General features: G+C 47.0%; 3 protein-coding genes across 5 annotated transcripts; 1 reads left to right on the top strand and 2 right to left on the bottom strand.

Annotated features, from left to right (window-relative positions):
• The first annotated feature begins 24,586 nt into the window (after nt 1-24,586).
• Nucleotides 24,587-35,631, top strand: ITM2A (integral membrane protein 2A). Of its 3 annotated transcripts, none has more exons than XM_059824389.1 (6): nt 24,587-24,746; nt 28,698-28,829; nt 29,061-29,249; nt 30,649-30,759; nt 31,890-32,040; nt 34,549-35,631. In XM_059824389.1, exons 1-6 carry the CDS (start codon nt 24,633-24,635, stop codon nt 34,635-34,637), a joined length of 786 nt encoding a protein of 261 aa, XP_059680372.1. In that variant the 5' UTR covers nt 24,587-24,632; the 3' UTR covers nt 34,638-35,631. The 3 variants fall into 3 exon arrangements, with proteins under 3 accessions (XP_059680372.1, XP_059680373.1, XP_059680374.1); XM_059824390.1 differs by having other exon boundaries at nt 24,588-24,716; XM_059824391.1 differs by lacking the exon at nt 28,698-28,829 and having other exon boundaries at nt 24,588-24,746.
• A 13,037-nt stretch (nt 35,632-48,668) lies between these two features.
• GPR174 (G protein-coupled receptor 174) lies at nt 48,669-49,649 on the bottom strand. The gene has a single exon (XM_009807367.2). It carries the CDS (start codon nt 49,647-49,649, stop codon nt 48,669-48,671), a length of 981 nt encoding a protein of 326 aa, XP_009805669.2.
• A 13,986-nt stretch (nt 49,650-63,635) lies between these two features.
• Nucleotides 63,636-65,232, bottom strand: LOC104259083 (putative P2Y purinoceptor 10). The gene has a single exon (XM_009814384.2). The coding sequence runs from the start codon at nt 65,230-65,232 to the stop codon at nt 64,117-64,119; it is 1,116 nt and encodes a 371-aa protein (XP_009812686.1). The 3' UTR covers nt 63,636-64,116.
• Between the last annotated feature and the right edge of the window lie 5,109 nt (nt 65,233-70,341).

Raw genomic sequence — 70,341 nt, 5'->3', positions numbered from 1 at the left:
AGAGCCACAATCACATGTACGTTGTAAAGTGCTAGGCACATGTATGCCTCAAAGGGAACAAGAAAAATACTTAATTAAAGAAAGTAATGAAGTGAAATTTAGAACATAAAATAAAATGAAGTAGAAGAAAATAAAATAGAATAAATAAAATAAAAATAATAAAATAAAATAGAATAGAATAGAATAGAATAAAATAAAATAAAATAAAATAAAATAAAATAAAATAAAACAAAACATTTTTTTAAAAAAGAAACAGTTGGTTCTAAATGCAAACTCCAGGTGTGCTTAGATGCTACGAAGCAGACTTGTAGCTCCATGGGCGCTGACAGCTGACGGGCATTTTTACAGACATTATGCATTTGGAGGGTAATGCGCATATTTTGGCACTTTCCCTTAAAAGGGATCTAAAGCAAGGTCTTGCCAATAGCCCACTAAATTACACCCCTAAAGATATTTTTTTTTCTGTCTTATGATGGCTAGATTCTTTTATTATAATGTTGCAGGAAAAGCTGGCAGAAGTACAGTCCGACGTTGCCTGAAGAACAGCTTCCGAGCAATCAGCTCTCTGCAAAGTTCAGGAGGTCCTTATTTTCATGGGGGAAGTGCTTTAATCAAGATTAATTTTTTCCAGTTTTCAGTAATCGGAGCTCTTCCTGAGTTTTCCTCAGCTCTCCTTTAGGATGAAATTATCAAATTTCCATGGCAATTAACAGAGAAAGTTTGAGCATAAGGATCATTCCGTACAATGGATGGCAGGCAACAAGTGACATTAGGTTGGAAGATCCATACAAAGGATCTCTGCATGACGTTGTCCCATAGAATTTGTCACTCCGCAACACGCATTTTTTATCCGAGGCGTTGCTGACCTCCTGGTGCTCATGAAAATCTAAGTCCTGCTCTCAGACTCTGTGGTCCATCAGTAAGACTGAGAAGGATTAGCGGAAGAAAGCAACTTTGACCTGGATTTAGGCTTTAGCTGAACATCCACCAAATCTCCTTTACCTTAAAGCCACCTCGTGGCAAAGCCCTGGTGCAAGCCACCAGCGTGGGGTGAGCTTTGCAGGCGATGGGGGAGCAGACAGCGTGCACACCGCGACCTCAGCCGCAGCCGCGATGGTCTCCTCGAGGTCGGAGCGGGTACTCGGGGACGTGGGGCTGCAGCCCACCGCTGCAGGGCTGCTGGGCGCCGAGCCAAGAAAGACCTCTCTGCTGATGCAGTGGCTGAATGTTCCTCTGGGAGGACCCAAAGAGGTGGATCATCTGCCGTGTACCCCCCGAGGGAGAGCACACCGAGCTCTGCAGCAGCAGGGAAAGGGAACAGGGGACTGGAGGAAGTGGGGAAAGGAGTAAAGGGAGGCTTCGATGGGGCTGCAGCCGCTGCAGCTGCGCAGCTGATGAAGTGATAGCAGGGAAGCAGTTGCCCATAAATAATGTACACACCAGGCTAGGAAGGAGGACAGGGCAGCCCGAAGAGGTACCTACCAGTGACTCAAACATGACACCCCTTTCCACTCCACCTTGGGGAACAGGTGGGGATGCTCAGTGCCTTAAATTGCCAGTGATGGCCCAGGAAAGCAACACCACTGCAGCAGCCTGTGCCCAAATGCCATCTCCCCAAACCGAATCCCTCTCCAACACTGGCAGGGACTGACCCCTGCCCCGGGCAGCCCTGTCCTCCATGGTAGATGGGGATGGGATTTAAAACACATGCATCCATCCAAAGCCCAAGGAAACACCCTCTAATTCTGTTATATGGCTCAGATACTCATTTCTGAAGCTGATGAATAAACGCAACCAAAATATTTAGCAGAGGCAGCTGTAGGAGCTTGGGTTTTCAAAACACGTGCTGCTTTGGTGGGGCTTGGGTCCTACTTGTATCCTCCTGCGGTCCGCAGCAGCGGCAGCGCTGCCCCAGCTTTGCAGCTGCTTATGCAAGAAGCAGGAGGAGACTGCGTGTTTCTCTTGCTCCGTTACGTGATGCAGCATCTGGAAAGGAGGAGAATTGCTGTTACCTGATGAGCAAGCCACGGAGAGCAGCTTCAGAGCCAAGAGGGAGGGTAAAGAGCAGAATAACTCAGCATCTACCATGCCATTAGAAAATATATTGAAGAAAAAAGCTCCGCAGCCACCCGCTCAGGACATCAGGCATTTTCTCTTGGAAATACATTTCAAAATAATCACTTTCCTCTTTTAATGCAAGCTACCATTGCATTTTGCATGACGGTCTTTGCCTTTGCAGCAGTCTTTGGCAATGCAGGAAGCTGCTCAGGCTGATTGTAGCCTCCGACCCCTGGGCAATGCTGTCTGCCCCATTTACTGCCCCAAATGGGATTTGGGGAGAGGGGAGGGATTGCTGCGGGCAGCGAGCAGGCAGGCAGGGCCGGCATGCTCAACACCATGCAGCCCCAGCTCCCCCGCAACGTGGCCAGCAGCGCTGGGCTCTGGCATATCTCCTTTAAGAAAAAATATGATTTAAACTCCCAGAAAAGGCTTTTCATGTCTTTTTTTCTTGTCTTGAAATGGTGTCCCCTGCAGCAGGAGCCACCTGCGGATGCAGCCCCAGCCTGTCGTGGGCTCTCCCCGGCCATATGAAAAACATCAGCCCTCCTCTGCATTCAAGCCGGGATTGTGTTACCCTGTAGTAATTCACTTACAGTTAGCAAACGATAAATCCTTGCACAGTTGGTTGAGAAATCTGGGCTAAGAAGGTATGGAAGTGTATTATTAAATCCAAACGGCTCTACAGCCCAAGCCTGTCTAACTCACTTCTTAGCAAAATTAACAATATTATGGGGCATGATAAAGTGCAGCACTGTACTAGCTGTTCCCCAAGTACACCTTAAATAAAGTGATAGCTTTTTCAGTGAGGTTTTTAGCCTGACGCTAACATTGGAACAGGCTGCCCAGGGAGGTGGTGGAGTCACCATCACTGGAGGTGTTCAAGGAACGTGTGGACATGGCACTGCGGGACATGGTTTAGTGGGCATGGTGGGGTTGGGTTGATGGTTGGACTTGATGGTCTTACAGGTCTTTCCCAACCTTAATGATTCTGTGATTCTGTGAATGTTAGAAGAAAAGAAATCTTCAGTATTTTTCTTCCATTTCAGTGCAATTCCTTTAAGTCCTGTCCTTTTCGGTTGAGGGTGGCTGGTGGCAGGACGGTGGCTTCAGAGCGAACCTGGGGCTGCCCCTGACACCAGTATGAATCAGAGCTTTGCAGATCAGTTTGGAGTAGGGGGCTGCAATCTCTGTTGCAAAAGAAATCCTTTAAAAGGTGAATTTCAGACAACAGCACCAGCTTTAAGATACACTCCCACAGGTGGGACAACGGGTCCTTGAGCATCCAGATGCAGGATGCTCAGAAGTGTCACCTTGATTTCTTATGGCCAGGAAGAAAGGTGTGAGCTGTCCCTTGGTGGGTGGGTTCCTCTCAGCCTGCGTCACACTCAAGTGAGCTGCTGGCATGGGTGATTTATAATACAGGGCGGAAAAGAGCAGAAAGCCACTAAATCCTGACATTTGTCCCTTATCATCAGACATTCACGCTGGCTTATGACTTTCTGTTTATCTCCCAGCTGAGCTGCCGGCTGCATCACTGAACAGTAGCATTATCTGTTCAGCCTTTCCAAAAATAGTCCGGGTTCAGGTCAGCATGAAGACAAGAATATTTTGGCCTTTGCTTCAGGGGGAGATGAAGACTCAAGGATGAAAACTTGGTGATGTTGGCCCTGACTTGCAAAGAAAATGCTTATTTGTCTGACCTGTTCACCCTCTTCTATGCCCACATTTTATTGATACAGATATAATCTGTTCCCTTGACCTGGATGACTTCTTTAGAGGCTGAGGGTCTGCCAAGAGCCCCATGCAGCCCCCAAAAAGCATCACAGCTCCTGACGGGGTACCACCAACTCGGACCTGGAGCTCAGCATCCCCTGGGAGGCTTTAAATGATGCCCAGTGCCTGAGGTCTGCCAACTTGCCATTCACTTCTCCCTCCTTAGGCTTCCTGTTCCCCCCTTGTCTCCTTACTCCCACACTGGGTACTCATTTCTGGGTGGGTTTGTCTTAGCAAGAGGTGATGGTACATGGTCACTGGCCTCCACGTGCTGTAGCTTCAGGAGACTTATTTCATAGAAACTTGGATTCAATAATGGACAATCTGGCAGTGCTAGTTTATAGAAAACCATAGATTTATTGTTTTTTAAATTTGCACTTTGGGTGTGAGCTGCTGTGTCGTTTCAGTGAATGCATGATCCCCTCAGCAGGACAGCAGTGCTTTGGGCAAAAAAAAAAAGCAAGAAAACACCAGCTGGAGTTTCGCAAAGGTGCAAAGTCAAACAAGGAGGATGGAGACGATGCTGGGGAGCTGCTGTACAACGGGTGAAGCCTGCACAGGGAAAACTGGATTTGTTTATCCACTTGCCTGGAGTTTCTTTTGTCAATGTGAATATCACATGCAGAAAATCAGTTTTCAGCTGGATTGTTTTGGATAAGGGAAGCCACAGGGTTTGTGACCAGTGTTGTACAGCGCTGGCCTCTCACGAGGCAAAACCTGAGCATTTCCACTCTCCCCGTCCAAGGTCAACGCTCATGTTGAGAACAGGTTTGGTGAGGACATGGGACACCGGCACTGTGTTTCTCCATCAACTCAGAGGGAACGGAGACAACTCCTCGAGACAGGTCAGGTAACATCACACATTAAGGAACTTAATAAAATGCATTCAGCAGGATACAGAGCTCAGATTCATTATGTACCTAATTACTGGAGAAAGAGAGCACATCCCAGACGTGGCTTTGACTACCCCATGTCACCTCTCTGACACACAGAAGGATTATCCACATTTTTTTAATGAAGAAGTGGGACACAGACAGATGGAGTGAGTTACCCAAGATGGCAGAGGTGTGAATCCCAGACCTGAGCACCAGGGCTTTGGTAATGGCTTTCCTCCACAACATCGGAGAGAGAAAGGAAAGAAAAAGTATGAACTACTTCTATATTTTTGTGAAATATTCTGGTTCTGCTGATATGTAATGAATGAAAAATACGAATCAAGGAGATCCGCCCCGTAAAACACCATCTTTCTGCCCAGATCTCGATCAATGCCCAATCCAGACTTGCTAGAAGGTTTGCAGGGATTTAGGTAACTTTTTAAGGTCTGTTTTTGCCAGCCTCTGTGTCTTTTGGCTTGGCACAATGAAGCCATTGGATGGAGTATGTGTTTCCAAGGATGATCACAAAAGGATGTGGCTGAAAGTTTGTTTGCCGGCTTTTGACATAAATCGCCGGTACCTGCAGGCTGAGGAGCTGCACCCTCAGCTCTCACATGGCAAGGCGTCCTTCTGCACACATTTATCGTGCAAGGAATTTTACCTGCATCAGAAATCCCGGTGACTTCAGTGGCTCATCCTGCATGAGCAAAGTTGCCTGCATAAATAAATGATTGCAGATTTGGGATTTCACCTAGCTGGTAGCTGGTATTCTGGGATTTCTGGGAATCAGGCTCAATGCTGATGTCGCGACATTCATATCGACAGAGTCGCATAATGGCGGTTGCCACTGCAGTATGTTTTTCATAGAAAACATCCGTATTATCGGTTGATGCACATGGTGCTGGATTTTCGATCTGTAAGTCATTGCTTTGCGCAGCTCCGTTCTGCAGAGCTGCTGGCCCACGCCTGGCCAAGCCCCTGTGCACGTGAGTTATTTTAAACGTATGGTACAGTCCATCTCCGTTCAGCAAAGCACTTAAGCACATGCTGAATTTTTAGCTTAAATTCACAGGGCTATATCTTAAATTGATGGGACATTCAATCAATGGGATTTTTTCCTTCATAAGGACTGTAGGGTCAGAATTTAATATGGAAAGTCATGGGGGTTTCTCCTAAAGACTAAGTTTATAAAAATGAGTATTATAGCATTGTTTTCAAGCTTATTAACTGTGTCATACTGTTATTGCCTCCAGTCATTTTTTTAGAAAACAAATAAACAGCAAGTATTTGTCAGTCTCAGCAATAAACTATAGTGGCAGCAAACTTAATCTGGTGTTAATTAGGCTTGTGGAAAACTAAATCAAGCATCAGAAACCACAGATTATTTTAGGCTTCCTCTAGCATAAACACAAAGGCTTGAGGATCCATAACATATTATTTTTGTTGACAGTTTTCCACTTTTCCCCCAATTTATTTCATGTATCCGATAGGCTGCTCCTTGATTGCTTTTAGCTCTGTCTTCTTTTGGCCTCAGTGTGGCAGTTTGTTAATCCTTCCTATTTTTTGTGTGTTTAAGCAGGATTACAAACTTCAAATACATTGTAAAAGGAACCTGTATACAACCTTTCAAAATCACTTAAGTGGGCCAATGACAGAAGTACCAGCCTTGCAAGTAAATACAGAACATTTCGGAAATCATCCCCAGTGTTTATTTATAAGCCATTTTTAATTACTCAGCAGGAATGAATGAAAGAACTAGAAAATGGAAAACGTCAGAGGGTTTTGCATTAAGTTACAGCTCACAGAGAACAAGGGAGTGATCGCTGCGCTTTCAAGTTTAGATAATTTTGGTGTGTAATTATGCCCTGCTGGTTTATTGACAAGCTAATAAAATTAAACTGCAAACTCTTTTGCAAATAGCACGGGGATCTCTTGAAAGGCTCCACACAGCACAGAGAAATAGCAGATGTCTCCATCCGTGGAGCAGCAGGTAAAGAAGATAGGTAAGTTGCAGGGCAGAAAACTCACTGAAAGATGAATTTAGGGCCATAAAGGTTGAAAGAGGCAGGCCAGAGCTTGGAAGCTTGCTCAGACACAGACCCAAGGGGAGGGTGCTCATGTTCACCCTCGGCACCCGCCTGAGGATGCTGCAGCCTGGTCCAGCACTGCCGCACCCACACGCCCGATTCCCTGCTACAGCTGCCCGCGGTGCTACCGGAAAATGATCGTACACCAACATTTTGCCACCTCGTTTGAGACTGCAAAAAGTGAGGAGTTAAGACAGAAAAATGTGAAGGCAGCTGGTGTAATGAGAGCCCTGAGGGGAGGCAGGACGGTGGGGAGAGGGCAGCCCAGGGATGAGCATGTTCCCCAGGGGGTTCAAACTCTGGCAAGGTGCAGCTGGGCAAGGAAATTGCAGGAGGTGAAAACGGCATTCAGAGCGCTCCCTAATCTGTATGAAACAGGAACCATGAAGTTTCAGCGCGGCTCTGCAAATAAAACGGAGCTGTCGGTATCTTGGTCAGCAACCATCAGGCTGCTGAGCCATAAGGTGGTTGGGATTTCTTCAAACTGCTTCCCAAGCTTCAGACTCCAAAGCGATCCTTAGACTCATGGCTGGCATTTGTTGCAGGTACCACTTGCTGAAGGGCCATCCTGCCAACAAGTCTTCTTCTGGGAAGGGCCACTAGTGTGGTGCTTCAAAATAAATGCAGACATGGCAGTTATTCAGGGATTTCACCAGCTCCCAGGCACTGGCTGGAGGCTTACCAGCAGTTTGCTGATGCTGTGACACCATGACGGGGACAGTGACAGTTGCAGAAGACAGCTTGAGCAAGGTCAGGGTGGTGGGTTTCCTCCAGATACGGGACCCCCTGCCCTAATAGGAAAGACATCCCTTCGGAAAAACTCTGCCCATTCCCAGCATCAAATTGGGGTGTTTTGTGAATTGGTCCCAGAGCCAAAGGGATGGAGTAGGCACAATAAGTGTTGGCATATGTCAAAGAGTCCCTGGAGCTGCACCCCTGGAGCCTCCATCGCTGCAGCATGGCCCAGCGACAAACAAAACATGGTACATGGCATCACAGGAATTCAAGGTTTGGTAAACGGGCAAAACACATCTAAAATTCCAGTTCACATGAGACTGATGAATAATTAATCAGTAACAAATAAAGGAAAAAAAAAAAACATGTGAAAGAAACTGAACCTCATTTCTAAAAAACCCAGCTCAGCAGACAAAGATGAAGAGCAGCACATTCCCATCAAGCATGAGACGAGCCCGCAAAGACTTGTCCTGACCATTAAGGCATTTTCCCATCCCGTAAGGATAGGAAATCTTTTACAGATGATGGTGGTTTACTCAACAGCTTGAACGCATTCCTTGTCTTGTTATCCAGCTGCGAAGTTGGAGGTCAACCTGTCTCAGACGAGCCGATGTGTTGCAGAGACAGAAGGAGCAAAGTTCTCCACGAGCCACTGGGAGAACACGCTCCAGTATGCTGGTGGAAACCAAAATTCAACGCTTGCTATCCTTACACAATTGCTATTATCATGTTTAACTGCATGGTTTTATTGATCATTTATAAATAAGGGCATGGTTGTAACTGAGAAGTGCCATTTAAAGCTTGCTCGTTCCCCAAGGTAAAGAGTCAATACCGTGACTCCGTGTTCAATGAGTTTTCCTACAAGGCTGGAGGGTGAATGAGGTGAATTATTGCCAATGAAGCCAAGAGGAATCCCAAGTCATCACCCTCCAGGACAGGCAACGGCCACCCTCACACTGCAAGGGCACCATGGTTGCTGCTCTGGCTTCCTCCAAGCCCGCTCCTCTCCCTGCCAGCATCACCTGAACCAACTCCAGACGGGATTCATCCATGTCTCATCTGTCACCAGATACCGTGAGAGCAAAGAAACATCAGCATCTGAATTAGATTATAGGAATTTGAAAGGTAATTAAGCATCTTTAAAGGTTTTTAAACAACAGGCCATATATTTTATGGGCTGGGAAACGCCAGAGGTACCCACACTTCCTTGGCTCACGCACACCATGCCAAATTCATCCGTCTGAGCAGTCACCCCAGAGACCCAAGCCACTGCCTTGCCTGCCTAAAAAGCTGCAAAAAGTGGTGCAAATAATAATTTTGGAAGTGTATATGGACGTGCATGGTATGCTCGCCTGTCTTTAGGGCAGTCGTCTGGACAAGACCATGAGTTCTGCTTGGCCTATCTGTAGGGAACAAATGTGCAAGCACAGGAGACTGTGCTAACAGGAAAGAGAGATGCTGCAATGCCACAGGTTTAGCTAAAAAGTATTTTATCTGCAATTTCCACAAGAAAGCACAAGACTGAGCAGGCTGAGGGAGCAGGAGAACTCCAAGGGCTCAGAGCTCCACTCCAGAAACACCACAAAGTAATAACATTCAATCTTTTTTAATGGCACCTGAAGGTTAGCTGTAAGAGCAGGGGGGTTTCCTCTCCGCCTCCCCTGATGGTGCAATGCGATCTGCCCGGCCGGAGCAAGCCGGGCGCCAAGCGCCCCAGGTGCTCCCAGAGCACCCCAAAACCACATGAGGCCACGCCAACCATTTCATCCCTCCCATCCTTTCCAGTCGCATGGCTCTGTAGCTGTTAAGATGACCCTGAGGATACACAAGCTGCCTTCCCTGCTCGTGACAGTATCACACAGCATGCGGTGGATTTTCTGGCAACTCAGCTGTTTCTTACTTTGTCATGTCTAACCTTAACTCTGCAGTTTCAAAATCATAGCTCTCAGGCTGGAATAATTAAAATATCCCTGCTTTATAGTTTACTTTTCTTTACTAATACATTCTCTCAAACCTAAGTCCACACTTAGGCTTTTTTGCATAACAATTTCCTTCGTTTTTTAAAAGAAGTCATTAAGCATTTATGTACAGATACTGAGCAATGACCCAAACAGAATAGCATATGCAGTATTTCCAGGGTAAAAAAGACAGAGTTTTTCCTCACATTACCAAAAACTGTGTTTCTTGTTGATGGCAGCTGAGCCAGGAGCGGTGCCGTGCTCCGGCTGGCTGTGTAAATGTGCATACGTGGTGTGTGACAGCAGGATGGGCTCCAAAGGAAAGACCGGGGAGCCTGGGCAAAGGGGACTGCAAAGAAGTGAGACAAAAAACCCAATCCACAGTGTTTTTAGCTGAGCAGCCCTGTGCCACCCCTTCCCTGCCCACACCAGGGCACTTGGCAAGGCCAGCGGATCTGGAGAGCGGTACCAGCTGAGCCATGTTGGTAACGTCAGCTGTGCATGTCCCCCCCTCCTCATTCCTGTTATTAGACATGTACCTGTGACATTTTTCAATGTAAAAAAGTCATTATAGGTCATTTCTAAGAGATTTCTCACGGTAACCCCTGCACGTTTGACTTAGGGTTACCGAGGTATTCAGCTTAATAAACAGAGACCTGCAAAGAAAAACATCCAAATAAAGTAACAGAAAATGTCCAAGCATTTCTAACATTGCTTAGCCCCAGACTGATGACAGGGTGGTGAAGGAGTCATCCCCACTTTCCCAGGCCATACTGCATCAAGGGTTTGCAATGAGAAGAAATTTCTGGCCTGACAAAATCATATTCCTTTGGCCTCTACGGCACATGAAGAGGCTACATCACTCAGGGATGGAAATCCGTATTACACATACACCCTCACGTGGGTATGGTTTTCTTTGCAATTCAGTCTGTAAGAAATGTGGGTGAAGCAACAGAAGCAGTAACAAGTGGTGGGGCAATTTTTCACCTTAGGCAATATGCAATTTATAAGGCTGCTGCTTCCTTGCTTACTTAAAAGACTCGAGGATATTAATCCTGGAGACTGCACTACGAAGAAAGCTTTGCACAGATAGCTATTTCCCCTTTCTCAGTGCCGAGACCCCACTTTCAGAACAGCCTGAAATGGGTAGCTGCAAGGCTATATGCACAACACCCATATGTACGCTATATGTTAACACTTGCATTCAGACACTCCCAGCACCACCATTACAGACCTTGCTTATCCCCAGTGTTTATTCTTCCTTGAGTTTCTATTCCCATGAAAGTTAATAGTAGATTGCCTGAGAAAGAACGGAGTGTTCATTTATCGGGACAAGATGATTTTCAAGCTGATTTGCATTAATTTTGAAAGTAAGATTTTTTTTTGTTCTTGTTTCTTTCCAGGAAAAACTGAAGTCATATGAGAGCAAACCCTGCCTTGCCTGCTTTTGATCACTTGGCATACTTAGAACCAAACTCCTCAAAGTAAATATTTCCTATGAAGATCATTAAGGGTGTGACCAACATGTAAGGAACAGCAACAGGAAAATACTGCTTTAAACCTAATACCACATCATGTTGCATTCATTAGTTACTTGACATTGTAGCTAGAATGGGAAAAAATAAAAAGGCATGGAGCAGAACGATATTTCAGTTTGTTAAATGCTTCTGAACCAGTACAATTACCCCCCCAAATTGCAATAGTTCTCCACATGTCTAGCAAAAGCAGCAGCTGCTGCTGCGTGAGCATTCACTGATACCCTTTCAGGTGGGCACAGGAAGGCAGGAGGGTCTGAGAGTCCATGCTCAGCTCATAACCATGCCAGAAGCCATTACCAGCGTGGTACAAGCTGTTTCCCATGTGGGTACCCGAGATGCGATTTGGGAGACGATGTCTTGCTCCCTGCATGACAAAAGAGAAATAATAATTTCACCAGGATAAAACTAGCAGCCAGGACAGCCCAATCCAGGAGCTGCGCCTTCACCTCCCGCGCGGCACAGCCGGGAGGGCCCAGGGGTCCCTGGCTGGCTGGGGTGGACGAGCAGGCAGGGAGCACCCATGGCTGCCTGCCACTCCTGCCCAGGACGTTCTCCGGGAAGCTCACTAGCTCCTGCATGCTAAAAAACAGCCTTACTCTATATTTAGCAAAAAAAAAAAAGAAGATGACGCATTCCCGCACAGTGCTGGAGGAAGGAAGATAAGGCCCCGGTCCTCCTTCCTCCCCGGCCGCCCAACGGAAAGCCCAGGCTTTATCTGGCAAAGGCAGGGCTGCCCAGCTCCCGCTCCCGAGTGAGGGGGCATGGCACCGGGGATGGGGGTTTTAAGAAGTATGGCAGCAGTTTAGCAGCGGAGATAGTGGCCAAATGGCCCTGAGTGTGAACAAGGCGATGCCCACCCTGGCCGGGCTGCAGTGCTTCGCTGGCTGGTTATACCTTCCCCCTTGTAAACCAGCTTTTTAATCAGAATTTCTGCTAACTGCTCAAAAATCATTCATAGTGATAATAATAAAAATTTTGCTATGCTTTGCACCATTGCTGCAATTCTAAATGAAGGACATAATGAGGCCAGACAAGAGATGCCAGCTAAAACTGCGTGCCAAATCCCACATTTTTGCAAGAGATTTTTCATACAAATGCACTCAAACACAATCATACTAGACACAAATATTCAGGAGGTCAGGATACTCGGGATATTTCATAACTATCACAGCCCTGTCTACTGCTCTAGGCTTTCAAGGGTATTAAATGGAACTTATCCTGCACGTGAGCCAGCTGACCCCTTGGTCGTCCCTGATTATGGGAGTTGGTTAGGAAATGCACGTGTGCCTAGTGTTAACGCAGACAGCTTTAATACCACTCAAACAGCAAGAAACACATTCCCTCTGCCCAGCACCGCCTGCCCTTCTGCTCCCACTCGGGTGAAGCTCGATGTAGCTGTCTGCAGCGTTACAGCATCACGAGGTTATTACAGAAGAACCAGTGGAAATTAAGGAAGGGCAAACACGAATTTCAAAACAAGTGAATTTGCTTTACTTTGCCACAAGATGGAGCCTTGAGATTAAACCATTTGTTTGAGGGTTGATTGTTATTTAAGAAAATTAAGCCACATTTAAAGATGCAAGTTTAATTTTCTCAGATGATTATCTGTGTTTTTTTAATGAATCATATTTTTCATCATCTCTTATTAGTCAGATATGAGGAAACTCTGAAGACTCTGCCAAAATAGGTGCCACGCTGGCATAACTCAGTAGAGGAAGATGTTGAACAATGTGGCTTTTCTTCTTCAATGAGAAATCATACTCCAACATCATGCAATATTCCGTGAGGGGACGAGATGGTAGAAGAAAGAGCACACTGTGGAAAAGCTGAGGCATGAATGAGGGATAAAAGGAAGATATTTGGGAGGCAATAGGCTTTTTCTTTTCTTTCTCATTTACCTTCTGGTCCAATTTTACTTCTGCTAAACCCCCTAGTTATATATCCCACAGTTATTTCTGAAGGACAACAGAAAATTATCAATGCAAATATTTTACTGAGCTCCAGCATTTGATAGCAGCAGCAGAATTTAAAAGAGACAGCCACCCCAGCAACATGTTTCTCCCTGACCTTTGTCAACAGGCACTTCCCCAAAATATAAAGCCTACGTGTATAGATTTCATTTCTCTTTTGATTTAATTTCCCTTTGGCCTGGAGGGATTGAACTTCTTGTTTTGTAAGTGCTTTTCTGGTGGGTTGTTTTCTTTTTTTATAGTTGAAGTTATTGCGGAAAAACTGGGAAAAGAAGTGAGGTTTGGATTTTTCTCTGAGGGCATTTGAGCTCTAGAAAAGTCTCCAAAAGTGGGTTTTACAGGAAAAAAAAGTTTCCTCTATTTGGGGGTCACACCTGAGAGCGATAGTTGCATGGCTCCAGCGGTCCCCACCCCTGCAGGGACTTGGGCCAACAAGGAGAAGAGTTGGAGGAGAAAGAGCAAAATTTTGAATCCAACTCAGGGTTCAGCAGAAGGCAGGCTGCGGATAAGGCTCGCGCTGCTCGCTGAGTGCCTTTTTATGTTGGGGAGTGACATGGAAATGTCTAAATTCAGTGAGGTGAAGGCAGATTGGCAAATGTTGTTGAGTAGATAATAAGTTGATGAATAACCCCCCCCGCTCTGGTCTTCGCTGGGATCCAGGACTTGCCTGGTTCGCTGTAAGAGAGCGGTGCCGCCTGGTTTTTGGGGACCGTCCTCCTCAGTAAGGTGAGCAGGACCAGGGCATGGCTGCCCACAGTCTCAAAGAACTTATCCACCAGACCCCAGGCAACAGTAAACAATATTGAAGTGTCTGTGGACCTCTTGTCATCCTCGCACCTCTCTATGGTCTCCTATCTCTTCCTGTGCACGGATCCCAAAGGAACAGGATGGATCAACGGTCTCCCTCTTGAATGCCACCCTAAGCATCACTTTGTGTCTGGATCAGAGCGGAGCAGCAAAGGCCTGAACCCCAGCCGCTTGCTACGGTCTGAGTGGAGAGAATGAGGTGCTGGATCAGCACATCCATTGCCATGGTCAGCCCAATACTGGGTTTCACAGCTCCAAACATCCCAGTACTCTGCAACTCTGTCTGCTGACACCCTTTTGGCAGAACTGCTGGGTGACTGCTGCCTGTCGAGGAATGGGCAAATTTACTTGGCCAGTTTTTCATATGGAATATGCCACGGTCCCCTTCCCGTCACAAGCCAACAGCACAAGCTTGGGAGCATGGTTACGCTGCGAGAGGCTGGGAAGCAAACGGGTACCTGCTGCAGCCACAGCAGAGGCAGGATCAGGCAGGCTTCCTGCAGGCAGCTGCCTCTCCTGCCCTGCGGCAGGTCCGGGCGTTGGGCAATCCCTCTCCCGGGAGCTCCGCCCTCGGAGAGGTCTTTGTCTTTGTAGATAAAAAGCCAACACCTTTTCGTGTGGTTTCTTGTACCAGCTCCTTTTGACAAAAAAAAAAAATAGTTGTAAATAATGACTCAGTTGTACCTGTACCCAAACCGTCATTTTCAGGTGTTGTAAATAATTTCTTTCCCTTTATCTGTTTTCTAATTGCAAACGTCAGTGCTTCCTCAGTAAGGCAGGGCCTCAAGGAGACAGTGATGTGCTCGAGTACACTGAGGATACTTCCCTAGCATTAACAGGGCTCCGAAACCACCCTCAGTCCAGCGCTGGCTGGTGGCTGCCCTAACTTGCAGAAAGTACCAGAACGGATATCTGCAGGGTAGAATATTTTTAAAGAGCACTGGATTTTACATTACAGCAACACTTCCTTCCCTCTTCCCCCTTCCCCTGGTGCTGCCCTGCACCACTTTCCCTCTCGTGCCACTCGTTCTTCTTGCCTCCCCCGCTCTTTACCATGCCCAGCACTTTCCCAGCCCTTCCTGTCTTGCTATTCAGACTAATTAAAACATGGTGAGCAACTTTATTATGAAAACAACAATCTGTGCAATATCTTTAGTGGAATGACCATTTCCAATAGCCGCATGATGGAATCCAGGGCTGAGGCTGCACCTTATCCTCTTAGTACGGTAATTGAACAGAAACTGGCCTCAGTTAATATTAATTTTCAATAAGTCTTGAAATGAACCAGACACAGTTCTGCTAATTAAGGTGAAAAACCAGCTCATCCAAGAAATTGAAGCAATGCTCTCAGCAAGCAATTCCAAAGGCACACCTATTTGTTATACTCTGTGATTTTATTACTCCCAGGAGGTTGTACAGAATATAAGTGGAAGAATTTCTAATGCTGTCATTAATTTCAGTGTCATCTTTTCATATCAGCAAATACCATCCAAGTCTGCTGAATGAAAGTAGCTAAATTTCAGGAGAGTGGTGATGCACATCTGTCACAGAGTTAAATTTGGGTTCAAGATGGCATCATTTTCAGGCCTCCAGCATACGACACAGAGTAAAGGGGACACAGTAGGGGAGATCATGTCCTTCACTAATGGGAATATTCACTTGGGAAGAAGTAGAAGAAAATAACCTAGAAAGAAGGTCATCGTTCTCCTGACAGCCCCATGGGAAACTCAAGTTGTGCTGAGACTGAACTAATTTTCCTACTGAGCACGACAGGCATGTAGACACCATTTCACATGGCAGCAAGAGCACTAGGCTGCAAACAGTGGAAGCAGCTGTAATTTCTCTGAAAAATATTAGAAATCCCAAGAGAAGAGTCTGTGAAGTCCTTTAGGCAAACAGTCCCATGTGAATTCACAACACATGGATTTCGAGATTATTGTTGCATGAAGCTGGGACGTAATTTCATTCCTAGTTTACTGAGCTTTACCAAAAGATGAAATGTTGCACTATCACTGTCGAGAACTGTATTTCTCCGTGATGCAATCCTTAGAGAAGTGGAAGTAAGCACACTGCTGCCTCAGCATGGTTCTTCCTTTAAGAAGACTGCATTGCCACCTCCAAGAAATGGGTCCAAGCACTAAAATGATTGACACTTAGAAAGAGGTACTAAAATTTTAAGAAATTTCCAAACTGCAGAAGAATGGAGAGTTGTTTACTTGGACAAAAATGTCACATTCCTGGAAACCCTTCATTGTATATGCTCAGTTGCACAGCAAAGGAACAGCCGAGAGTTAGAACTAGGGCAGTGGGAGCATGACCTCCTCCGCGCCATTAGAGTCAAGAGACCTGAAGATACGAAAAGAAGGGAAATGGTGCCAAGGAACAGAGCCCACACATCCCAACACAGGACTTTGGGTGTAAATATTCCGATCTGTCCATAATACAGTTGATTTTTTTTTAAAAATACTAATTATATGAACCAGAAACTTAGAACATTTTACTTAATCACTCTGTCTGCTACTAAGTAATAAGGTAATATTGCCGTGAGTTGGGTATTCCTGCTTGTTCACCTCATTATTGAGTGACTGGTCTGACTAAAGCACATATTGCATTAATATATAACACATGAATAGCCTTGAGAAAGGGACAAAAATTGCCCTGGGGAGGACTGCTACCTATAAGCAGTGTAAGTGTCATGTTTGAGAATAGACATGATCGAGTGAGAGGGAGCAGACGATTAGACAGGTTTAGTGACGGCCTGGCAGAGTGGCTGATGCAAACAGCAGCAGAGCCTCTGCCCAGAGGGACGTCAGTAACCTCTGGGCCCGCAGAAAGCCCTGAGGTACAGCAGGGAAAAGTGCCAGGTCCTGCCCGTGGGCCAGGAAAAGCCCTTGCCCTGGCACAGGCTGGGAATCTGGTGGGTGAGGAGCAGCCCTGCTGGAAAGGACCTGGGGATTACGGCAGATGCCAGGCTGAACATGAGCCAACAGCACGCTCTTGTCTTCAATAAGGTGAACCCCATACTGGGCTGCATTAGGATGGCGGAAATTATTACCTCTTTCTACTCAGTGAGACCTGGAGGCTCCATTCAGCTTCACTGCAATAGGTGTAGGGCCCTCCTGCAGCTGAAGGACATAGAGACACTGGAGAGGACCCAGTGAAGAGACACCAAAATGGTCCGGGGCCCAGAGCACCTGACATACAGCAAGAGGCTGGTGGAGCTGGGCTTGTTAGCCTGAAGAAGAGGAGGCCACAGGGTGACGTAAGAGTTGCCCACAACTATGTGAAGGGCAGTTACAGAAATGTCAGAACCAAACTCCTGTCAGCAGTGCCAGAAGGCGGAAACAAGATGCAGTGGCCACAAATTGTGGCTTGGGAGAGACAGGTTGGACATTAGGGGAAAAAAATCAGTAGGAAGATAGTGTAGTACTGGACTAGGTTACCCAGTCAGTTTGGGGAGTCTCCGTCCTTAGTGTTTTTCAAGATTCAGCTACACAAAACCCCGTCTAATGTTGGTGACAGTCCTACTTTGAGTGGGAGGTTGGACTAAAAAACAACAGAATTGTCTTCCAACAAACATTCCCATGTTTCTGTGATCTTAAATTCAAGCCAATACACGTCTTTAACATTAACTTGGTGAGATTTCAATATATCCTGAATTGCTTTCCTTAAAAAGACTTTCTTTCTGAACTGTGGGGCTTCATACAAAAGTGCAATAGAAGAAAACTACCATTTTTTAGGGATATCTTAATTCTACTCCTTCAAAAGGCAAATGCTATTCACTCTGCTATCTGCTGGAGAGCCAACACATTCAAAAATAGCATCACATGGGGTCCCATCAAAGACTTCTAATATCATCAGGTGTCTTCTCAGTATGAAGAGATTTCTTGGAACAGGAAAGTAAAGTACCGCAAGTTATTTCCCATATCATGATGTGGTATCTATCATATGAACAGAAAACACCTTCTGCAGTAAAACTTGTAGTCTATAAAAATACTGTAGGCAGTAGATTTGCTTTCCCTTAAAATCAAAAGCCATCTTATCAAAACTAATTAATAAAAAAAAAAAATTAACAATTTTGTTAGGGTCTGTTTTGACAACATAATATTTCATATACGGATTAAAGTATGTGCTTGCGTCTATATGAGAGTGTGTGTGTGTGTGATCACATTTCTTCCTCTCCGCACTGTAAAGAGGAAACCCACGTGTGTGTGTGTTTGTGCGCGTACGATCACAGGCTTCTTCCTCGCTGCATTGCAAAGAGGAAACGCAAGCTGGGCTCGACAGCCTGCGCCTTACAGAACCAGCTTTCATCTTCACCCAGGAGCAGGCACCGCAACTTTGTTGAGGCTTTGTCTCTCGGAGCCATCAGTACCTTTGCTCACAGATAAATACCGTAACAGCATACCACTATCGCTCCTTCACAGAAAATCTGCACTCTCTTGCACAACTTCTCTGACAATCTGCAGAAAAAAAAGGCAACAAATCTCTTTAACTGACAATATTTGTACTCCAAGCTGCTGTTAGGACAGGTGTTCTGCGGTATTTCTATTTTTGACAGCATAGGGTTCACACAGATGAAAAGGGACACCTGTATGCTAAAAAAATGCCCACAGGAGCAGATGAGGGTGAAGGCAGGTTCATTTTCCATAAGTGCTTCTTTTTCAAAAGTTCATATTATTTCATTAGGTAAAAGAAAGCAAAAGGGCAGTGCAACTGTCTGCAAAAATTGGTACGGTATTCATTCTCAAAGGCAAGTACAAGGGTCATTTTTGTTAGCATGAAAGGACTGAATTTTGGTAGGTAAGGTGATACAATAAAATATTTTGTTCTTTAAAGTTCTTATAAATTAGTTATATTGCTATGATATCTAAAATATATAATTAGTCTTCTTTAGATACGAAAGCGACAGAAAGCAGGGTGTTTTTTGCAGGAAAGGTGTCTCTAGAATTGCACTGTAGCCTTTTACTAACTAGATACTATCAGTTCCAATTCTGATATACCTCTGCATGATTAACAGAACTCTGCTAAAGCCCTTGAGAGATTCACCTGTGATTTTTCACCCCAGCTCCAAAACCTTCTATAGCCTCTTAGTGCAGTGCTCAGACTGGGTGCTAATGGTGTAATTAGTTGCATCATCCTGTAAATAAGAAAACTCTCCAGCTGGAATGTTGTCTAGCTATAGATCCTTTACTAATGTTGTATTAACAGATATAGCTACTCAATATGCAAGTGGTGTGCATGCAACACACATGGATGTAAACAGTAAGACCAAACCAGAGCTCTTATTTCCTTGGCTTTTTTTGGAACTGCATCTTCATCGGAAGCCTTAATCGATGTTAAACTGATGATGTGCCTACATAGCAATCATTTATGTAGTTTAGGAGTACCGTCTCTATAGGTAATATTTCCATTAAGCCAGAAAAGGGCTGCCCCTGCGCGCACAGCCATATCAACGCGTTGCAGAGTAAACCCACACATAACAAGCCAAACACGCTACACCAGTCAATGCAAGGTTTTGACAGCACATTAGGGATCTCTGCCAACACGGCTCTGTTGATCTGGGAACATCTTCACACAGTCGCAGTGTACGTACAGCTCTGGCTTAACTGCATTTGTAGGCAAGCACATGCTGAGTTCAGCACAGTTTGGGACAGTGTAGCCAAACAAGATGTACCCGTGTCCACGCTCGTCATTAAACTAAGTTCAAACTACGACTGTGGTCACAAGCATGGTCAACACTGGGTTGTTCTGCTGCCGTTGATAAGAGGCTGGCCATTGCAGCAATGTCTGCTGAGTCTCAGGTGTAGGTGTGGGCTCTGCCTCTGCCACGCTGCATTCCAGCATGCTGGCTGAGACGCCACCCCGCAACTCTTATTAGCAAGTAGAGATTAGGACAGAGTGAAAACGCCAAGGGTGGAGGGGTGGGGTTAACCCCAGCACTTTCCCATTTAGGGTGTCTAACAAGTAACAGCCCCTGATCAGCCCACAGTTCTTGCTCAGTCCAGGGGTCCTCGCCTACAGCAGCCCCAGGCCGGTGAACCCGCAGCATGGGGCCGCCGAGCAGTGGGGTGAACTGAGCCTCAGCCGGCCCACCTTGCCAGAGGGAGAACTGCTGGGGCATGCCAGCCATAAGGGAGGTTTTGGGGGGAAGTGTGCCTGACAGGAAAACGGGGGAACCCAAGATGACACCCCTCAGTGCCAAGGTAAACGATCTCTGTCCAAAAATGCGTATTTGGTCAGTTCAGTAGGAAATAGCCTGAGCTTTGAGTGTTTATTGTTTTTCCTCTAATAGTAGTGTTTAGCAATGCTTTTTTAGACCTGCCAAGGCTCTGGGTTCCTAATATATCTCTGGTGTAATTCTGCTTGCCTCACTGCAGTTACACCAGAGGTGAATTTGGCCCTTTAATCATTCGGGGTTGCTGATCATTCTGGGCGTGCTGCTTGCTCGGCAAGTTTTCTGGAGGCCTGGAATTTCTTGTGGAATTCTGTTCTGTGAGGCAATGGCTGTGTGGGCAGCGAGTCCTCTTCAACATCAGTCTGAGCGCTGTCACTAGAGGATGTGCTCTTGACGTTGTTGCTTAATCGGTAATCACCTCTTGGTCTTTCTCCTTCAAGCTCACTTTTCTGCTCATCGCTTCCACTGCTTGTCACTACAGAGAAAATGGACTCATGACTTTCCCCTGAATGTAAACAGGCTATTTTCCATGTAAATAATATTCCTGTTATAGTATTTTGTAACAAGGCAATCACTAGAAGGAAGTAATGTATGCTTTCTTTGCCACAGATATTAATCTAATACTGCAGCAAAGAAAAGCACGCCAGGCAGTAAGGGAAGTCAGTGGGGCAAACACAGCATTTGCTGTCCAGAAACACAGCTCCTCAGCCAAGGGCCCAAATTCATCTCGACCCAGCGGGAAAAACTTTCCTTTACAAAAGTTTATATTGGCAGCTCTCAGCATGACAGTTTCGTAGTCTGAAATACAGATAGATTCCTTATTGACAGCCTTATAAACGAGAGCGAGGTAGAAACGCAGAAGAGGTTAGAGGAGGAATGGAGACAGTGAATACCAGAGTGAGGGAAAACGGGCTGAGGAGGTGGCGAAAGAGGAATTCTCAGCAAGAGAGACGGAAAAGGACTGGAGGCAAAAAGCAGAACTTCAGACATCTGGATAAACATGAAATGTGAAACTTGGAGAAGGTCTCCTTTCGTAAAGGAGAAAGTTTGTAGTTTCTCTTTCATTTTTAACAGTCCTGCGTGACGTACTTATTGTTTACCGTTTGTTGTCCCTCTTTCAGTAATTATACTAGTCTTAAAAAAATTCAGTTGATACCTATAGTGTATATTTAAAACTATTATTAATAAAAGGTATCAATTACTGTTTCTTTATGTGTGTTACCTTGAGTCCGGGCTGGGACTCAACTGTGCAGTGCTCTGTGCATGTAAAATGCTCTGCGTAGGGGCCAGCCCTTGTACGCATGAACTTGTGCAATGCGCAGCAAGTATATCAAGCTCATGCTAAGCGCATGTGCCCTTCGGTGCTTGACTACGTACGTGGATTCAGGACTAACAAAAAACTTAAACACATGCTTAACGCTAAGCTGTGAGTGACCGTTGAAATGTAAAGCATGTGCTCACATGTCTTGCCCTCCTGATCATAGCTTTGTTTGAACTAGAACAAGACACACAACCGAAGATTATGCACATACGCAGTACCTTCTGCTTCAAAGTCTGAGAATACTTTACAAACTAGAACAGATATAATGTCATATTGTTCCCAAAAGGTAAGGTATTATTCTCCTGGCATACGTGAGAAGGAGATAGAATAAACGTAAATGTATTTTAAAGTTTGTGGTTTTTAAAATGTGTATTAGAACACTTAAAAAATTCTTACACAGTAAAAATTAGGTTTAGTGCTATGCAGGATTGCTCAGGAAGATGCTTCAGGTGGCATTGCCTAATAAAAAATACTGCCTCTCCTTGCACACCTTGTTCTTTAATATTCTTAGCCTGACTGGGCTACTTACATCATCACTACCACTAAAAAGGGAGGTGTCCGTGTTGAATGTCACTTTTAAGACATACAGTTCCCTTCTCTTTGTGAGTAAGCGTACAGGTAACAGAATCATAGCCACTATGGCACACCAGCTCACCCTTCTTTTTGGCCAAATTCCTCCGATCTCTAAGACAATCTAGTCCATATATTTGTTAAATTTTTAAGCAGTGTTGCTTTAACATTACAAACACCAGAAGAATTAAAAGGATAATTAAGGCTAAGGGGATAATCTCTTGCCGTTGAAGGTGATAAAGATGATCTCAGAATAAATACCAGTAAACTAAACCCAGGGTATTTTAGTAGGAAGAAAAATCAGAAATATTATGGAATTCAAAAGAATAAGTGATATTACTTGTTTAGATGTCTTGGGATTTCCAAACCTAAACTGCAGCCAACATATGGCAAAAGTCCAAAAGAAAACTGGGCCAGTACTAACAGGCTGATGCAAAAGCGTTTTACAGGTGAAGTGGTGGAGTCACCCATGGAGATCTCTATTATTTATTCAGTTGAACAGCCTGATGATTTCAGGATGCTAAAAAAATCTGAATTTTCTTATGTCTATGCATCTCAGGATGGAATTTGTCTTCCCAGACCTGGTACCTCAGATTTCAGAGATAGGAAAAATTGTTTGATGATACTGGAATTACTTTCTCCTGGACACTGCACATTTTAAATAAGTTTTGAATACATTAAGATGAATGATTGTCACACATGCTACAAATAGAAATGCACCAAAAAAAATCACAACAATTCTTAGGAGAGTTACAGTTTTGCAAATTCAGCGAGTGCAGATAAATGTCAAAAAAAGGTCATTATTTTTTTATTTTTATCAGAGCACAACATTTCAAGGTGTGTCCACTCCTTTCAGCAGATCACAGAACATAGACAGTGAGCAAGCTGGGACGTACAGACACTAGTCTTGATAAATAGCAAGGGTCTATTTCAGTTTTATTTCTGTGTTCTTTTTCAAGTAAAGGTGTTGGAAGATAAAGTCAATTTGTTTAAGCATGAAGTAATTATTCTAGATTAAGATACTGAAAATTATTCGTATAATTTATAAACTGCCAGGTTGTAGAGCACAGATATTGCATCGACCATACAGGAAACTTACTTAATCTGGTTTTAAATCTGAGTTTCAGGGACTTTGATGAGAGTATGGCTTAACTTATTCCTAACATGCTAATGCTAGGAAGTATGAAAATTAATTTTTCACTGGTTTCCTGGTAAAATGAGGTAAAAGTGTTTTCTGTTACTAGGCAAAGTCAGGTTAAATAGACATAAAAGACTGTTCTCCTCTGACTGAAGTCAAAGTCAAAATTCTTATTAACATGAAAGGGAGCAACATCAAACCTATGATCTTGAAAGAAAATAACAGTAGTATTGCATCTATAGAATAACAGCAACATGCTCTGAATGCTGGAATACACGCTGCATTTTGTTTATGCTTAGAAGAATTACTTATTGCAATATTTGCATAGCATTCAGTTCTGTTTAATTGCAACTGTCTGCGAGGAAGAGTTCAATGGTGTAGGCACCAAATTCAAACCAGATTTCTTTCTAGAGCCGTGAAGTCAAATTCTAGTGAGACGGGCACAGGCTTTCATCCATATGAAGGAGAAGGTTGTTTCAGACAGTCTTAATACTTCTTCTTCTCCCCCTTTGGAGAAATTAAATGAATGGTGATGCTTTGTCTGTCTCCATGGCTGTTAAAGATCCCTTAGGCCGTATTTCACAAAGGAAAAGAGAGGTTGCTTGACTAAAAATACCCCCATCCCTGTGCCATACTGAATGTGGCCCAGAGATGCCTCCTTTTCACCAGTGGTGCGCTCCCAGTGTAAAATACAGAGTGTTAGACTTGTGTATGATTTTCTACACAAATAGTGCACAAAGCTAGAAGGAAAGAAAACGATTGCTGTGGAGGTAGGCTCAAGAAAACGTGCGACGGACGCTGCCTCCTGCCGCCGCTCGCTGCTGTCCCCTCACCGCCTCGCCCTCCCCACGCCACAGTCAGCCTCTCCCAGATTTCAGGCTGGTTTTAGGATGCAGGTCTTTTAAGGAAGGAGTCTGGTCCCTGCCCTTGCCTGTGAAGCTCCCCGTGCAGCCACGGAGCTGCATTGCCCCCGTGGTGTTTCTAGAAAGCTCCGTGAGGATGAAGGCTGCTCCAGCGAGGCCTGCGCGAGGGGCCGGCATGGCGGGCTCGGCCTCAGCACAGAGGCGGTGTTCCCCGGCCGATCACACCCCTAACTGCCCGAAGATGAACAGATCATCTCTGGCAGGGTGCCGTCCTCCACACACAGATGAAGAGAAAAGGAAGTTTCGGTCACCCCCAGGGAGTTTATGGCACATCTCCCTTCTGTGGCCAAGTACTCTGCCCGCTGTAATGGTGCCTGGGCGCCACTAAATTTCTAATTCATCACCGCTTTCTGAGGGGAAGTCGGAGGTTTGTAGGGCTGAGAAGGGACACCGGCACCCTGCCAACGCTGTGCTCAGCTTCCCAGCACGGGGAGCGCCGTCTGGCTTTGCCCTTCCCCAGGCGCAGCGCGGCCGCGGCCGCTGCCTCCCGCGCTCCCGCCCTCCCGCCGCGGCGGCCGGCGGCGAGGAGCCCTTCTGAGGGGCCCGGCCTGCAGGGGGCGCGCCTCTCCCCCGCCCGGGAGGCGGTGCTCGGCGGTGGCCCGCCCCGCTGGGGCGGGGGGCGTGGCCGGCCTGGCTCGCCCTGCCCCGCCGCCCGGAGGCTCTTCAGCGGGGAGGCGGAGGTGCGCAGCAGCGGCGCCATGGTGAAGATCGCCTTTAACTCCCCCTTCGCCCAGAAGGACGAGCCGAAGAAGGAGGCGGCCGAGGCGCTGGTGGCCGATAAGGTGCGGGGAGCGGGGTCTCTCCGCTGGCGGGTCGCGGCGGGAGGAGCGGGGCCGAGGGGCGGCGGTGGGGGGGGCAGGAGGAGGAGGTGGAAGCCGCCGCCATCTTCTCGCGGAGGCAGCGGGCCGGGGGAAGGCAGCCGGCAGCCCGCGGAGCCTCCGGCGCGCCTGGCGGCCGCCCCACCGCTCCCGTCGGCGCTCCCCGGCCCTGGGGCAGCCTCCCAGCGTGGGGGCGGCCGCTCTGCGGTCTGCCCCGGGGCGGGGGGGGGGGGTCGCTCCCCTCAGGGCCGCCGCCGCGAGGGGCTGCCGGGGGCCCGCCGGGCGGTGCGGGTCTGAGAGGGTCCGAGCGCGTCCCGCTGCTGCAGCGGTTTGCGGTTCCCCCGCCACAGCCGTTTTCCCAGCTCGGCTGCCGCTCGCGAGGCCCCGGGCGGTGCCGAGCTGCCGGCTGGCGTGACATACCCGGGACAGCTTCGGGCCCGCACGGAGGGGGCAGGCCCGGCTGTTTATCTCGCAGCTGGGCCCGTGCCAGGGCCCTGTTTCCTGACGGGGTTTTAAACCTTCGTAGCTCGCAGGCGGGTGAGTCCTGCGCCCTGGCGAGCTCCGGGGCTCGGCTCCGTCCCGGCGCCGCGGGCAGCCCGGGGAAAGGCGCAGGGGAAGTGCCGTGCCCTGGGCGGCAGCCCGGTCCCCCCCCGGGAAGGAGCAGGTTTGCAGCAGCGTCTTCTAGGCAAACAAAGTGGGTTAGGGCTCATCCTCCGCTCGCTGCTGCTCTGAAACCCTCGTAGGCAGCGAGTTGGAGAGCAGCGCTGCGGTAAGGTGTCTGGGCTTCTGGTATGTCTAGCTTAAATTAAGAAACCTGCCATAAAGGTTTTTAAATAGAAACCCAGGCAAGTACTCTGTGGTTGGCTTTTCCTTCCTAACGAGTTGCCATGTTGCTGACTTGAATTGAACTTTCCAAATCTGTGGGAGACTTTATTTTGAAGGTGTCTTGCTTAGCTGCTGATGTTTTTAGTCAGATGAAGATCAGTGTCTAGGTAAATAAATCAGTAGCTGTAGAGAAGGAACATGGGATGGACCAAGTTTATTTGTAATCAGGCAGTGGGACTATTAAAAAAAAAAACCAAACACCTGTGGACTTGGACTCTAGGGTCTGTCTTTTTTTTTTCTCTCTTCTAAGCTGTAATCAGGAAAGCAGCTTGCCTTCCAACCTACAGAGCCTCTGCCTCACCTGAAATAGCCTGCCTTTAAAAGGGGAAGGGTTGCAGGGTGGTGTTACTGCTCAGTGGACTCTTTTGAGCTGTAGGAGATGATGTGTGTGCAGTTAATACAGTAGCACTGAATTATTAGATCAAGAGGAGTGCGAGAAAGTAGTGAAACAGTGTAGTTAAAGGACTAATTTAAATTTTGAAAACATCGTTAGTCTGGCCGGTTTCTTGTAGGACAAACTCATCAGCTACTCCTGAGGCAACTTGTTATACGTATTTTTACCAGCCCTGTACTGTGCGAGTTCCAAGCATAATGGTTCTAATACATGCTTACACCCTTTCTACTCTTCTCATGATAGCTGCTCTTCTCAATTTAGAAGCTACTCATGCTGTTTTGTTATACCTGTCACAATATTCTCTGTGTTTGCATATGTGGTTTTTAATAACTCTTCACTCTGACCTCAGGGCTTAGAGTTGAATGTAAACATCAAGCTCACAGTTTACTCTAAGACAAACTCGTTTTAGTGCTTGTTAATGTCTCCTTTTGCTGGAATATTTGTGCAGAGCAAACAAGCTTAATGGCTAATGTTGGCTGAAACAGCACAATAAAGGTCCCCTAGAATATCTGCACAAAACACTCGAGCTTGCAGAATACTCTCCCTGCTGATTCTTTGGAGCTGACTGTCAGCAGTGTCTCTTGAGCTAGGTGCAGACATTAACACAAGTGATTTTTCTTCTCCTCTCTTATGCCTAGTTTGCTTTGCTTGTTACTGCACAGCTTAGAACTGCCTTTTCTTTGCAGGTTTTTTATGATTTTTATTATTTTTGAGCAGAGGCTTTGTAACCTACTGGAGCGAAGTCTGGGTATTGTGTTCTCTTATCAGCTCTGTCAACTCTTTCTTCTCAGATTCAGGCTGCCTACATTGCTTCTTAAATGATAAATACCTTTGCTTTGTTTGAAATACGTGTAGTGCAAGGGTAGCTAATTACATGTCGACATCATCCAAGCACTAAGACATCTGTAGTGCCAAAACCTGCTGCAGACTGTTGTGTTTAAGTAATGATAGGCTAGATGAATAAGTTACTGAAAGGTGTAGACAAAGGTGGCAGAATATGAAGAGAACAGAATTAGCCTTGATCTTAAAAGCCAGTTAATTCCGAAAGATGGTTTTCACATAATGGCATATAAATGTGGCATAATTCTGACTTGAAACTAGGTAGTGGGGGTTTTTTGACAAATGCTTAACTAGCCAATTGCAGCGGCTTATGTCTTGCTGAACCAACATTTTTCTGTTTGGAGGATGCGAGAGTGGAATGTAGGAGTATTGACTTTTGAAAAACAGCTTGTTTTTTGTTTCAGTACTTGCATAGCTGATGCATTTGACTTTTACACTGCTATATCTTGCTGAGCATGGAAATATGTGCAGCCTTTGTAATAATACTGTGGCTTGTTGTGATCACAGGTCGCGTACATATATTTTGTTCTACAGGAGTGCAAATAGTGGGACCCAGATAAAGGCCACAGAAGCTGCTGTGCTAAGTCTAGCTACTGACTCTAGGAACAACACAAAGGAGAAGAACTTTTGCTGTGAAATCCATTTTTTTTTTTTCTTCCTGACCAATACAAAGAGCAGGTCTTGAAAGTGAGCTGCTAAATACCAGAGTCCTGAATCATTAAAGGGACATACTTGACCAAATATACAGATTATCTAAACATTTGGGGTTTGGTTGTTTTGGTTTTTTTGAAAGACCCAAAACCGGTGTGTGTTTGCCCAAAGGGAATGTCTCTTCTGATTGTTTCGTATTTGACAGTACTTTTGCTGTTCTTGTGTGAGCCTTTCACTTGGCAGTCTAGAAAGGCACTTGAAGAACTCTTGAGTGTTAAACTTGCCAGTCAGACACCACCAGTAACTTTGCAGTCGGTATTGCACAACTTATCATCATGTTATGTGATGGTGATAGTAGTTTCCTTTAGATGCAGTTATCTTCTGTTTGAGAGAACACTGCGGGCAGGGGGGGGGGGGGGGGGGGGGGTGACAAGTCACTGAACTAAAGAGGTAAGTTTCAGGCTGCTAAAAGCAAAACTTCCCTGGGACTTGGGTGGAAGAATGAGTATTTTGAAGCTGCAAAGTAGGATGTGCCACAGGGACTTATTTTAATTTGGCATAATTTGAAGCTGCATTTAAGCTGATGAGTGGTTCTCTTTCATAGTGGACTTCGCTTGTGCATATTAGAGGTTTTAAAACCTGAATGTTTGACTTGTGTCAGATGTCTGTTCCCCAGCTAATAGACAAAGTTGCATCTTAGCTTTTTCTGAGAGTCCAGCTTTGTAAGGAAAAGTAGTGTTGTCTTAATCCATCTGATAGCAAGAGGAGGATAGGAAATAGGCTTTTGGGAAGGGGCCTGAAAACACTGGGTACCTTAAAATGACCTTGCTCTACAAATCTTGCTTTCCTTCTACTATATTGCGGCTGCAGCACTGTATCTTTTGTTACAGTTATTTAAATTTCTTACACCTGAAATAGTTTCTGGATAAAGGTTTGTCTGGAAAGCTTCCTGTAACTAAGAAAAATACCCTCTTTCAGTGCTGTTAAACTGATCTTAATATGATGCAGTAGCATTTCATGTAAGTGTTTTCTTATTATATGATGCTTGACTTACAATTCTCACGGCACACCTAGAAGAAATAAAGACGGTAGGTCAAAGTGAAGCAGTAGATAACAGCTTATTTTACATTTAGAGCGGCTACACTTCCTAAGTTCTCATCCCTCTTTATTTAAAGGATCCAGAAGTTGCTACACATAGAGGTGAAAACTCATCTGGAAGATGTCTGTTGACTCTGCTGGGTCTAGCGTTCATCTTGGCAGGAGTTGTTGTTGGTGGAGCCTGCATCTACAAGTACTTCATGCCTAAGGTAATGTGAAAGTTCTTTTTTCTTTAAGTAGTACTGAATAGAAAAAGTGTAATTATAAATGGATTACCACTATAATAGAAAACCTTTGGTAACTGGGACATGAAGACTGCCATGTCCTTTATAAAAGCTCCAGGTGTGACAGACCTGTGCTTTGTCATTTTGTAAGAGTGAGAAATACAGTTTTAAAGTAACATTTGCTGCAAAAATAACTAGTCGTTCTCTTACTTTCAGCATAAGGTGTACCGTGGTGAAATGTGTTACTTTGAGAATGAAAATCGTGATCGTGCAGTAGAACCTTATTTCCTCCCTATTGCTGAAGAAGCTGACATCCGAGAAGATGATAACATAGCCATCATTGATGTGCCTGTTCCAAAGTTCTCGGACAGTGATCCAGCAGCGATCGTTCATGACTTTGATAGGGTGAGTATATGTGAAGCGATAATAAATAACTAGTCTTGTTGCTCGCTGGGAAACTGTGGAGCAGATAGTAATCATAACAGCTCCAGGGTTTTCATTTTTGAGACCTTTAAAGCTTACTGTCAATGCAAGCTTCTCTTTAGGGATGGGTTTAAGTGTGGGGAATCTGACCCTTTTAACTCTGTAATAGTGGACTTAACTTCTGCAAGGGAGGAATGTTACAAGAATGTTAGGAGTTCATACCCTCAGTGACTCTAACTGGATTTTTTTCTCAGAACAATGCATCTCAGTGCTATGCAACTTTAAATACTGTTGGCCGTAGGGTGTCTGGAAGTGACACTTGTTATTTGGTCAAGAATCCTATGTAAATGAAAGTGAGGGTAGGAGGTCACTGGACGTGCGAGTTAAGAAATGGGGAAACTGAGGATTCGGTCTAAGATTCTGCCAAGCTGTGTTCAGCAAAATGTAGAATTCCAAACAAGTGTGGGCCTTGGATAAGTGAATTGAAAAATCGCTTCAAGTGGCTGAAACCTAGAATTTGAAAATGCTGTGTTAGTTGCATGTGGTTTCTCTAAAGCAAAGATGAGAGGATGGTTTTAACTTGACTTTATTATTGCAGTTGCATTGACAGTATTAACAGTTATCCTTATTCAGCTGTAAAAGTTCTCGTAGGTTGTTTGTACATCAAACCTTGGCAGTGCAGGTATTCTAATCACTGTAAAGACACTAGAATGGACCTCCTTATGTGCTGCCTTTAACAGTAGCACAGAATGCCACGCAGCCGAGCTGTGCTACCTGTGTTTGCAGTATTTGCATCTTTTATCTGCGTTGTCTTGATGGAATCTTGGCTATAACAAAGGATTCAGGCAACTTAAGAACTTCAGTTGATTCTGGCTAAGTGCTATGTAAAGTCATAATAAAACAAGTAGATATGTTGATAGTTCTGGTCCCTGCAATTCTTGCACTCAGTGGTAATGCTGATGTGATTTTCTAGAGACGAATACTTTTTCTGAAGAACTATTTACAGGGAGTGATTGCTTATCAGCAGTTGGATGCCTTTTGTTTGCACTGTGCTTAATTGGACTTCTTCAGTTAAGAGAGCATACTCCCAAATAACTTTCTCTGTATTAATACAGACTGTACTCATTTAGAATTATGCTAGAAACAGCTTTTATAGTCAGCTCTCACTTCTGTACAAAAGTCCTGTTGTAAACCATAGCGATAACCACTTTGCTTGCAAAAGTGGTAATAGCTAAGTTCTTAAACTAGACAGTTCCTGAATGCATTGCTTTGATACTAGCTGTGCATGATCTCCAGCTTTTTGAGCTTCCTTCTTAGTCCTTGTAGAACTGTGTTCTCATAATGAAAGGCCATGCTTAATTGAAACTTGTTTTCAAAATAGCTTTTGACGGCTTATCTTGACTTGCAACTGGGTAACTGCTATGTGATTCCACTGAACACGTCCATAGTTATGCCACCAAGAAATTTGATGGATCTCTTCGCAAAACTGGCGGTACGTGGAAACTTTACTGTTTAGTTATGCTGACAAGATCCCTTTTGGTAAGAATGCTGGGTGTTGCTCCTGAACTACAGTCTCTTGCTAGAACAGTCCTCTTGCTGTCAAAGTACATAATCCCCCTGGCTCAGTCACTGTACTGAAGTTAAGGCCAGCTGTCAGTGTATATTATGTTGAGTAGATTCATGCTTAATGCTCTTATTAATACCTAGCTTTATGAAAGCTGAAAGCACTAGCAAATAAGGTTAAATTTAGCCATTATAAAGGAATTTGATAAAGCTCCAAATATCACTGAAAGCCTAAAGCTGAAAGTTACTACCGGAAAGCTCCCTTGCCCCATGAGAGTTTTAATGAAAAGAACAATGCTAACTTGTTCTTCTGGTTTACTGGCACTGTAGTTACGAGCTCACCACAAGCACTTTGACTCTTCAGTGACTAAAACTAGTATATTTCCAAGAAGACTTATCTTATGGGTCAAGTTGATAGAGCTTACTACTAATTTCAAATTAAATGCAATACTGAGCTATCGTGTGTCAAATGTACTTTTCGGAAAACTCACTGACCCCTCTACACCTAGTGCTAGAGGCCACCTCATCTAGCTTAGCTTGTTTCATTTCTTTTTTAGCTTTGTGAAGACAAGCTTTAAGTGCGTCTTCCTGCCCCCATTTTTAGGAGTTGGTCGTGAGGGGTGGGAAGTTGTTTCAATAGTGCTGTGATTTTTGTGGTAAAGACTCTTAACTTTTGTAGGTTATGCTGGTTTTGTTGTATTAGAAATATATTGCCTCAAACATGTAAACTTTCGTAATACTTTTTCTCCTCTTTCAACTACAAACTTTCTGTTGCATACAAATAAACTTGAACAGGTTCTGTTTATGTTTGCTTCATGTGAGGTGAGCAATGTTAACCTTAACTGTGCTTTGTTTGGCTGTAACTGCAACTATTTGAAATAGCCTTTGTCAGTTTTTAACTCCTCTGGTATGCAGCTGTCAGGACTAGCATATCTTGGTATTAAAAAGAAGGAAAGCTGAAATTTAGTGCTTGAAGCCCTTCCAAAGCAAGAGTAAAACGTAGTGGTGTTTGTCTATTGTTAGCAGAATACTCTATCTCAAGGTTGTGTCTCTTTTTAGACTGGCTCTTACTTGCCGCAGACCTACCTAGTTCGTGAAGAAATGGTGGTTACAGAGGAGATAGATAATGTGTCTGATTTGGGTATCTTCATCTACCAACTCTGTGTTGGAAAAGAGACGTTCAGACTTCAGCGCAGAGACCAGATAACAGGTAAGTTCTCTCCAGTAAAAAAATAAATCAATTGTTCAAGTAGGGAAAGGGTAAATACTTAAACGTTTGGAGTTTTTAGGCTTGGGAATATGTAAGAGTTCAGTGTGAGCTGAGACAACTCATAGAACTGATGGGTATTTCCCCTACTTTCCAGTGTGTATCTAAAGTTTCATGCAAACATGGTGAGGGAGAGTTTCAATTATGGAATTAGAGGTTATGTGCCCAAACCAAATTTGAAGCCTATTTCTGTTCCATCTTTTTGTTGAAGTTGTAAGTTAGTTTGGCCCCAAAATTCATATAATCCATCTGATAATGTGAGTTTGCGTAGGGCAGTGACAGACTAAGCTGCACCTATCTGAAATTGGATTACAGGAGTACCAAGTAAAAGCATTATCTTCCGGTTCACTTGCTCTGGAAAAAAAATAATAATTGAACAACTAGCTCCGGACATCCCAGACTTCCTCTCTAAAAGAGGAAGAATACTTCATAGGAACTTCTGAGCTCTGGGGTTTTTTTATTGCCTGTCTCCTTATGCCACCCCCCTGCCATTCTGTGAAAAGGATTGAATTTGAGGTGTGGGTGGCTTGACATGCTGGAAGGAGGCCTGGAGTACAGAAATCTGATGCTGTGAATTTTAGTTCACTGTAGTTCTCAAAGCATTTCATAGTTTGCTGCTCTCACCAAACACACAGGGAACTAATCCTTTGTCAGTTACAGCCTCTCAGAATGCAAATGTTTGGTTTATCAGACCTCTCTGCTCTGGTTTTCCTGCCAAGCTCTTAGGCAAGAGTTTCCTCAGTGCTGTTACAGCTTGCAGCATCAGGAGCCGCATCTGCTGCTTGCTAGAGACTACATCCTGTTACTAGATGGAGGGCTCTGTATGTGGGAGCATAAAACCAGTCCTGTGTAGCTAACGGTGTAGGGCACATGGAGAAACAGTAAATGTTGCCTTTATGGGAGGGAGAGGCATGTGCCTCTTAGTGTTGTGAAGATGCTTTTGTGAACAAGTCTAAATTGACTGCTGCTGTGACTGAAAGACTGTAGTGTACGGATGATATTGTGAAGAGTGTTTATGATGTTTCCTTAAATCATCTTGCTATAGCATGTTGTTGACATCTTTGCTGCATAGTAAAAGACTTTTACAGAATACTTGCACAAAAGGATTCTAGTAAATGAATAATGCTTCTTGGTACAGATTCTGTTCTGTAACTAACCTTGTTTGCCCTTGGCAAGGCGGGCGGGAAATGTGGTCAAATGGAAGACTGCCGCTGAGGATAAAATTGTTCAGGGACAAGGCTTGTCTTGCCTTCCAGATCAAATTTCTAGCACGCCTTTCTTATAGCGTGTACAAGCCATGCACATGTAAATAATTAGACTAAAATTGATGAGCTCCTGTAACTTCTGTGGAGAAGTCCTCTCATTTAGCTGGTGCTGCATTGGCTCTCAGATTTTGTAGAGTTCATGGGTTCATCAGTTAGATCGAATTGACCTCAGGTTCTGCCGTAGTTCCCAGGAGTTGTAACTGAAGGCATGCAAGAAACAGGACAGGTTATCCTGACTGTTCAGTTATGTACCCAGTTAGATGGCCATTGGCAACTTCTTCTTAGCCTGTAGAGGCATTAAGATTGAGATGAATTGAAGGACAGCCTGTATTTTAAGTGTTTATAAACGAAAGCAGTGCCCTGCTGGGTTTGGTTTAAGAGCTAGTGCTTCTGAACTTTGGATAGTGTCTCTTGCTTACTCTGAACAATTCTCTGCTTATTAAACAAGCTATAAATCTTTCTTCTCTAATTGTTGTATATTGAAGTGCTTTAGTTGAGCAGCTTGTCTTTGGTGGCAGGACTACTATATTCTTGCCTCCTAGTGAAGATTGAGCGCTGATACGGGTAAACTGCCTGTGTCGGATCCAATGCTGGCATGTCCCAAAATAGAGAAAATCACTTTAATAGTGTTAGGAAAAACTTCTGTAAGATCATCAGCTGAGTGGCAAATCCTCACAGGGCTCTTGTCAAGGTGAAGACTGCTCTATAGAAGCACGCTCTGTGTTAATACATACTGGGTTGGGGGGAGTGCTGATAAAGAACTAGGGGGGTTTTTTCCTGCAGCCTTTCTGAGGTTTTTAAACTCTCCCTGTAATTTCAATCTGCTTTGCTTTTCTTTTTCTTTGTGGTTAGGAAAGTCTATGAGAAACTTTGCCATAAACCATCTATTTAGTGTTGTCTCTTCCGTCACTAAAATGGTGGCGAGATGCTAGAAAAAAGTTCCTGCTTGCTTTGTCCCTTGTGTTGTATGTGGGCCCCTCTTTTGTTGCTACCATTCTGAAAATGAAGGAGACTTTCTGAGGGAAAACAAACTGATAATCAAGCTCTTGTGGCAATTCATGGCTGTAGAAACACTGTACTGAGTGATTGTATCTTGTTGCTGTTCATAATGATGCAAAACTTGCAAATACTTGCTGCTGGGTTCTAGATCTGCTTTACTCAGGCTCTCATCTTCTCTCGTCCCCAGGTCTGCAGAAACGTTCAGTGGAGAACTGTCATTCAATCAGACACTTTGAAAACTCTTTCGTTGTTGAAACAAAGATCTGTCAACAGTGAAGGGTGTTGGATGGGAGGTGACTAGTTCACACCTTCATTAAGAAGTCTGAGCATTAGACGTCGACTTCTTAAATTAAAATGTGCAGTGATAATCAAAAGCCTTACGCATTTTCTGTGTATTGCTTGTATTTCAAAAGATGAAGTCACCATTTCAGCTTTCTTTGATCCTTGGTATAACTTTTTAGTTGTCTCATGTAAAACTTAAATTTGAGTAAGTTTTTTTTAGAAGGTTAATATCAGTTTATCTGTTGAATGTGTTTGATTTAGTGTAATCTGGGAATGGCAGAAAAATATATATATAAAAAAATGTTAACCAATTCCTTGGCTGGAACCAATTCTGTTCACCTTAACTTTCACAGAATGATAAATATTAATAATCTGTGGTTTGCACATCTTGTGTAGTTCTGTAGCATAGCTCTGCACTCCGTATCCTGGCTAAAAAACATTCTGATACGTATCATTAAAGGTTTATTTTAACTACCATGTGTGAAGCATGTAAAACCCAACCTCAGTGATCATAAATCTCTAACACTACCCTCTTTCACTTTGTGCAATTACTGTATTGAATTCGTATGTATATTTGGAACCTTCCCCAAGCTTACGTTTTAATTCTTCTACCTTGGTTTGGTTTTGTGGTATTTAGTTGTTAGATTCAGATAGAGTTGCTCTTAAAGCTTGTCAGTATTTTTGATTATGAATTGGTTTATCCTGTAACTTCCTATTTCAAGAATCTGTTCTGGTATAGTTCACTTGTGAATGTGACTGTAGTTGTAAACTTAAACTACTCTGGCTTATATAAACTTTTTAGATCAACTTTTTATGAGCAAGTAGCATTAGTACTGCAGTCAGAGCATTGTTCCTTTTTTTGAGAGCTGCAGTATAATGATAACGAAGAGTTAGTGTCCTGCAGTTAATGAATTTGAGAGTTTTATTAAGGGACTTTATATTGACATAAATTCTGCAAACCTATAATAAATGTTTCTCTAAAACTTCAGCGTTTGTGTGACTTCATGGCACTCGGAGGCAAGAGCGCAGCATGCTGGTGTGTGGCCCCCATGGAGGAAGTGGTGGTTATGGGCCTGGGGCAGCACGCAGTGCTCTTCCCTCTTACCCTTCTTACCCTCGCCTCTTTTTCAGCTTGTGAAGCCGAATTTCCTCTTCCTGTTGCTGTGGAAGTGCTTCGTGGTGTAAAACAAACTTGGGGAACAGAGGGAAGAAAAGACATCTTGCTTCAAACTTGATCCCCCAGCAGGCAGTTCTTGGTGATGTTTAGTGCTGTAAACTGAATCTGTTGAGCAGAGTTCCTGGCATGTGGGCAGTACCTGTCAGTTGTGGTATAGCAAAGGAAGGATGCATTCTGTAATTCATCCGTTTGAATACTGGCATTGATGAGGCTGGTGATTAAAGGTATGCTTGTCTTAGTGTGTTTATGGCAGTGTTAAGGAGAAGTCTTTTTAGTGTATCATAATAGACCAGGATAGCGGAGGGTTCATCAACAGCTTATTGTTAACAGCTTTCAGCATTTACCCATGAGCTCTGCTGTGCTTCAAGCTCAGAGCTAGGAGAGCACTGCGGTGAAATTTCTATGACTGGTTGCTCAGAGAGCTAAAGTTGTGTATTGAACCCTTCTGGCTTTCCTGGAAAGTAACTTGGATTATACAGCTGGAAGTAAAATGGTAAGCAGGCTTTCTGCACTGAGAACTAGAGGGAGATGTGACTATAGGAGTAGCTGCTCTCTGTCATTGTTTGTAGAACTGTGCGGAGGAAAGGAGTAGAAGGCAGCTCCTGGGCGGTGGGGAATGCTGCTGCCTCGTGAGAAGAGCTGCATTAGCTTCCAGGACAAGGTGTACAGCCATGCGATGCAGAGGACATGCCCTAAAACTAGAACTTTGGGCTGCTCGGCTCTAGAGTGCTTTGGGCTGCTTGGCTCTAAAATAGTAAGCGTAGGAGAGTTAAGTACATAATGAAATACTTTACTGAAATAGAATGCTGTGGAAAGCTCTAACTATTGTCACTGGGAGTCAGGTATGCTTTACTGAAACAGGTATGTGTTCCTGGGGGAAGTAGCTGCACTGACAGGTTTCTGCTACAGACTTGCTATGTGCTTGGGCAAGTTACTGTCGCAGTGATCTCCTCCTCCTCCGGATTGTCTGAGAGGATAACGCGGGTGGGTTGGCTGCCTTGTTTGTTTTGGTAGTCTTGAGTGGAAGGGTTTGGAAATGGGTTAGTTGCAGAGAGCAAGAAGCATCTGCTTGCAGCATTGGGGTTTGACTTTCTTTTTTTATTTTCAATAAATTCTTCATTTTAGCTTTGAGCGACTGTGCAGTGGATGGCTCTCGCTATACAAGTCTTTATCCTGCTGGCTACCTTAAGACATGTCAGAGGAATGCTAGACATGCTTCCAGCTAGCCTGAAACAGTTTCTCTTACCTTTGGTAAAGATTTTAAAAGAAATGAAGTCAGTTCCTTAAGAGCTTATTAGATGTTCTGGGCAATAAGCCAGGATACTGAAAGGAACAGATTGTTCTCACCTGCTTGGTGCTCTTGCTTTGAGAAAGTAGCTGAAGTTTCGGTCATGCGTGTGGTGTGCTAGGCTTATTATCTGTCCCTGATCGCTTTATGCTGAGGGCGGGGCATTCATATCAAAGGGCTGCAGTTTTAAGGTTGCTTCTATAAAAACAGCCGGTGTTCTGGGATCTTCTAATGCTGTCTCTCAGTTTGAGTAGCTCCTGTGTTCAGCTGGTCTGTAGGAAGCAGGCGAGAGGGTGCGGGTCAGGAGTCCTGTGCACCAGTAGATGGCACAGGCAGCAAGCGCTTGGGCGTAAAGTGTGTGTGTGACTGGTAGAAACTTGGTGTATTTATTCTAACGTACAGGTTTTCAGCTTTTGTGCCAACATTAAACCTAAAAATGGTTTGATGAAAGCTTCCTCTAGGTGGTATTCAGGGTCTTTGCTTAGTTTTTATCTATAGTAAAGAACACTTTTAAAATACAACTGTAACCTATGTAAAACCCTATTAAATATGACTAAGACAGTGCTTCAAGCACGGATGTGGTAACTGAAGGGATAACATACCAAGATGCAAATGCAAACTTATTTACCATAGTAGCTTCTGTTTACAAGTGTGTTTACTGAAGAAGCAACCAGTGTGCACAGGACAATCAGCAATATCTGTGCACTTGCTTATTGACAAGCTATCTTTATGCTGGCTTGCATGTTATTTTTCTGACACAGTATATTTGGGTGAAAGTTTTAAATACCTTTATGAATGTTAAGCTGATAATCCAGTGCTTTGGGTGATTCCTCTTCCAGCATTATCTGTGAGGTTTTTTCAAGTTTAAGTACTCTAATCAGAGAGAAAACTCACAATTAAGGACAAACTTGAACTTCTTACTTGGAGGAGATCCTGTTGACCTTTGCAGAAGCCTGATAGCTTTCTGTCTGAGTGTGACTGGTAAGATATGGGTGGTGTTGGGTGTGTGACAGACACTTTACCATTAGAGTAGGTGCTAGATCTTAGGTTTCCTCCAGCCTAACTTTGTAGGAATTAAACTGTTATTTGCATATAAATACCTTGAGATGAAGATCCAGGGAAGAAAAAATGGGGATAGCATAGAGACCTTTGAAAGACATACCGAGGCCTCAACCTGGTGTCAAGTAGAGCTTTAGCACCGCAGACTTGATAAACTGGTTGTCTAAAAGTGAGACATTTTTCACAATAAGCTCAACTCTATACTATGGGCTGTTGCAGCACAGCCATGCTGAGTATGGTAGTGAAAAACGCTTGCCTCACACCCACAACAAAATTCACCGTGAATATGCTGATGCCTGGAGGAAGAAGAGCCTGTTTGGACTTCAGCAGGACAGGACTGACTTCTGTGGACTTCATTAGTTCTTGGCATTGCAGGGAAAGCTACCGAAAATACAGGTGTGCTCAGCAGTTTATGGTGAACACAGAAATATCAGGGTGCTGAAATCAGCTCTGAATTTCCCTGAGAAAAATTCTTGCTTACTATTTTGAAATTGTCCTCTTGTGTCTGGGATCCATTCTTCCCCAACTGCTGCAGCTCTGCTTGCAGCAGGGTGGGTTGAATTGGGCAGTCCCCTCATTAATGATCGAGCAGCTGCCAGCTTTAGATTTTGTGGGTTGATGCTTTTGTTTCTTGGTCTTCTCTGAAGTACTCAGGGAGGCCAGAAAGAAAGAAAACACTATGACGTTTACCTAAAGACCACCTCTTCCACCCTACCACTTCCCTGATCTGTTGCATTTCATCTCATGTTGTCCTAACATGCCCTAAACTAAAAAAAAAAAAAAAAAAAAAAATGCTAGAACAGAAGAGAACATTTGCAGGGCCGGATAAATGCAGTGCAGCCCATGAAGCCTCCGCAGTGGCGCAGTAGCTAGCTGTGTGCCTGAGCTACCACTCTGGGAAGACTGAGCTCGAGGTCAGGCTTGGAAGCATTAAAGCTGCTTTGCCTGTCCTAATTCTGAGCCGTGTGGGGGATGGCTTGGCTGCCAGCTATGGCACACAGCCTAAATGATTGAAGCTTCGAGACCGCAACCAAAATAATTATTATAATATGTGTAATTACAGTCACACTATTTCATTAAAATTATTTCTTCATTATGTGTATGTATTTTGTGATATTACCTAGGCAATATGGATGGGTGTATTTCCTGTCTTGAGAATAATTAAAGACACTCCACCTAGTACTCCACCTCCAAAGGAAATGATTTCTTATAGTTCAACTATTTTGTTTATTTAAGTGTATTTTCTCTCTTTCTGTACTGTGACACCTCGGAGTTCCACGTTAACAAATGTGAAAGTGAATTTACTGTCTTAAAAGTAATTCTGACGGTGGATGGAGAGGTTGTGTGTCTGTTACAGAAGCATTCAGGTTCTCATGAGCTGTTCCATTTTAGGGCTTGTTGATGTTTGAAGCTGTTCTGGGTTAAGCCTGGCGTGGACAGGTGTGGACACCTGATTCTGGAACAAGGAACTTACTTCCTACAAACCTAATCCCTTGTTGGAGTGGAACCAGGTTCTTTTATTACGGGGTGAGAGCGCCGGCATGTGGGATTCATCAGGAATAGATCCACTTGATGATCAAAAATCCCTTGGGAGGGAAGGGATGAGTAGGGCTTTTGGTTTTGTGGGGTGGTGATATCATTGGTAACTGTGCACTCTTACTTGACAGTAAGTAATTCAGTGCTTTGGTTTCTCTGCACTTGGCAGTCGTCGCTTCTTTGTCATCTCGCCTTCTCAGCCCCTTTCACTATTAATGCTTAGAAAAATAAGAGGGACGTAGGAGCCACCATTCAGGCTACTCTACCCTTTCCAGTGTGCCTTATCGCCCAGTGTGAAGTTAGAAGCAATTACGGCTTTGCCTCCTCACATTATGGTAAAAAAAAAAGGCAGGGAGAATTGGACTTCCACACAAAGTAAACGATGGTGCTTCCGTGGTTGTGAGCTGAGCTGTAACTGCTGCCTTTTCACTTAAGGTTCTAGCCTGAAAAGAAATGAAAGCGTTTCTGCTTATCTGGTACATCTGCGCTGCAGTGTAAGTTGCTTTCCTTGATGTCTGAGTTCTTTCTGCTCTTGTCAAAGCTTCAATATTACTGCTCTTGACAATTCGCAGACCATCTGGATGGCTGAGAAGCAGGAATGATGCTCCAAAGACACAGTCTCCCTACTTTACTGACTGCCTGGAAGTGTTTTCTATGGTAAAGGTTTGCTTGGGTGGAGGTGGCTAGGAAGTAGACATCTATATGGGTTGAGGAGAGCTTGCACCTAGAATTGCTGACTGCTGGTGTATTTCTGAGGCCCTATTTTCACTGTAGATTAAGACCCTTGATTTTTCAGTAGGGAAATGACTCATACTAACTGGAGGGAAGACAAAGTTTCTGGCTGAGTGCCTTGCGTGTAAGATACAATTTTTGTATGTCTTCTGTAAACAACCTATTTGCAGATACACTGGATATCTGCACTATTTGCAGACTCACGACATTGGTTGTTTTTTAATGGAGCTAATAGTTTCCCTCTACAAAACTCTTCTTTTTGCTTTCTCAGCATCATTTCATTGCAGCAGAGCTGGGATCTACAACTGAACACTGCTGTTCAGGTGAGTTGGGGCCTGTGCTCCGAGGCTGGGTCCCTGTCTCCTACAGAAAAGCATCACCCCCTCACAGGGGAGATGGTTGGAGGGGACCTGCTGTGCCCAGTTGCACTCACACACCATTCCACATAGAAGAGGTCATGTTGGTTGTGGCTGTTGCACTGAGGAACATGGACATGTTCTTCAAAGCTGTAAAAATCTCATCTTTGAAGCGTTGCTTTTGCGCTCATCCTTTTGCCGTTGAGCAGACAGCGTTGTGGTCCCCCATCTGGTATTTCTACCGAGGGCTGCTTACTTTGATGCAAATGGATGTGCAACAGACATCTGAAGGCAAAACCTGTTAGTAACAAAGTCGTCAGCGGGGCTTGAATCTGGGATTTCGTCTGTGTTTAGTTCAGTGCTCACGTGCCATATTCAGCCCACTTGTTTCTGTAGTTTACAGTCAGTTTTTTTATTTCTTTTCAACTCCTAAATATCCGACCAGTTTGGTGTCAGGTTGGCTTTAGTGCCCTGCAGCCATGGTGGGTGCTGGCAGCGCTGCCTGGGGGGCAGGTGCATCTCCAAAGGGATTTCCTTTGCTGTCCTATAGAAAGAATGGGGCCCTGACCCAAATGGGTGGCTGCTGTAGAAGATCCCACTGAACTGGGAAGCAGCCAAAGAGCTTTTGAGCTAGGTGCCACCAGGGTGTGATGTCTCATGGGAGACACCTGGGATGGGTCTATCAGGGGCAAACAAACCCAGAGGGAGAAACCTGGGGTGAAGGAACTTGTGGGAATGGCATGGCACCGGCATGGGCAGAGGTGCTGCTGTTGTCTTTGGGCTTGTGATGGTGCTGCTCTGGGTTGTATAGACTGTTAACCACCAGGAACAGGCTGGGATGTGGGGCTTTGATGGTTAGCGTTAATTTGCTTAAATAAGAAACCTCTCATTAAACTAGAAACTCAAAGCCGTCTGAGTTTTAGCTTCTGTTTTACATGGGTTGCCTGGGAACTTTCTCTCTAGCTGTGCAGACCTCTGTCTGACCACAAGGAGTTACCAGTTCTTTAAATACTGACTGTGTCATGTCATAGTGGAGTTTGTGCAAGATAATGGCGCTGAATCACAGGACTGATAAACAGGCTGACAGCAAATTAGAGAAACTAATCAGCCAAGACAAGAGTTTGGGTGGATTTGGAACTTGAAAATAGAGTTTTTCCCTTGGGATTCCCAGGAGGGCGAGCAGGGAGGCGAAGCCGGCCGTTGGGTGCTTGGAGCAGACCAGCGCTGCGGTTGGTAAAAGCCATGACCTTCGCTTAGCTGGAGCCCCACCAAGATACTCCCTTCTTACATCACTGTTGAGCCCGCTGGGAAAATGGGGAGGCAGATGACTTAGAGATTTGTTAATTCTCACAATATGTTATGACAGTTGGTTACGTCATTTCTGGTCATCCTGCCTTTGGTTGTTCTGGGTTTTTGGTTTTTTTCCCTCTGAATTCTAGGTTTAGAGGGAAAAACAGTGGGGGTGGAAGGAAACTTAAGCAGGCTGGCATCAAAAATTATAATCTTGGCGACTGTAGCTCAGCCACTTGCTGACCATGGAGGTACCTAAGCTCCTAGAGGCTTCATTTTTCCTCTCCCTTTAACTTTATGTTGGCACCTCTCTGTATGCCCAGAACCGAGCACTGGCTCTGACTGGGATGAGGACTTTTTTTGAGGTCTAACTCATGCTGAAACGGGCTCTGGGGACATCTGGGCATGTTGCTGGACTGGCTTTCCTAGAGGTAGTTGTTGCTCAATCATCACCCGCACACAGACACGATGGGGATCCCTTAAAATGGAGCGCTAACTGCCACCGAAAAACCCCACCGAAGCCCTGCCAGCAGCTGGTGATGTTTACGGAGTGTATCCCGTGTTGGTTTGATGTAAGATACAGAAATAGAGCTGGAAGCAGGAACAAGCACCCAGGTCTTCCCCTTTGAGGAGACAGCACTAACCACCAAAAGTCGTGTTTGTACCTGTTCCCCGTACCCAGGGCCAGCGTACTGGGCTGCGATCTTTTCTTTTTTTCTCCCACTGCTTTGATGGAGGAGCAGAGACTGTCCTCATACAGACTAGCCAAGGGCATTTTCCTAGTGATGGGAAACAGGGATTCAAATCCCCTCTTAAATTAAGGAGGAGTTTTAACCATTTTTTTCCTTCTTAGGCAAGGACTATATTTACAGGGAGAGGCAGTGACATGTTTTAGGACCAGGGTACGCTCCTGCCAGAGAGGTTCAGGTGATGCTGAATTGTTAGAAACCCCGGTCCTACGTTAAATCTAGCCCTTAGTGTATCAGACGGATGCGCCTGACCCTGGATCAGGCACCTCTTTCTGTTGGCTGAAGGTTGCTCTCTGAGGAAGAGGATGGTGACAATCCTGAAAGAAGATACATTGATGCCCAAAAGCAGTCTCTGTTACAGCCAGAGATTATTCTCAAATGCAGCACAAGGCTTAGGAGCCCACCGGGCCAACAAGCCATGCGGTCATTCCCCTTGTAGCTACTGGAAGCATGATGAGAAGGGACGCTTGGATTGCTTCGCTCCTGTGGTTGCCCCGGCTCTGGTGGAGCAGACCCTTGGCCAAGGGTTGAGTCTTCAGGAGACCGCCCCAAGGCCACCCCCCTCACATCAGCTGAGCTCATCCAAAAATATGACTGGGTCCATCCCTGTTTCCTCCTGGAAGGTCAGTGTTTTCATTATGGAAATTAATGAGCCTGCTGGCATCAGCAGGGGTCTTTGCATGGAGTTCAATCTTGGAAGATAAGGAACAATGTAAAAAATATGAGAAAAATAAAAAGGTTTGGGGGTAATTTGTCAGTATTGAGAGGCTATGGGTGAGTCTAATAGAGCAGATAACATTAAAGGAACACTGCAGGAAAGAACTGATGATAAGCAAAACAAAGATCCCTGTAGCTCTGACCACTCATTTCAACTGCAATGTCATGTTTTCACCCCAAGTTTCCCAAATACTCTCCTTTGTGGCATATTTTTCTTTTAATTTTGAGAAATTCGTACAGTCTTCCTCTATTTATTTATTTCAGCAGTGTTACCCTTGCAGTTAAATTCTGAAGTGCAAATCACTGCGTTAGAGAGAAGGGCGAATGAAACAGGTTAATCCGATGGTAGTCGCTGGTCCCAACAAACTCATGACAGCGGTGAGTGGTGGTACCAAAACAGCTGTTGCAGATGTGTTCTGGGTTGTTCTTGATGGCTTTAGGTAACTGGATCTTTCTTCAGAATCAGATCTTTTGGCCAATGTATGTCATATAGATCACACTTGCACAGAGCTATCAGCCCAAATGCTGGTGCTCCTCTGCCCTGACTTAACTGGCAGCGTGAACCGGGCGCTGTCGACAGCTCCAGCCTCTCTGCTCTTTTTGTCAGGGTGTTTATCAAACCATCTCTGACAAGGTTTCATCTCTTTTGTTGTTGTTTTTGTACTGGATGGGGTTGACTTGTTTCTGGGTCACTTGCTGTGGGTTTCTTTTAGTTGCTGAGGTCTGAGGAGTGGTGTCCAGCAGCACTGTGTTTGCTCCGTGTGCCTTTGTGGTCAACGAGCTGTTTTCATGACACTGGGGACGATACTAATTTTCAGCCTCTGACAGCAAAATGAGAAAGGAAGTAACCAGTGGAGTAAAAAGTGTCAAAATTTGCTGCTGGTGCAGCCTGACTGGAGCAGGAAAGTCTAACACTGGCTGCAGAGAAATAGCGAGTCTTCTCAGGACATCGAGCAACCAGATGACAAAATAGCAAATGAAGTCTAGTGCTGATAAAAGATGTGTAGGGGGAAGAAAAACTCTGCTTAGGTAAGAGGAGCTGTAAATCAGCCCTTTTCATGAAGAAAGGAGATCTTTTGAGTTACATGGATAGCTCATGGGCAATGGCTGGTGATGGCAGAGAAGATGAAGAGGACATTGGAAACGTGATGGGCTGTGGCCATGGAGGACCTGTGCTGTGGCCATCAGCACGTGGCCCTGCTCCCACCCGGGAGGTGGCTGGGGGTCCTGAGCGTGGGTGAGACCTCGCCTCCTCCGAGGCACGAGTCGTGCAGAGGAGGTGAAAAGGGAACCGGTTGCTCGTGATGCAAGAGGAAGGCGCACCAAAAGATGTTGTCAGGTGGCTGGCTCAAAGCAACAGCGGTATGTTTCCCAGCAATGTATGTATAACTAAAATAGGGAATTCATTGCCACCAGACTTATGGGATCAGTGGGTTCAGGCATACGTTGGTCAAACAGGTTGGAAAAGAGCTTTTCCCGGCTCTGGAGAATGATGCTTTCAGTGCAGCTGCAGGAAGCCCCACAACCAGCGGTTGGGGATGGCTGTGCCTGGGCAAGGAGCAAGTGAGCCGCTTTGGTGGTCTCTGATCTGGCTCAACGCAACCATCTTGCAAAGGTGTGAAGAGGAGAACGGGAAGAGGGGCAGGCGCACACTCTCCCACTTCCGTAGCAGCCTTCGCTTGCAAGTAGTTTTAAGTCTCAATGTGCAAAAAAAAAAAAAACAACCAAGCCTTGTCATGTCTTTTCTCATGATGACAATGACACAAAGGAAGGTGTGAGAAGCGGTGCCTGAGGTGTGATGAAATCATCTGCAGCTGGTGCAGGCAGCGCTTGCACTTTCCACGGCGTGTGGGTTCAGAGGCACGCGGCTGTGTGGGAGTTGATGGAAACAGGGGGCTGCAACGTGCAGCCTTCGGAAACATGCCGAGAGCTCTGCTTCCACCCAGAACTGTGTCATCCTCATTTGCCTTATTTTGGGTGTAAAGAAGACTTCCCCAAAAAACCTTGTCTTGATGCTGCTTCTGAACAGCTTATGGTCCCCATGCATCCCCTGAGATGGGGGTTGATGGTTGGACTTGATGATCTTACAGGGCTTTTCCAACCTTAATGATTCTGTGATTCTGTTGCGGGACATGGTTTAGTGGGCATGGCAGTGTTGGGTTGATGGTTGGACTTGATGATCTTACAGGTCATTTCCAACCTTAGTGATTCTGTGAGACCTTCCCTGGGTCTGTACTGTTACCACAATACCTTTTCTTTTGGCCCAGCACAAATTAAAACTCTTTGTGTGGAAAAGCCAGTTGTCATCTCAGCATCAACTCCACCTGGAGAGGTGGTTGGCAGAGACCTCAGTGCTTTCCTTCTTGGCAATAACAACCCTCTCAGGGGAGAGGTGCTTCTTGAGCAACCAGAGGAAATACTTCATGCAGAATAAAGGGGATGTTTTGGGCTTTGTTTGTGTTTGTTTTTTTTTTTTTTTTGCTCTTAGTTACATTCTCATTCAGCTTCCCAGTCCAGTGCTGCAGACCAGATACTCAAAAGGCTTTCCGGGAAAAGATTTCTGTGGGAATATCAGCTTCTGCTGGCTTTGAACAGGTGAATGGAGAACTGCAGCCGGAGCTAAGCAAAGTCTGGGTGAAGAATAGGATCTTGCCTAGCACAGAAAAGCAATCCAACAGCAATTGCTCCCTGCTGCTGCAGTGGCTGGGCATTACTTGTCATCTCCAAACCTCCTGTGTGCCATCCCTGCTTGAGGCTTTCTTGGGTGGCAGAAATGCAGCAGAGCATCTCTCTGGTGTGCGATTGCTCCGGGGCTCAGGCATGGGCTGGTATCATGGATCCCGAGCCATCAATAGGGCATGAAAATACACCTTTAATCTTCCTTCTCCAGCTGTCTGTGGCAACATCAGCCAAGGGCTTGTGAGACCTCTGTGCTGGAGAGGTGGCCCGAGCAAATCCCACCCGGAGCAGCGGTGCCGTGGCAGGGGGAGGGCAGGCACCTCTCCCCTGAATTTGACTCCTGTGAGCTACCGCTATTATTACACCCGACTTCCTGTAAAAAGAGTCCGTTAACACTGATATGAATAAACCACATTGCCGTGGCAGCGGGGGAAACAGCTCGTGTTGCACCCACAGTTTTCTAGGTGGGAAAACTTAAGCTTGGTGAGGTTTTTCTCATTGAACAATTTCTGAACTTCTGACACCACTTTGTGTAACATCTTTTCCCCTCGGAAGCTAAAAGTAGCTCTGGGGGGTTGTACAGGGCCATCCTGCTCCTCTCCCACGCAGCCGGGGACAGTGGCCAGAAAGGACGGCGATGGGCTTGTGCCAGTGCTGATCTTCAGCTATAGAACTTCACGTTCCCTTGGTAAACCTCTCGTGGGGCGCAGGCGAGCTGCTGCAGTTTGCAGCAGTGTGTTTGCTCCATTTGCAAGCCAGCGTTTTGCTTTTCTCCCCAGTGCAAGAAGGAGGTTAAAATAATTTTGAAAAGGTATCTAAAATGTTCTACAGGTGCTCAAGAGGCGTCGGCAATTCACGTGCTGCCACACGTTGGTCCATGTAAGCGTGTATTGGTGATGCAGACAGTTACAGAGGGGAGAGTGGGCCAAGAATTGCATTTAATTTTTTTTTAAAAAAAAGGACTTTTTTTATCATATACAACAGGAAATAAAAAATAAATATTTTTTCATTGCTGTGAACAAATTACAACGTGCTTCGTGGTTTCCATGAATTAGCAGTGCTTACTCAGCCAACACGCTCAGGTACAGACACACTGGCTCAGACTCCTGTAGGGATGAGGTGGTAGAGTTTTTTATTGTATAGAAGCGTTTTTAAAAAGAAGAAAAGTTCTTCTATGTTCCAGCACTCTCTGGGATTCACATCCTTTTTCTACAAAATATATATATTTTTATAAATTAAATCTATAAAACAACATTTGCATTAAATAAAACCTAGTACTGTCACAGTATTTTTACATTTCAAAAGGTAACATCTCAAATGTTCACAGAAAAACAAATTTTACAAGAAGGTGCAAATGAAATACCAGTCAAGCCCAAAGCTTCTGTTGTTTGATTTTAAAGAAATTATTATTAAAAATACACCCACATTTGAGCCTTTCTTAAATATCTCTCATAGCCTGTTGGGTGGCACCTTTGACTCTGCTTATAGTGAGTTCCCATCACAGTAAACTTCAGAAAGGTTTGGTTCCTCTGACTGTGTTTTAATCATGCTGCTGTTAACAAAGAGCAGATGTGATGGCGCAGGGTCAGTTACCAGTGAAAGGGAAATAATCTGCCCCATCTTTCAGAGGACCTGAAAGGCTTGACGGACGTCTAGCCTGAATAAATACCTCTGAAGCGCAGCCGCATGGTTAAAGCTTATCTAAGGCAGTGATGTGGCTTCAAACCATACGGCTTTTGAGCCAGAAATGGGAGCTGATGGCAGAAAAATAGTGTCTGGACACTTCAATGACTTTGTGATTTGGGGGGATATCATTTGCTACACCTCAAAATGGAGGCTTGGTTAATTGTTTACATGGCAAGTCCTTTGGGGCCACCTTACGCTCCTCGCTCTGTGGTCAACATGGCTTGAGGCAGGCTCTTGGCACTCTCCATAGAAATTAGCCACTGCTGGATTTTCTTTTGCTTCAGAAATACGTAATACTCTGTCACCTACTAATTTTTAGGATCAAATTCTTTCTGCAGAGCAAGATCCCAAAGTCTTTGCTGCCTCTTGCAGAAGCCAGGGTGCATGACCAGGACATGGCCGGGTAATGGCCCCACCGGTGACAACGGGGCACAGCATCACCTCTCGCCACGGGTCCGCGTCCTCCTCCTACTGCCAAAGCTACCTGCTCCTGGCTGCCCAGCTTAGAAACAGGGCCTGTGGAATTACACGGCGTTATTTATATTCAGGGAAAATTGGCAACCAAAGTATTAATGTATTTTTTGTCAGGTGTGGGGTTTTGGGGGGTTTTTGTTTGTTTTTCTCCAACCCTCACTGAAATCAACAGAAGCTTGTCTGAGTCATTGCTCTCAGTGCCCTGGGGGGAAAAAAATAGGGCCAAACACCAAAATATAATGAACATTTGAAGTCCTGGCAACCGTTTGGGGAAGGCCGGCGCTAGTAGTCCATGGCATCCTCCCGGAGCACATCTCTGGAGTGCTTCCTCACGTAACTGAGGTTGTGGAGCTGAATGCTGTCGTGCAAATCCTGCCTGGAAAGGCGTCTCCTAAACTCATCTGTAGTAAAGTAGTAGATGACTGGGTCCACGCAGGAGTTCAAGCTGGCAAGGCACAAAGCTACAACGTGAAACACCGAGATCACCTTCTGGACGCACCCATTTTCAATCTGTCTGGTTTTGACAAAGAAATCTAGTGGAAAGCTGATATGATAAGGTGCAAAGCAAATCAGAAATACCAGAGCGCAGGTCAGAATCATCTTTAAAGCCTTTTTTTTCTCTCCGAGGTCATGTGAAGCAGAATTCTTTTCTTTTAGTGATAAGATAGTCTTCCACGAGCAGTATAGGATGATGAGTAGAGGTGTTACGAACCCCACCAATTCACCGATCGTTATCATTGCAATGGAGGTGGGAAGGTCAACTTCCTTTACGGGAAGATCCACAAAACATGTGTTTTTAGCACCCTGGTGAAGTCTGAGAAGTGGGAAAGGCAAACAGCCAATGCAGACCACAACCCACCCAACGATGCTGATATACACGTCACAGATGCGTTTGCAATCGCTGAATTTGAATGGGTGCATAAGAAACAAATACCGTCTTACGCTGATGCAAACCAAGAAGTAGATGCTTGCATACATATTGACGTACTTCAGGTAGAAGCAAAGCATGCAGAGACCTCCTCCAAATTCCCATGTCCTGGTCAAGTAGTAGAAAATCCTCAGGGGCAAGGACAAAACCTGCAATAAGTCAGCAACGGCTAAATTGATCATAAATATTACGGCCCTCTTAGTCTCTTTCATGTACCCGTAAAAGACCCACAAAGCTAATGTGTTTCCTATTAGTCCAGGGATCAGGATGAAAGTGTACGTAATCGCGTAGTAGAGCTTGAGGTCTGTTTCGGTGCAGGTCGAACTGTTTGTCATGGTTGTGCTCCAGATCCGTGCTCAGCCCCGGCATGATAACATGTTCCCCGCTCGTGTCCTGCAGCCAGCTTGTCCTCAGGTTGTCAGTGCTTAAATAAAAAGCTTCAGCCCTGGCATCCGTGTGGGAGGCTTCGCTTACCAGATCATCGTGTCCGCTCTGGGAGGAGCTTCGTTGTGGGGTGAGTGAGCTAATTAAAGTCCTGCTCGTGTGCTTTGCTCACGCTCTTTGTCAGAAGTTACCAGACCTTACTCTAGTCGCTTGCAGGATCAACGGGGAGGCGATCCACACCGAGAAATGCATCGTCGTGTGCCAAAGCGGTCGACAGTTCGTCACCGGAGCTGCACCTCTGTCACCTTTTGGGTGGCATTTCAGTCACGTCTCTCAACGCAGGCGTTTGACAACCGATGCGGCCCCGCAGCTGAAAGACAGAAAGGTGCAGTTATAATGCTGTGGGGAGACGCGGGTCTTACAAAGCAAAGGTTCGGGAAAGCTTGTGAGAGCGGTAGGAGCACCTCTCTAGCAGAAACCCATTGCTAGTAGCAGCTCTTCTCCCGCCTAACAAGCGCCATGCCTTGCCCAGTGAAGGGAGGTGCAAAACCACTGAGGAATAAACAGAAAATGTGTTTAATTGCTGCTACCAACCAGCCTCCCATGCTGTACCGCCAAGCAGAAGTCACCCCCGATCGCAGGGCGTCTTTAACTTGCTGCCAGGTTTCTGCAGCTGCTTTCCAGCTCCAGCTTTTCCATCTGAACCTCCCTTTGCCTCCGGTTGCGTTGGGCTCCCCGTGCCCGAGCGTGTGGCCAGCACAGAGATGCTGCGGTGAGCGCCGTGCCTGCATCCCTCCTGGCTGTCCTGCCGCGGGCAGGGGATACTCTCGCCTCACACAGCACTCACGACTTTAACGCTCTCCTGGTATTCTCAGGAAAGCCCTTCAGAACCTTTCCACCCGCACCACAGCTAAAGACAGCGAGAAGATGAACAAAATCTGCTCCTTATGTAAATGAGCCTGACACACACGCCTGAGAAATGAACATTTTCCAGTGGTGCAGCCACTGCTGCTGCGGCACAGAGTGGAAGTCCCATGTCGGTGGCTTTCACCGAACCGGGGTCAACTTTTTCATTTATCTTTCATAAATAGAATATAAAACATACTGGCACGCAAGCAGGGACAACTGGCCCACTTATTAAACACTTTCTGCTGCAGAACTACCTACATTATATTAAATTTGACTTTCTCACAACTGCTTTTTCTAAGCCTTTCCTTTACCCATCTGCGCATGTGACCGCTGTGGCTGTTGGAAATACCAGATATCATCACTAAGGTGACTGTAGGTGGACTTTATTTTAAAACTGTTTGCATGGTAAGCAGCTGATATTATCTGAATCTGTCAGACAAAAAAAAACCCCAAACCCAGACCTGATAAATATAGAGGAAATTCAGATATCTGTCCAAACTCTCTCAGGTTTGCCTTTTGCTTCAGCAGGAAGAATTAACCCACAGGTCTGAGTGGGAAAAGTTTGCAGGTACCAACCCAGATGCCAAAGGCACATTTATAAAGGCAAAATTGTATCCTGCTGCAATCCCTGATGTTTTTTCCTGTGCTTTGAGGTATAGGCGTTAAAATGTGAACATTTATTAATGAAGCTGATGTTCAACACTTGCCAGTGTGATTGCACCAAAACTTTTAAGTAGCTTTGGGAGGAAACAGAAAGTCTTCTACAAAAGGAAACAGGTCGGGGGGGCAGCTTTTCTGTGTCTATTTGCGTAGTTTCTCTTGCATACTATTGAGTAACGAGTCCAATGAGTCTGAGATGTCTTCCTTTCTTCCAGGGAACCAGCATCTAACACAACCAGTGGAGCAAAATGGCTCGTGAAATAATCCTGTTAAACTTCAGAAGCGACAATTAATAAGCCATAGCATTAATTAGCCTTCTGTTCCAAGACTTCCCAATTCTTTTATTAATCCTCCACCCAACTTCCAATGCACAAACCTGCATGACAGTCTAGAAATGTGAGTAATCTCTTTGTCATACAGGAAAACTAATTGGTGCTCACCTACTCATTAGGTTTTGTCCGTCACTGGTGGGTAACTTGGGCCGAGGGCTTCAGTTTCCATTTGCTGGAGCTTGACTGGCACAAGTAACTGGGAGGGGGCTGTGGCTGGGACTCGGTTTTGGCAGTACCTGTCATGCCCTGGGGTTCCCTGGGGCTTCAGAGCTCGCCCTCGGCAGCTGGTTAACCCCTTTGGGGCTTCCTGAGAGCGGCGCCCACTTCGGGTGGGTTCCTCCCTTCTCCTCTGTACTGGGATCGAGCCAAACCAGTTGGCCAAAACCAGTACATCCTCCCTGAGAGGTTGGAAATTGCCTTGCTGGGCTTGAAACAAATGCTGAGTATAGGTACAGGCAGAGCAGGCTGCGCTGGGAAAGCATCCAGAGCTGCTTAGTGGGGACTGGTACTTATAGAGGATGGGAGGCATGCTCTCTTTCATGTTGGCTTTCCACGGCGATGCTGAGGCCCTGTGAAGACGTGCCTGTCTTTACTGTTACAGCAGAGTCCTGAGCATGATGTGTCCAGGCTTCCCATCCAGGTCCTGGTCCTGCTGGGGTGTCTGAGCAAAACAACCGCGTTGTAGGTCCCTGGGCTCGGCCCAGGCGGTGGGACCGGGGCACCAGTCACACACAGAATCACAGAATCACTATCGTTGGAAAAGACCTGTAAGACCATCAAGTCCAACCATCACCCCAACCCCCCCATGCCCACTAAACCATGTCCCGCAGTGCCACGTCCACACGTTCCTTGAACCCTTCCAGGGATGGTGACTCCACCACCTCCCTGGGCAGCCTGTTCCAGTGCTTCGCCAGTGATGGGGTGCATCCTCTCACTCCCGGAGAGCTCCACTATTCCGCTTGGCTTCCCAGGTATCAGCACCATCCCCTGGGACGTGGGCAGCCTGCCCGGCAGGGCGAGGGTGGCTCGCGAGGAGCTGCATAGCTTTGCCTTGGGTTGATTTTCACCCAGAATGTCTCAGCTTCTTGCCTGAAGCTTGCTCTGAAGCGCCAGCAGCGAGGAGCTCGGGTGACTTTGCGGTGCCATCGCCAGTACAAGTGTCCCGCTCCTGCAGATGCATGTGTGCCCAGCTGGCACCTCTCTGTGAACGCTGCTCGGGCAGGGCTACGCCTGGCTGGGGAGCGTCTACAGGGGCGTTTGCAAGATAAATCCCTAAACCCCCATCAGCCAGCTCTTCCTTCCAGTGATTTTTCTTAATTTAAAAAAAAAAAAAACCCAAGCTTGTCTTTCCTCTCATCTCTTGCCCAGGGGCTCCTATCACCCAGTCAGGGAGGCTGAATCATGCTCCTTTTCCTCTGGCTGCATTCCCGGGTGGGTAAATCCACCCTACCTCCATCGTTGGGACACGGGACACATAAAGGGAAGGATGAGGCGCCGTCCCAGCCCATCTGTCTGTTCACAGCCCAGTGCACACACACGCGCACACGACCATTTTTCCTCCTGCCCCCCCAGCGCCCGCATTTCCCCATCCCCACTGCACAGCAACTTTCCTGCAACACCATCCTCCGCTCCCTCCAGCCCGGCCCCGGGGCAGGGACGCGCTTGCAGCACCTTCTGCCTCTCCCTGGGGCAAACCCGCAGCATGAGGGGTCCCAGAAAGCCCAGCTAAAGGTGGGGAGCAGGGAGGGTGCTCGCCCAGAGCACCCAGAAACGCCCCTGCGAGAGCAGCCGCCCTCAGAGAGGGGGTAAAAACACGGCAATGTGAGAAACTGTGCTTTGGAAATCCCAAGCAGTAACATCGCAAAGTTCAGCCAAATGTGCTTTGTAAAAACCAGCAGGGTGCTAAAAAAAGCTCGAGAAAGAGGAAATTTTGTTTCACGTGCTCTGCGCTCGCTTCCCCTCGGCGCGGGGGGCTGGCTGCGGCGGTAGGTGCGAGACTCTCCCCGTGCATGGCTTCCTTCTTCCCCTGAATGGTTTTTCCCCCCCTCCTTTGCCAAGGAGACCCCACGGTCAGCCACATCAGGGCACCAGATGAAGGCTTCTCATTTGTACTTAATGAGTCAGAAACACCAGGTAAGTTTTGTAGCCAGCCTTTACAACCAGGGCTGGTTAACGCTGGTTAAAGCCGGGCACGTATTGGGTAAAGTATCTTCTATATGCTGAAGGGCAGCCATATATCCATATGCTCCATATGAACAAGTGCAGGAGCTGGGGATGTGGGAGCAGTCACCTACAGCCACAGCACACCCGGGATGCAGCAGGGCTCTGCCTCGAGCCCACATCAGAGCTCATCACACCCTCTGTGAATAATCAGGCTCCTCACCTGAGGGTGGTTATAACTGCCCGGGTCAACCCGGGACCCTCATTCGCAAATCCTGTGAGTTTTACCCCAGGAAGCAAAGCTGCAGCAGGTCTTAAAGCCCAGCTCGGTGGAGGAGAGGCTCTTAAACCAGCTTGGGGGCAAGCAGCCCATGGCCAGCACTGTTTGTAGGTGTTGTGCCTGCTGCAGTGTCATGCCTGGTCCCCTCTCGGAGCTCAGGTCCTTAGGGAACCCGGGATGCTGCCCAGACCTCCTGCTCCCTTCCAGAACCAGGGTAAGAGATCAGCCCGGCCGGATCCTGCCACAGAGCACCATCCTTGCAAGGACCACTGCTGGCCCAGGTGAGCAGTGGGTGCGTAGGCACCCGTGTTTGGTGTGGGGCTGGCACTGGTGCTGTGAAGCTTGGGGCAGAGCAGCAGCTGATGCTGCTCCTGGCACCCTGGTGTCATCTGCTGACTTACCCTTTTGGGGGAGGCTTGGGTGTGCTGCTGACTGGCACCTCTCTTCTACTTTTCCTCCTTCTCCTCCGTGGTCTAAAACAAAAACAGAGCGTGCACAGGGGTAATTTCAAATAGAAATTTAGTTTTCAGCTGAAGCTGTGTGCAGTGGTGGCTCTGTCTCTCCCTGTGCTGTTGTCCAGGGATGTGGGGACATGGGAGCTGGCCCAGGGACCAGAGCAGGGTGGCCGTGTCCTGTGCCAGGCTTCTCCCAGTAACCACTTGTTTTCTATGTCACCTGGAGTGCTGCTCGCCTATTTTGGCAGAGATAACTACTAGTAGTAATAATTAATAGGTACTAACTGAAAATGGAATTGATAGAAATATAAACTGATCATTGCATAGGATTGCATTTTAGGTTTTTTATCCTCCCCTGACACTTTCTAAAGGCTTTTCTCCCTTGAAGCAGTTTTCTGGTAGATATTTGGGGTTTGTATCTTCTTCCACAGGAGCAACGTTGCCTCTTGCTGGGCTGTCTGCGGAGATTTCTCTCTTTTTATTCCCTCTTTGGTAGCATCTCCCCACAGAGGCCACAGTGCTTTTGTTAGGCATCCTCAGGGCCTCCTGCGTTTTGCTGTGCTTGTCCTGACGCGGCAGGGACCCTGACCCCCCTGTCCCCTGCCTGCCCTACCCCAGCCCGGGCACCTCTGGGGTCCTGCCAGCAGCACCCCCCAGCCTGGGTACCAGCAGCCTCCAGAGCATCCCTCCCCTCACCCAGCATCTGCTCTGCACCCCGCACCAGACGTACTCCGAGTTGCCGGAATCTATTTGCTAACACCGTGTTTGCAAAGCAATACGGATGAGAGTGGCTTTTTCATTTTGACTCGGTTGTAGAGTACCGGAGCGAGAGCCTGCTCATCCCATCCCGTTTCTGCGGTTACCTGAAACGTGAGTCACTAAAGGTGGCGAATGCTTTATTCCGGGGAAAAAGCAGTGAAACAGCCAACATGTTGCAGGTTAGGGCTGTGGGGCGTTGGAACAGCTGAAGGAAAAGGTTTCTTTCTATTTGTTCTTTCATTCATTTCTCATTTGCTTGTTATTAAGGTGGGTGTTTCTAGGGCATGCCTACCCTCAGCCTTGCCCCTGCTCCCTGCCTTTCTGCCCATGTCCGCCCTGGGAGGAGCGGCAGAGCTCCGGGGAGACTCCCCCTCTGGCACTGGAATTTTGGGAAGGGGCTGGAGCCCTGGGGGAGCTGGCTGGGAAGAGGGGCTGGGCCGCGGTGGTGGGGGGCCGGCTGCGTGCTGCTGGGCGGTGAGTCAGGCGGGCGGCAGCCGGGGACACCAGGGGGATTTCGGCTGGGTGAATTCCAAGAACATGCAGGAAAAAATAAACACTCCGGTTTAATGCCGTGTGAAATACGCTGCTTTTGCCTTTTAATCCTTTGCAAAAGCTCTTGGCCTCCCTTCTTAATAGTCATCCTGGTTAAAAAGGGAAAATAAACCCGGAGCAGCAGTGTTGCATATTACCCCAATCCTCCCCTTCTCCCCAGCGCACCCTGACGTCCCTAGTAGATGTGCATGATAACAAGCACCAAAGGCGCAAGTTTTCCACCCAAACCATCAGCGCACGCCCCGCCAGGGGCACGCAGCCGCACTCACCGGGCTGTGAGCAGTGCTGCCAGCACAGATAACCCTCCCTCCTCCCTCCCCCGGTTCTTGCAATTAAGTGGAAAATTGCCAGTGGAAAGTCAACGTACGGCCTCTTGCGAGGAACAGGCCATTTAAGAAAATCCGTTGGAGAAATACAGCGAGGCGAACCCAAGTGAGACCCAGAGTAACGAGTAAATCGGACCTGTTATCCCCATGCTTGTGGAGATGGGGCTGTACGGCCTCAAAAAGACCGCTTACAGGCAAGGCCCTTCGCAAGCGGCCGTGGGTTTTGCAAAGGTTAAGAACTGCTGCAATTGTTATTATTCTTACATGCAGCTTCTTGATACTTGCGTAACAGAAAATACGGTTTGAAGATTCATGGCTGGCTACTTTGGCTGAAGCCATACCCCTCCTCTCCCCCAGATACACAGAGCATCTCGTGAGCGCTTACAGGAGCTCACTCTTCTGATAAATGGAGATATTACTCCTCGCCCGCACCTGGGCTTAGCCTGTGTCTCCTGGCTTCTACTCATTTACTTTTGGAGGTTCGTGGGGGTTAACGCTGCACCCTCCTGCCTTTCGGTGGGGTGTCCCCATCCCCTCTAGCACTAATAGCGTGAGTAAGAAGAGGCACCAAGTCTATGTTGCAACAATCAAAAAAAATACAATTTAAACCCGTTAGCTTAAACCAAAGGTAACCGGGAATAAAAGAGTATCAGTCCTACCTCTGCTGTCTCGGCGGGCTGCACCGGTGTGACCCCGCGGGCCCCGATCCGCGGGTGCCGGCAGTGGGTCTCCACCCCTCTCGACGTGCAAAGCAAAAGCGCAACTGCCGAAAGCGACAGCCCGCGCGGGAGGAGAGCGGGGCCCTCCCCGGCCGGCAGCGCCTTCTCTGCGGCTCCTCCTGCCCCTGGGTCCCAGCTGGACCTGACCCTTGCTCTTGCTTTCTTTTTTTGTGGTGTTACGTACGTGTATATACAAAGGCGCTGTCGGTTTCGGGGTGTTTTGGAAAATGCCGCTGTGGCATGGCAGTTGCTGCTTGCCGCGAGGCTGCTGTCGCCCCAGCAGCCTCCCCCGCTGCCGGTAGTGGGGGGCCCAGGGGGATGGATGCCCCGGCAGCACCCGGCCGCAGCAGCGCGGGCTCCCATGGGTGAGCGCCGGCTCGCGGAGCCCCTTCTGCTGAGTACACAGGGCTGACGAGGCGGACGAAGCGAGATGCTTCATCAGTAATTTTCCTCTCCCTTCCTCAGCTTTCTGGGAGAGGTTCCCTCGCTCTCATCTGGATGTTTTTACCCCTACACCGCAGGTCCCAGCGCTTCGGGGGGCTTCGGAAAGTCACGCTGAAGGTGATGATGGTCCGTTTCGGGCTCCCCCAAAAGCAGGAGGTTCTCCACGGCCGTTATTTTCTTACTCAGTGGCTTTCCGCAGCTCATGCGGAGCGAGCCAGAGGCGAGGACTCTTCTCCTCCAAATGAATGCCACAAAGCGGTGTCGCCCATCACCACGTTCCCAAGCCACCGTGGCCACTTGGCCAGCGGTGGCCATCGGCAGAGGGCGGTGCTGGCCGCGGCACAGGCTGCTCGCTTGCCTGTGTGCACCCTGGGACTTCATGGTTTCGAAACATAGCACTTCTGTAGTTATCCCTCTGGACACTCTCACTCAAGAAGTATTAAACTTTTTTTAAATCAGGAGGGATTGAAGATTCTTGATTCAATTGGTTATTTTGAAAAAAGGAACCTTTTTAACCCTTTCCATAGCAATACAAATTAAAATTATTTGCAGCTTTTTAATTTGCATTTTTTCAGTTTTCTTCCATGTCTGCTGAGGAGAACAGGACTTACTTTGCGGCATGACCTGCGGAGGGGGTTGTGGCTCTGCAGAGGGGTCATACAGGTGCCTGGAGCTGGGCCGTGTGTCCCCTGCGGTGTCCCCAGGCACCGCGGTCCCCGCCACGGCCTCAGACATTTGCAGCGGGTTCCAGGGTCTCGGTGACGCCTAACTCCTTAAAGCGCTATTGATTTACTCCTATAACAATTCCAGCTTATAGCAGGGTTTTTTAGCTCTCTATGCCTCTTTTTATTGTGGTTTATAGGAAATTAATCTCTTGGGCACATCGTGGGCTTTTACAGCCTCACGGCATGCCAGGTTTGTCACCCCTGCGGTGGCACAGCTCCTCGCAGGGGCTTTGCAGCTTGCACCTCCCGAAACACGCAGGCGCTTGCCTGTTTCAGTAGCTAATACTCCTACAAGTTAAAGCTTCTAGCCATTTTTTGAAGCCTGCTGATTACTTAATGTGCCTTAATTAATGTTGTGTGGGAGCTAGAGCTTTCAGCGATGTGGGATCTTTGCCGCAAAGTCGTCCCCTTGGGTGCAGGGATGGATTAATCTGCTGATGCTTTTGGACTAGAAGCGGCGGAGGTTTGGGGTTTATTGCTTAAACAGGGTTTGTCACTGTTGCAGTCTCCTGGGAGATGTGCTGAGCCCTCGGTGGAGGATGCCGGCTCGGTTCACATTAGTCCTGGAGCGTTTCCGTAATTGCAGTGGGATGTGGGATGCAAAGCTTTCCTCGTGCTTGCCAGCGCCTCCTGGCAGCTGCCTCTGCCGTGCCCTCTCTCAGGCTTTGCAAAATGTTTTCAGCGTAGTGATTTAAAGAAAAACCTTTTATTTCCTTCCCCTGCCACCCCTGAATCAGGTGATGTAAAACCTGTCAGTCCCCAGGCTCTTCTCCTGTCCCACCAGCCTTTCCCTGCGTGACCCTGGCACCCCCCTGGCTCCCCAAAGGGGACCATGGGGCAGAGGGGGACAGTGTGGATGTCACTTTAATAGGCAGCAGTGTTGAGGCCAGTCCCAAGAATAACGGCAGTACCACCCCACCGCCCCCCCCCATGGCCCAACAGCACCTGGGCTCTGAAGGTGATTTTTCTTTTCTTTTCCTAATCAAACGTGTGATGGATGCTCAATGCCGCACTTTCATTTCCACAGAAGCCAGCCTATTTATAAGAAAGCATAGCCTGCGCTTGGGGCAGCGAGTGTATTTACTGTACGGATAGACTTTTTATTTCAAAAACACCCTTCAGAGCATAACCATATCCTGTTTTGCTGGTGCCGCGCTCTGCGCGCAGCCGGCGCGCATCGCCACCAGCGTCCATCCCGTTTCCCGTCACTCCAGGAGCAGTTGCGTGCAGCGGCGCCGGCTCAGCCCCTTCTCGGGGTGTGTGGGTGGGAACCCAAGGGCGCCTTTACCGGCAGCCGAATGCCAATCTCAGAGTCGTGCTGTGCCCTGGGATGGGGTGCACAGTGGCAGCACTGGCTGGACCCTCCCCAAACCCACCATGGTTGAGGCCACCAAAAAATTGGGAGAACTTGGAGCTGGGCACCAAATCACAAAGCGATTATTTTACAGTATAAGATAAAATTGTATCTAATACTATATTTTTCTTTTGTATTACTTATATTTTTATCTTGTACTTATATTTTTATCTTCTAAAAACTGGAAACTTTCAGTTCATCTAAGCTTATGTTTCATGACCTTGTAGGAGAACCTCAGACAAAACCAGCCAAGCTCGTCCTGGTCTGCACTGACAGGCTTTAATAGAAATAATTCCTGAGAATAGGTTCTCCCCACAGGGCTGGTGATGTTTTGCTCAGTGATGACCCCGGAGGAGCCCGGGGAAGGGCACGCACTGGGCAGGAGCACGTTTGCGAAGGGGGAGCCGGCGCAGGGCCCCAGCGCTGCTGCGAGTATGCCGGGCTCTCGCCCGCAGCTCCCGGCATCAGCGGGGCTCACGCGGAGCCAGGGATGCAGCCGTGCTGCTGTCACCGGGCAGGGGGCTGAAGTTCTGGGTTTTCCTCCCCAGCCTCGGTGCCTGCCCTCTCTGCCTACAGCAGGGAAATTTTTTTAAAAAAACATAAAATCCCCCATTAAGAGGAGCAGGACTGAGCAATCGGTGTGGGAATTCCTGCTGGAAAGGACTTGCTGACTGCCACAAGGTTGAGGCTTTCACTGTTTCTCGGGGGAGAGCTAACCCTTATAGTGCTGAACACTGCATCGACACAGGGTTCCCAAAACCCTTCCCCTTGTGCTGCAGACAGGACCCTGCAGTGCCAGAGGGACCGACGGCCAGCCCTGAGTCTCTGAAACGGTCTGTCCCATTGAACACCAGTGACTTGGGCTTTGCTGGCTGAGCCTGTGAAGCAAAGAATTGGATTTGGGTCTGATGAAATCATGACTGTCTGGAAAACTGCTCTCTGGCTTGGCTCGGTTTAAAGCAGCAAAATTTGCTTTCCGTGCGTTTAGGTTGCACTCAGGATCGAAGTTGCTGTGTTTGTTCCTTTGCCAGGCGCAGCGCTTTGCCCTCTCTTTGGCGCAAGGTGGGTGGATGGAGAAGCAGCTCGCCGCCAGCAGCGGTGGCTATTAGCACCGTGCCAAAAATCATCAGAGTCTGAGTCTTGCTACCGGGTAGGTGGTGCGAGCTCTGCCGAGAGCTGAGGCGGAGTGGTTTTCCAGAGGCGAAGTCACTTTGCTGGGGCTGGACTGGAAGCATGCGGTCATGGAGGGAGGAAAAAAGCTATTTTTAGCTAAGAGAAAAGCAACCTCCTCTCTTTCCTTGCGGTGCCCCAGAAGGTGTTGTGCACAAGAGAGCTCTTCTTGGATATTCTAAAGTACTGCATAATTTTAGGTATATGTAAGCGTAGTATGTGTGCAGGGGTGTATGTGTGTATGGATGAACACACATATATAAAAGCAACTAAGCAGTTCTAGTCAAAGCCAGTTGTAAAGGATTAAGCCACATAGGATAACTAATCACATGTGAAAAGCTCGGGATATGCAGGTGCGGTCAGAGGTCCGGCTGAGCCGCCCGCTTTGCTGCTCTCCCTGCCGCTGCAGCCTCTCGCCCTTCCCGAGAGGGTGTTTCGGAAGCCCTCCTGCAGCACGCCTTGCCGGGGAGGAAATCATCACAGCCAAAATCATCACCCCCGGCTTATCGGTCTGAGCTCTCGGGCTGGCTGAGGCCCCCTGGCACACCGATCCCACAGCATCGTGCCATGGATTTGTCCGTATGAAGAGCTGAGGATGGCACATGGGACTGAGAGTGCCCTGGGTAAGGGGTGTGCTGTTGGTGCTATTGCCACTGGCCCTGCTCACGAGAGCATGGCCGGGGTCTGTAATTACCTGGGAATTTCCCTTACCTGAAAGGTAATGAGGCTAAAGCGCAGCACTGGGGTTATTACTGGCTGATTTTTGCCATGTGAATAAAAGGTTTAATGCCCACAGGTAAGAGCTTTGAGAAAGAAACCTGAAAAGCTCTTAATTCATGCTGCCCCTACCTACATTCCCCAACACATCAGCTCCTAGTCCCTCACTCTCCCTTCTCTTTGACCTTGAGCTTGTCCCCTGTAAGAAGTTAGCTCACATCTTGGCCTCAGCAAAGCAAATCCTCAAAGTGGCAGCTCTTCACCTAAATCTTCTTAGGGACACCATAGAGCCAGACATCCCCCAGCCCATGCTGACCTGCTGCCCCCCCAACAGCATCTCTGCTCTGGGGACCAGCAGCATCTCTGTTCCCCCCCCCGATGTGGCATCCAGGTGGCAGAGCTCACATTGACCCCAAATCCCTGTGGTTTGGGTCCTGGTGCCCAGCCAGGGTGTTTGTGGCAGTGGAACTTAGCGGACTGTGATAAATCGGGAGGGCTGGCAGGCGTCTTGTGGCCTCTGAAGGGCAGAAAGCACCGGTCTGCACTGGAAAAGGATGTTTCCTCAGGGCTTGGTTTGTGTAAAAACCAGCAAAATCCTTGCTATCAAGCACATCTAACCCGAAAGGGATTTTTCTGCTGTATTTCCAGCAGAACCTGCGGTGCAGGCAAGCTGGAGGGCTGGCAGGGGCAGCCCAAGTACGGGTGGCTGTGTTTCTGCGTGACAGATTAGTGAGAGTTCTTGGTTTGCTTTCTTTTTCCCCATTTTCCTTTTTGGAAGGGGAAAGCTGCATTGCAGAAATTTCAGTGAAGCTGTGCAATCTGAAAACAAGCTGGCAAAGTCCCAGTGGTAACTGGAGCTACTGGGAAACCTGGAGCTGGTACTGCCAGTAAGGTTGGAGCCGCAGTACGGGCTTTGCTATCAGTCAGCAGGACTTATAAATATCTAGCTGTGGTTATTGAGGTTTACTGGGATGTCCACCCCAGCTACTCAGGGTTGTACTGTTCCCGAAAGACACCAACAGGCTAAAACCACGCTCCCAGTTAAGGTGCTGGTGGTGCGACTTGTCCCATCTGCGGCGGCTGCCCGGAGCCAGGTCTCGCCAGCCACAGCATCGGCGAGGTTTTGCTTGGGTTTCCTGTTTGCCTGCGCACGCTGCTGGGTTTGTGCCATCTGAAGCAGCTTTATTCAGCCCTGAAAACCTCTTTTTTTTTCCCCCCCAAGCAAGGAACACGTGTCCTTTTGTTTTTCTTTTTTTTTTTTTTTGTGAGAGGAGGAGGTGATCTAGGACAGCGTGAGCTGCAGGGCAGCATGTTTTCTGCCTGTCTCAGTGTTTTCTGCCCGTCTCCGGCACACTGTAAGTATCAAAGCAAATTCCCCCAGGTTGTCTGGATCTCCCCTCATCTTTCTAAGACCGGCCTTGGCAATGCGAGAGTAAACCACCGCCCGCTCTTCCCAGAAACGCTGCATGGGTTGGAAATGTGCATCCAATCATCAGCAAAGCTGTTTTCTATCAAACCCCCTCTGCCTACACTTACTTATATAATTCCCTGAGGGTTTTTTGGCATTGCAATCGTAGATGCCTTAGCCCACAAGGAGGAAACCTCACAGCCCCCGTGCTGGCCACTGTGCGAGGGGCCGCGGTGGTAACGGGGCCTCTCTGATCCCCAGACTGGGTCCCCCTCTCTGCAGATTGTACCGTTGCTTTGAGAGCAGAGGTGGTACGTAATGAGACTATTTACAAGCACTTAAAATAATACCCACAATGCTAAAATACATGTTGAGATCATTTTATTTCCTTCCAATTTTGAAGACTTAAGGATGCAAACGGGTCAGTTTTGTAAACTTTTCTTGGTACCAAGCGAGGGCTGGAACCTCTTCTGGTTTTTAAAGCAAAACCGAGAGGCTCGGGTAACATCTTAATCTATGACCACAGGCTTTAGCAAAATGCCAAATAACACAAGACTCCTAATAACACAAGAGATGGCAATGCCAACTGCTAGTCTTCCCTTCTGTGGCTCACCCCAGGTCTCCACAAGCAAACGTGCCCTGGAGACCTCCTTCATCCTTCCTCCTCTTTTGCTTGTGGCATATCCAGTTGCAGTCTGTCTTGCAGGTATTCATTCCCCCATAATGAGTTGAGCATCCCATAGCTCCTGGGAACCAGGCAGACTCCCTTGCTCAGCTCTGGGTGCCTTTTTCAATAGCATGAGCTGACCCCGGTTCATTTGAAAACTCCCTTTAACACTGATGTGGATATAGGTTAATACTTTGCTTGATATATGTTGATAAAGTTATAGTCTTGCAGTCCAGATTAGGCTAGATTAGGTCCAGATGATTGATTATATTTTTTTGCAATGGAAAGAGGTTCAGTTTACATGGAGATAATTAACTGTCCTGATCTGGACCCTCATGGTGGATGGTGTAAGCCATCACGGGCCTTGGGTAGCTGTGGTTGGGGCTGAAACTCCACTGGTGCTACCTCGCCAAGCTGTGTGGAGGCTGAGCTGCCCACTCACAACTCCGGATTCAGAAAGATTTTCAAAAAACACAAGTTTGTAGAAGCACTGAAACAACAGAAATGAGAGGGACCCAAACCTGGCTGCAGTTCAGCACAGAAGCACTGGCACTGGCGACGGCTGCTTCAGGTATTTTAACAGTAACGTGGCAGAGAACGCTGTAAGGCAAACTCCCCAACAGCGACAACACAACCAGCAAACCTTTTTTCCTCAAAAAGTCCTTCGAGGTCAGACCTGGCATATGTTGCATGTAAGGGTAATTCAAGACTGACTTGGAGACCTAACGCAATCTTCAGTCAAGCTATGAGAAGCACCTACATGAGAGAAACGGCCTAAGTTTCAAGAGATGGACTCCAGCAGAAGCTCGTCGGGTGGCATGGGGGGGATTTCCATGCTGTTTATTCGGTCAAAGAACTTGGGAAGAGACCAAAACTTAAAGCGCGGAAGGTTTCTCTTCTTCATACGAATGTCATGGCCAGTTTCGGTGATGGAGAGGCTGCTGCTGCGGCGCGTGAACCGAGCCCGCAGGGCGGCACAGCTGTGGCGCAGGAGCTGGTCCTGGAACTCAGAGGTCATGAAGTAGTAGAGGACGGGATCCAGGCAGCAGTTGAGGCTCGCCAGGCAGAGGGAGATGGGGTGGAAGCGGAGTGTGCTCCTGTGAACGGCACAGTCCTGGATGATGTTCTCTATCACCATCATGAAGAAAGGGAAGTTGATGTGGTAGGGGGTGAAGCAGATGAAGAAGACAGCCGCGCACATCAAGACCATGCGCAAAGCCTTCTGCTTCTCGCTGGTGTTTTGCAGCTGTGTTGTACATTCCCGCAGGGACTGCCACATCTTCCAGGTGCAGCAGGCAATGATGCTGAAGGGGATGACAAACCCAAACAGCTCTGCCACCGTCACCAGTGCGATGGAGGCTCCCGGGCTCAGCTGCTTCACCCCCAGGTCTGAGAAGCATGTGTTCGTGCTGTTGGACAAAGCTGGGCTCCTGACTATGAGCAGGGGTAAGCATGCTGCCCCGACGAAGAGCCAGACAGCAGCGCTGATGGCTACATCGTACCGCCGCTTCCAGTCCTTGGCTTTGAAGGGATGGAGGAGGAAGAGGTACCGCTGGATGCTGATGCAGGTGAGGAAGCAAATGCTAGCGTACATGTTGAGATACTTCAGGTAGAAGCACACCTGGCAAAGAAAACTTCCAAACGGCCAGGTGTGGTTTATGTAGTAATACATCCGCAAGGGCAGCGAGAGGACATGAGCCAGGTCGGCCACGGCCAGGTTGATCATGAAGATGACAGCTTTGCTCTTCTTGCTGATGAAGCGGCACAAGACCCACAGGGCAGCGCTGTTGGCCAGAAGGCCAGGGATGAAGATGAGGGTGTAAGTGGTTGCGTACAGGGTGGACTGGAAGGACATCTGGGGATGGGTACAGTTCCCAGAGGACACGTTGCTCTCCATCTCGGCCGAGTCTCTTTGCTCATGGGGTGATTAAGGCAGGTGGAGGGTTTCTGTAGGGAGTAAAAACAGATGCTGTAAAGCCAAAAATTTCCCAGTATTTCCCCACATGGAGTAAATGCACTTCAGTACAGAAGAATAAGCTGTGTGTACAGTGTGTGTGCACACAGGTGTATATGTGAGACAGTGTGCATATGTTGGGAAGGGTGCAGAGCCAGACCCCACTTACAGGCAGCGATCCTGGGCATCTTCCATGCAGCTCTGGAGGATTTCATACCCTGCCACCCCCTGAGGTGATGCCGCAATTACAGTGACATTGTAATTGAGCACAGTAGCATTAATCTCTTTACTGCTAACGCCAGAGAGCTGCTTCAGCTCCCCGGGGTTTTTCAAGACCACTTTTATTGCATATAGTTTTCTATCACACTCCCGTCAAATTGGTGCTCTCTGATATGTCTACAAGCAATTTTGGTAGGACTGTAAGTAAATAAATAGGGGCTTTAAATGGATCTAGCACTCTCTTTTCAGATCCATGTGGTGGTCTGATGTGAATCGACAGCGAGGGCAATAATTAGCATCAGCAAATGATGGTGCTGGCAGGCAGCTGACCGGAGCAGAGGCCAGGGGGAGAGGTGCAGACAGATCTATCAGAGCTCTGGCTCCAGATTTAAGGCTGGATTTATAAGCTAATAGCTGGCCAAACACATGCCAGTTGCTCTGCCGGTCCTGCTAACTCAATTCTGGCACTCATGGCACATTGTGCGGGCGTTGTGTTGTAGCAACAGAAATCATCCTCCAGCAACAGTTCAGGATGTGAAGGAAGATAAATACATCTGTCTTTTACTTAGAGCTGAATTCTTTTCATCCATTTACCCATTTCACCTCATCTAGCCAGCGCTGAGGGTATTAGCGGGTCACGGGGAGTTCACAGGTATTCACGCAGCTCTCTGGAGAGGTGATGGATTTTGCCATTCGTGAGCAGAGCCCACGGGGAAATGGTCTGCTCTTTCGGGAAGAGGCGATTCAGCAGCAGCAGGTTACAAACCACGGGCTTGTAGCATCGTCTGCAACAAAACAGTGCAATTTTCCCCTTGGAAACAGAGCCTGTAGCTGCCTGCAAGGTGTCGGGCAGCCTGCCCTTCCCTTCCAGGAGACCAGAGCCGGATCTGGCAGAGCCCTGAGCACCTCTTGCTGTTGCCACCGAGCCCCTCGACAGTGGTATTTAATTAAGAAGCAGCCACTGGTCCTGTTTCCCATGGCCCTGAGCCTGGCGTTTGCCGCAGGGATGGGCTTCTAAAAGCTAATCGCCCGCAGAGGGGACCAGGCTTCTGCGCAGAGCCTGGCATCGCTTCGAGACACAGAGTGAAGGCTCCTCTACCCTGCTCCTCCTCGCCTAGGCAGCTCTTCAGAGGGGTTGCCATGTTTTCAGGTTTCAGGAGGAAAGTTGTATGTGCATATATATGTGTCTATAAATATACATATATAAAATATAGCCAGCATCCTCTGTTTAACAGCCACCAAGTCTGTTTAACCCTGGAAAAGTGGTGTCGGGACCACTTGTCTTCACATCCCTGCAGAAACCAGGGAGGGGAAAACTGCCAGGGAGCGCAGGGAATGCAGCTATTCCCAGCTCTTGCCACAGCCTTCCAGCGACAGAGGTGGCACTTGCTGGTCTGGGCTTGTGAAAAGGATTACAGAGTGCCCGGCATCCCTGTCCCACCATCTCCTCCCTGCCACGTGTCTCAGCCCTAATCCGAAACCCTGCCCCTGCAGGTGGGGGAATTCCTTGCTGGTTTTCTCCATTTTTTGGCTTTCCCTGGGAGTGCAGGAGTGCCTGTTTCTCGGCGGGAGGGCCGGGTGTCACTCCTGGTACCTGTCACTTTCCGTTTTTAGGTGACGGTGCCTGTCAGGGCACCTGGCAAGAAAGCAGTGGGGAGCTCCCTGCTGAGCCACCGCTGGTCTGGGCTCAGGCCAGCGCTCAGTCCCTACAATGCTTCCTGAAAGGGGGGATTTTGTTGTTTATTATTGTTTTTCGGTTTGTGCCTTCCCTCCCGCCTGCGCCTTGCCCCAAGCCCCTCCAGCTCCCACCGTGTCCTGCTGTCAGTGATGCCGGTGTCGGGGCAGAGATGCTCCCGTGGGCTTTGGCAGGGGTTTTGTTCAGCAACTTTATAAAGCTCGTACGAAATATTCCCTGCCATTCCTTGTTTTCCTATTTCATCCACGCATGGATTTACACATGGGGGTGGGGTGTGTGTGTGTGCTTCTTTTAAGCGGCAAAGCTGAGTTTTATCCAGCTGCGTGCTGAAATTACAGAGGAGAGACTGGTATTGCTGCCAGAGGGGTGAGACCACTGGTTGTGGATATAGCGCTGCAATTCATTAAACATCAAGTAACTCTGCAATTAATTAATTAGCAAGTTAAGGCAGCTATTAAAACACCCGTGCTTCTTTTTCTCAGTACGTTAGCAGGAGGCGTATGTGGCTGTCATTATTGGAAATCGCCTGGCTACTCTGAATCACTCTGCGCCCCACCCAGCCCTACATTGCTGCGGTATTGCATTTACTACTCCCAGATTCACTGGCAAACTCGCCCTCATCTTTTCCATGGGTTGGTTGGACAAACCAAGCTAAAGTTGTGCTCCAGGCGTGGCCAGGGAGAGCCCCCGGCTTCGGGAGCCCCAGAGCTGGGGTGCAGCCGGGGGGCCGGGGCAGAGCTGCCTCCCTGCGACCCTGCTCAAGCCTGGGATGCTGGAGGGAAAAGCAGTCTAGGAGGAAAAAAATAAAAAAATCCACTTTTGGCTTGAAAAAAGCTCCTGATTTGAAGCAGTGGAGGTTTTCTGGCACTTACTAAAGTGCTTTGAAATATTAAAGCAAAATATTAAAATATTTTTGTTTGTTTAATTTAGGCACTAATAGGAAACGCGTAAATGGAGCTTTCTGTCAGTAACACCAAAATTGAAGTTTTTTGGCTAAAACAGGCTTTCCCCGCATACTGCCGCACGCAGCAGCCTGCTTGGATGCACTGAGCACCGCTCGCTCACCCCTCGGAGCTGAGCGAGGCAGAAATACGTGGGCACAGTCAGAAGCTGCTGAGGATGTTGCACCAGCTTCTGCCTGATAAGATCTTTTGAAAAAGAATTTTAAAAAAAAAGTGATAACGTTGCTCAAAACTGCAATAGATTCAATCTACTGAAGAAAATACGCAGCAGAAATCAAGCTTACCTTCCTGTGACTCCCATCCTTCAGGGGGGTGACATCCATGCTAGAGAGCAGGAGGAGCGAGCTTTCTGCTTCTATTTCCTACCGATTTTCGCAGCGATCCCAGCCCCAGCGACTCCTCGTTAAACTTCCACATGTTTTCGGAGCGCTGGAATCCCGCCGGCATCTGCAGCCCAGTACAGTGGCTGCAGAACAGGAAATCCTGTATTTTGTTTCTCTTCGCCACACAAAACGTGTACAGCTAATGACGTTAAAACAACTGGGAAGGCGATGACGTCATTTGATCCAGCTGCCGTGCGATAGAGACCTCGGACACGGATTTCTTCCCTTCTTTTTGCACAGAAGTTGTGTTAGGTGACGGTGTCCTTCAGTCGAGCTGCTTCTGCTTTTATCCACAGTCACTTGCCATTTGCTTGCTTGCTAAAAATTATAAAACACAGAAGCAAAAATCTCATGCTCGCTGAAGGAAAACTGAAAGCTGTGCCAGTCTAAGTTACTGGAAGGTAGTAATTTTCCTTCGTTTTCTTGGAAGTTTGGTTAGCCTCAGATTATCAAGGCTATAGGGTAAAGCTAAGGGTTTGGACTATATTTCTGAAATAACATGATGGTTTAAGGTGGAGATTTTCCCAAAATACTATTGTTTAAAAAAAACATAATGTGCATCATTCCCAATTTCTTTTTTTTTCTTTTTACCTCCTTTAATCCCTTCCCCATATATATATGCATATATATAAAAAAAATTTTTAGTTCTTTTACTGCCTGCTAAGCATGACTTTCTTCTTTCTGAATTGCTGAAAACTGGCAGGCATGTATCATAGTGTAACTTCTTATGAGCTGCCTCGTTTCCAGCTGAACGGTTTTACTTGATATACAGCGTCACATCTTACAGCCCAGGTCTTGTGAAGATAATCCAGCTGTTGGCATCTTTCCCTTTCTTACTGTAGGTAACGTATAAATAGAACTATTCTTGCTCTATTAATCTATTTTCTGTAATTAGTCCCATGACCCTGCAAAATTAACAGAAACATAACTGTGGAAGAGAAATGAAAGAAGGAAGCTATTATAACCTTTAATTATAGAATAAGTCGCCAGCTCAGGGTCTGGGATCAAGCGTGCATCTTTCCCCGCAGCAGCTGAGCCCACCGGCTCTGCCGGCTGCGCAACTGCCAGGCTTTCTCCACGCTGGCAGCGATGCTGACCACGGGGACCTGAGTGCAGTCCCGTGCCGTGAAGAGGTGCTTCATGACGGTAGCGTAGAGAATGGAGAAGAGGATCCTTGACCTGGAGTGTCCTGCGGTCAGTGGAGATGCAGTTACTTAAATCTGTTGGGCAACATCTTCGTGAAGGCGAAGGCAAGACCAGCTTATATACCAGCTTTTACAGACAGATCTATGGGCTTCTTCATTACTACTTGCTTTTCCATCATGTAAACATAGCCTGCTAGCAAATAAGTACCTGTGAAGCCCCGTGCTTCTCATCTCAGCTGAGAGCAAAGTGATTTGGAAGACGCAAGAGCTGTTTATCATTCCAGGTTTTCTTCCTGTGCATCTTTTTCAGCAGCTGATGCTGGTCATGGAAGAAAGAGCAGTGCTGGTGTATTTGCAAAAGGTTCACAGATTTGCAGAAGGGAGGCTGGCACTGCGCCCCGTCCCTCTCCAGAGGTTAAAGGTTTATCCCAAAGTGAAGTGGCTGTTTTATCAGGATATCCTGCCTAGGACATCCTATTTCTATGTCTACAGCACACATCCAGCGCCATATCCAGCCACCTCTGAGCCCTGTTTTTTAGGTAGGCGTTTACAGCAGGGCTGCTGGGGAAGGAGAGGTCAGTGGATGTCAGACCATAGCGAGGGTCAGACTCCCACCTCGGGGCTCATAACCACCTCGAGTCCTTCCT

Source organism: Gavia stellata, chromosome 14 (genome assembly GCF_030936135.1).
Source record: "Gavia stellata isolate bGavSte3 chromosome 14, bGavSte3.hap2, whole genome shotgun sequence".
Lineage (NCBI taxonomy): Eukaryota > Metazoa > Chordata > Aves > Gaviiformes > Gaviidae > Gavia > Gavia stellata.
The sequence above is the reverse complement of the archived record's forward strand: the minus strand, read 5'-3'. Positions and strand labels throughout refer to the sequence as shown.

What these genes read in the sequence shown, in the direction of transcription:
- ITM2A (XM_059824389.1), top strand. Translation starts at nt 24,633, where the DNA reads ATGGTGAAGATCGCCTTTAACTCCCCCTTCGCCCAGAAGGACGAGCCG. An exon ending in ATCTCTTCGCAAAACTGGCG is followed by an intron (nt 30,760 to 31,889) that starts GTACGTGGAAAC and finishes GTCTCTTTTTAG; the next exon opens with ACTGGCTCTTACTTGCCGCA. An exon ending in GCGCAGAGACCAGATAACAG is followed by an intron (nt 32,041 to 34,548) that starts GTAAGTTCTCTC and finishes TCTCGTCCCCAG; the next exon opens with GTCTGCAGAAACGTTCAGTG.
- GPR174 (XM_009807367.2), bottom strand. Translation starts at nt 49,649, where the DNA reads ATGACAAACAGTTCGACCTGCACCGAAACAGACCTCAAGCTCTACTAC.
- LOC104259083 (XM_009814384.2), bottom strand. Translation starts at nt 65,232, where the DNA reads ATGGAGAGCAACGTGTCCTCTGGGAACTGTACCCATCCCCAGATGTCC.